Raw genomic sequence first — 52,515 nt, 5'->3', positions numbered from 1 at the left:
CCACCTAAAGATAAACAGGCAACCAGCCACCTACGTTCAACAGGCAACCAGCCACCTACATTAAACAGGCAACCAGCCACCTACATTCAACAGGCAACCAGCCAGCTAACGATAAACAGGCAACCAGCCACCTACGTTCAACAGGCAACCAGCCACCTAAAGATAAACAGGCAACCAGCCACCTACGTTCAACAGGCAACCAGCCACCTAAAGATAAACAGGCAACCAGCCACCTAAAGATAAACAGGCAACCAGCCACCTAAAGATAAACAGGCAACCATCCACCTACGTTAAACAGGCAACAAGCCACCTACATTAAACAGGCAACCAGCCACCTACATTAAACAGGCAACCAGCCACCTAAAGATATACAGGCAACCAGCCACCTACGTTAAACAGGCAACCAGCCAGCTACGTTAAACAGGCAACCAGCCACCTACATTAAACAGGCAACCAGCCAGCTAAGTTAATGTATGTAATACAACCTAATCGCTTGGTATGCTTTCCCCGAAAAACTTTATTGAAATCTGCCAGGTGGATTAACAACAAGCTAAGCTGTGTTTTGTTATATTTCCCTTGTGATTTCATGAAAATTAAACATTTGTAGTGATTTAATTTGAGTTTGGCGCTCTGCAATTCAGCGGTGATTGATGAAAAGGATCCCGCTAACGGGCTAGGAGCATCAAGAAGGTAACACCAATTATAAACCGGGGAGCTCGCCATTTTGGCCATTTTATGACCCGTTTTTTGACTCGTTTTTGGTTGTTTGCCATAGTTGTGTCTAGGGGGCGGGGCATATTTTTTTTTTTGGGGGGGGGGGGTGCTATTACCTACTACCTATTGGTGTTTGCCTGGACATTGTGGATATCCCACTCTGTCATGGAGAATCTGTCATAGTTAATGTAAGGGATTCTATTGGAGGGTATAAGTAGCACACGAGGACATTTTTCTTTGTTTAGATAATCTACGTATTCATTTCTAGCCAGATGTAACATCTTCCTGTCTTAAATAATTTAATAGAGTGGGTTAGGTCTGCTTTATACCAAATTAGCATATTACCACCTGAGTCTCTTCCCTGTTTCCCACCTGGTAGTGTGGTGGATGGGACTACCAGCTCTCTGTAACCTAGAGGACAACCAGTGGGTCCATCTCCTCTATACCACCCACCTGGTAGTTTGGTGGATGGGACTACCAGCTCTATGTAACCTAGAGGACAACCAGTGGGACCATCTCCTCTATACCATGTTTCGTGTATGATGACAATGTCTGTATTTCCAATTTCTTTTATATGGGGGGGAGGGGGCTATATAGGGTGTGGATGGGATTTATTTGGGGAATGGTCGACTGGTTGGGGTGGAGATGTGGCTGGGGGTGCTGTGGTTTGGGTGTAGGTCCTCTTGGTATGGAACGTCTTGCTGCAGGTGGCTAGCTGCAATCCGAGTGTCTACTCCTGCCTAACGTCTCTGTCCCGAAGCAAGCACCGGAGCTAGCCCATGCTAGGCCCATCTCCCGGCTAGCTGAAGAGGTCCATCAGCCACTCCTGAGCTACAATATCTATTTTGCCAATTGGCCCGGAACTCTTTTACGGCCGGTACAGAGCTCCTTCACGACTGGACTACTTACGGGATGTCGTGACGGAGGGGCCAGCTGAATAACCCCCTCGGGCAGATTACTAGATTACTAAATTATCAATGAACCCACCATCTGTAAACAAGTGCACCCTCATAGATATCATCCTAACCAACTTGCCCTCCAAATACACCTCTGTTGTTTTCAAACAAGATCTCAGCGATCACTGCCTCATTGCATATATCCGTAATGGGTCTGCGGTCAAACAACCACCCCTCATCACTGTCAAACGCTCCTTAAAAAACTTCAGCTAGCAGGCATTGCTAATCGACCTGGCCCGGGTATCTTTAAAAGTGCCTTTCTCACCATCTTAAATAAGCATGCCCCATTCAAAAAATGTAGAACCAGGATAGATATCGCCCTTGGTTCTCTCCAGACCTGACTGCCCTTGACCAGCACAAAAACATCCTGTGGCATTCTGCATTAGCATTGAATAGCCCCCGTGATATGCAACTTTTCAGGGAAGTTAGGAACAAATATACCCAGGCAGTTAGGAAAGCTAAGGCTAGCTTTTCAAGCAGAAATTTGCATCCTGTAGGTCAACTCAAAAAAGTTCTGGGACACTGTAAAGTCCATGGAGAATAAGAACACCTCCTCCCAGCTGTCCACTGCACTGAGGATAGGAAACACTGTCACCACTGATAAATCCACTATAATTGAGAATTTAAATTCTACGGCTGGCCATGCTTTCCACCTGGCTACTCCTACCCCGGTCAACAGCCCTGCACCCCCCACAGCAACTCGCCAAAGCAGAGCTGGTCATGGGTGCACCTCAGCCACGCTCAAGGTCCTAAACGATATCATAACCACCATCGATAAGAAACATTACTGTGCAGCCGTCTTCATCGACCTGGCCAAGGCTTTCGACTCTGTCAATCACCGCATTCTTATTGGCAGACTCAACAGCCTTGGTTTCTCAAATGGTTCGCCAACATCACTACTGTCAGAGCAGCTCACAGATCACTGCACCTGTACATAGCCCATTTAACTATCTCATCCCCATATTGTATTTATTTATCTTGCTCCTTTGCACCCCAGTATCTCTACTTGCACATTCATCTTCTGCACATCTACCATTCAAGTGTTTTAACTGCTACATTGTAATTACTTCTCCACCATGGCCTATTTATTGCCTTACCTCCCTTATCTTACCTCATTTGCGCTCACTGTATATAGACTTTTTATATTGTATTATTGACTTTGTTCATTCCATGTGTAACTCTGTGTCGTTGTATGTGTCGAACTGCTTTGCTTTATCTTGGCCAGGTCGCAGTTGTAAATGAGAACTTGTTCTCAACTGGCCTACCTGGTTAAATAAAGGGTTAGGGTTATATATATAATATATAAATACCTGGTTAAATAAAGGGTTATATATATATAAATACCTGGTTAAATAAAGGGTTATATATATAAATACCTGGTTAAATAAAGGGTTATATATATAAATACCTGGTTAAATAAAGGGTTATATATAGAAATACCTGGTTAAATAAAGGGTTATATATATAAATACCTGGTTAAATAAAGGGTTATATATATAAATACCTGGTTAAATAAAGGGTTAGGGTTATATATATAAATACCTGGTTAAATAAAGGGTTATATATATAAATACCTGGTAAATAAAGGGTTATATATATAAATACCTGGTTAAATAAAGGGTTATATATATAAATACCTGGTTAAATAAAGGGTTATATATATAAATACCTGGTTAAATAAAGGGTTATATATATAAATACCTGGTTAAATAAAGGGTTAGAGTTATATATATAAATACCTGGTTAAATAAAGGGTTAGGGTTATATATATAAATACCTGGTTAAATAAAGGGTTATATATATAAATACCTGGTTAAATAAAGGGTTATATATATAAATACCTGGTTAAATAAAGGGTTATATATATAAATACCTGGTTAAATAAAGGGTTAGGGTTATATATATAAATACCTGGTTAAATAAAGGGTTATATATATAAATACCTGGTTAAATAAAGGGTTATATATATAAATACCTGGTTAAATAAAGGGTTATATATATATAAATACCTGGTTAAATAAAGGGTTATATATATAAATACCTGGTTAAATAAAGGGTTATATATATAAATATCTGGTTAAATAAAGGGTTATATATATAAATACCTGGTTAAATAAAGGGTTATATATATATATAAATACCTGGTTAAATAAAGGGTTATATATATAAATATCTGGTTAAATAAAGGGTTATATATATAAATACCTGGTTAAATAAAGGGTTATATATATATATAAATACCTGGTTAAATAAAGGGTTAGGGTTATATATATAAATACCTGGTTAAATAAAGGGTTATATATATAAATACCTGGTTAAATAAAGGGTTAGGGTTATATATATAAATACCTGGTTAAATAAAGGGTTATATATATAAATACCTGGTTAAATAAAGGGTTATATATATAAATACCTGTTTAAATAAAGGGTTATATATATAAATACCTGGTTAAATAAAGGGTTATATATATAAATACCTGGTTAAATAAAGGGTTATATATATAAATACCTGGTTAAATAAAGGGTTATATATATAAATACCTGGTTAAATAAAGGGTTATATATATAAATACCTGGTTAAATAAAGGGTTATATATATAAATACCTGGTTAAATAAAGGGTTATATATATAAATACCTGGTTAAATAAAGGGTTATATATATAAATACCTGGTTAAATAAAGGGTTAGGGTTATATATATATAAATACCTGGTTAAATAAAGGGTTATATATATAAATACCTGGTTAAATAAAGGGTTATATATATAAATAACTGGTTAAATAAAGGGTTAGGGTTATATATATAAATACCTGGTTAAATAAAGGGTTATATATATAAATACCTGGTTAAATAAAGGGTTATATATATAAATACCTGGTTAAATAAAGCGTTATATATATAAATACCTGGTTAAATAAAGGGTTATATATATAAATACGTGGTTAAATAAAGAGTTAGGGTTATATATATAAATACCTGGTTAAATAAAAGGTTATATATATAAATACCTGGTTAAATAAAGGGTTAGGGTTATATATATAAATACCTGGTTAAATAAAGGGTTATATATATAAATACCTGGTTAAATAAAGGGTTATATATATAAATACCTGGTTAAATAAAGGGTTAGGGTTATATATATAAATACCTGGTTAAATAAAGGGTTATATATATAAATACCTGGTTAAATAAAGGGTTATATATATAAATACCTGGTTAAAAAAAGGGTTAGATATATAAATACCTGGTTAAATAAAGGGTTATATATATAAATACCTGGTTAAATAAAGGGTTATATATATAAATACCTGGTTAAATAAAGGGTTATATATATAAATACCTGGTTAAATAAAGGGTTATATATATAAATACCTGGTTAAATAAAGGGTTAGGGTTATATATATAAATACCTGGTTAAATAAAGGGTTATATATATATATAAATACCTGGTTAAATAAAGGGTTATATATATAAATACCTGGTTAAATAAAGGGTTAGGGTTATATATATAAATATCTGGTTAAATAAAGGGTTAGGGTTATATATATAAATACCTGGTTAAATAAAGGGTTAGGGTTATATATATAAATGCCTGGTTAAATAAAGGGTTATATATATAAATACCTGGTTAAATAAAGGGTTATATATATAAATACCTGGTTAAATAAAGGGTTAGGGTTATATATATAAATATCTGGTTAAATAAAGGGTTATATATATAAATACCTGGTTAAATAAAGGGTTATATATATAAATACCTGGTTAAATAAAGGGTTAGGGTTATATATATAAATATCTGGTTAAATAAAGGGTTATATATATAAATACCTGGTTAAATAAAGGGTTATATATATAAATACCTGGTTAAATAAAGGGTTAGGGTTATATATATAAATATCTGGTTAAATAAAGGGTTATATATATAAATACCTGGTTAAATAAAGGGTTATATATATAAATACCTGGTTAAATAAAGGGTTAGGGTTATATATATAAATACCTGGTTAAATAAAGGGTTATATATATATATAAATACCTGGTTAAATAAAGGGTTATATATATATAAATACCTGGTTAAATAAAGGGTTAGGGTTATATATATAAATACCTGGTTAAATAAAGGGTTATATATATAAATACCTGGTTAAATAAAGGGTTATATATATAAATACCTGGTTAAATAAAGGGTTAGGGTTATATATATATAAATACCTGGTTAAATAAAGGGTTAGGGTTATATATATAAATACCTGGTTAAATAAAGGGTTATATTTATAAATACCTGGTTAAATAAAGGGTTAGAGTTATACATATAAATACCTGGTTAAATAAAGGGTTATATATATAAATACCTGGTTAAATAAAGGGTTATATATATAAATACCTGGTTAAATAAAGGGTTATATATATAAATACCTGGTTAAATAAAGGGTTATATATATAAATACCTGGTTAAATAAAGGGTTAGAGTTATATATATAAATACCTGGTTAAATAAAGGGTTATATATATATATAAATACCTGGTTAAATAAAGGGTTATATATATAAATACCTGGTTAAATAAAGGGTTAGGGTTATATATATATAAATACCTGGTTAAATAAAGGGTTATATATATAAATACCTGGTTAAATAAAGGGTTATATATATAAATACCTGGTTAAATAAAGGGTTAGGGTTATATATATAAATACCTGGTTAAATAAAGGGTTATATATATAAATACCTGGTTAAATAAAGGGTTATATATTTAAATACCTGTTTAAATAAAGGGTTATATATATAAATACCTGGTTAAATAAAGGGTTATATATATAAATACCTGGTTAAATAAAGGGTTATATATATAAATACCTGGTTAAATAAAGGGTTATATATATAAATACCTGGTTAAATAAAGGGTTATATATATAAATACCTGGTTAAATAAAGGGTTATATATATAAATACCTGGTTAAATAAAGGGTTATATATATAAATACCTGGTTAAATAAAGGGTTATATATATAAATACCTGGTTAAATAAAGGGTTAGGGTTATATATATATAAATACCTGGTTAAATAAAGGGTTATATATATAAATACCTGGTTAAATAAAGGGTTATATATATAAATAACTGGTTAAATAAAGGGTTAGGGTTATATATATAAATACCTGGTTAAATAAAGGGTTATATATATAAATACCTGGTTAAATAAAGGGTTATATATATAAATACCTGGTTAAATAAAGCGTTATATATATAAATACCTGGTTAAATAAAGGGTTATATATATAAATACGTGGTTAAATAAAGAGTTAGGGTTATATATATAAATACCTGGTTAAATAAAAGGTTATATATATAAATACCTGGTTAAATAAAGGGTTAGGGTTATATATATAAATACCTGGTTAAATAAAGGGTTATATATATAAATACCTGGTTAAATAAAGGGTTATATATATAAATACCTGGTTAAATAAAGGGTTAGGGTTATATATATAAATACCTGGTTAAATAAAGGGTTATATATATAAATACCTGGTTAAATAAAGGGTTATATATATAAATACCTGGTTAAAAAAAGGGTTAGATATATAAATACCTGGTTAAATAAAGGGTTATATATATAAATACCTGGTTAAATAAAGGGTTATATATATAAATACCTGGTTAAATAAAGGGTTATATATATAAATACCTGGTTAAATAAAGGGTTATATATATAAATACCTGGTTAAATAAAGGGTTAGGGTTATATATATAAATACCTGGTTAAATAAAGGGTTATATATATATATAAATACCTGGTTAAATAAAGGGTTATATATATAAATACCTGGTTAAATAAAGGGTTAGGGTTATATATATAAATATCTGGTTAAATAAAGGGTTAGGGTTATATATATAAATACCTGGTTAAATAAAGGGTTAGGGTTATATATATAAATGCCTGGTTAAATAAAGGGTTATATATATAAATACCTGGTTAAATAAAGGGTTATATATATAAATACCTGGTTAAATAAAGGGTTAGGGTTATATATATAAATATCTGGTTAAATAAAGGGTTATATATATAAATACCTGGTTAAATAAAGGGTTATATATATAAATACCTGGTTAAATAAAGGGTTAGGGTTATATATATAAATATCTGGTTAAATAAAGGGTTATATATATAAATACCTGGTTAAATAAAGGGTTATATATATAAATACCTGGTTAAATAAAGGGTTAGGGTTATATATATAAATATCTGGTTAAATAAAGGGTTATATATATAAATACCTGGTTAAATAAAGGGTTATATTTATAAATACCTGGTTAAATAAAGGGTTAGGGTTATATATATAAATACCTGGTTAAATAAAGGGTTATATATATATATAAATACCTGGTTAAAAAAAGGGTTATATATATATAAATACCTGGTTAAATAAAGGGTTAGGGTTATATATATAAATACCTGGTTAAATAAAGGGTTATATATATAAATACCTGGTTAAATAAAGGGTTATATATATAAATACCTGGTTAAATAAAGGGTTAGGGTTATATATATATAAATACCTGGTTAAATAAAGGGTTAGGGTTATATATATAAATACCTGGTTAAATAAAGGGTTATATTTATAAATACCTGGTTAAATAAAGGGTTAGAGTTATATATATAAATACCTGGTTAAATAAAGGGTTATATATATAAATACCTGGTTAAATAAAGGGTTATATATATAAATACCTGGTTAAATAAAGGGTTATATATATAAATACCTGGTTAAATAAAGGGTTATATATATAAATACCTGGTTAAATAAAGGGTTAGAGTTATATATATAAATACCTGGTTAAATAAAGGGTTATATATATATATAAATACCTGGTTAAATAAAGGGTATATATATAAATACCTGGTTAAATAAAGGGTTAGGGTTATATATATAAATATCTGGTTAAATAAAGGGATATATATATAAATACCTGGTTAAATAAAGGGTTATATATATAAATACCTGATTAAATAAAGGGTTATATATATAAATACCTGGTTAAATAAAGGGTTATATATATAAATACCTGGTTAAATAAAGGGTTATATATATAAATACCTGGTTAAATAAAGGGTTATATATATAAATACCTGGTTAAATAAAGGGTTATATATATAAATACCTGGTTAAATAAAGGGTTATATATATAAATACCTGGTTAAATAAAGGGTTATATATATAAATACCTGGTTAAATAAAGGGTTAGGGTTATATATATAAATACCTGGTTAAATAAAGGGTTATATATATAAATACCTGGTTAAATAAAGGGTTAGGGTTATATATATAAATACCTGGTTAAATAAAGGGTTAGGGTTATATATATAAATACCTGGATAAATAAAGGGTTATATATATAAATACCTGGTTAAATAAAGGGTTATATATATATAAATACCTGGTTAAATAAAGGGTTATATATATAAATACCTGGTTAAATAAAGGGTTATATATATAAATACCTGGTTAAATAAAGGGTTATATATATAAATACCTGGTTAAATAAAGGGTTAGGGTTATATATATAAATACCTGGTTAAATAAAGGGTTAGGGTTATATATATATATACCGGGTTAAATAAAGGGTTATAGTGGTGGGCCAGGGTGGAGTGCTGGGCCAGGGTGGAGTGCTGGGCCAGGGTGGAGTGGTGGGCCAGGGTGGAGTGCTGGGCCAGGGTGGAGTGGTGGGCCAGGGTGGATTGGTGGGCCAGGGTGGAGTGGTGGGCCAGGGTGGACTGGTGGGCCAGGGTGGAGTGGTGGGCCAGGGTGGAGTGGTGAGCCAGGGTGGACTGGTGGGCCAGGGTGGACTGGTGGGCCAGGGTGGAGTGGTGGGCCAGGGTGGAGTGGTGGGCCAGGGTGGAGTGGTGGGCCAGGGTGGAGTCGTGGGCCAGGGTGGAGTGGTGGGCCAGGGTGGAGTGGTGGGCCAGGGTGGAGTGGTGGGCCAGGGTGGAGTGGTGGGCCAGGGTGGACTGGTGGGCCAGGGTGGACTGGTGGGCCAGGTAAACATTTAGTCGCAAGTTATGCTTGTATTCACCTTTTGTATGGTGGCACAGTGAGAGTCTTTTTGTGGTTGCATGGTGCAGATAACCAGTTCTGCATTGGGGAAAGTGGAAGAGGCTTTTTTCAATCACTCCCTTGAGCGCTGTGGCCACTTGGCTCTCAAGTCTCTCTCTCTCTCCCCCTCTCCCTCTCTCAGGTAGTTTTTGTCTCTCTCTTTTTTACTAATTTACCTCACTGTGACACTCCTCAACGATTTATATTATTTGATTGTGTTAATATGTTTCTTTATTACACTCCAACAGATGATTGGACATCACAGGAATGGAGAGAAAGAGAACACGAGAAAGAGGGAGGAATGGAGAGAAAGAGAACACGAGAAAGAGGGAGGAATGGAGAGAGAGAGAGAACACAAGAAAGAGGGAGGAATGGAGAGAGAGAGAGAGAACACGAGAAAGAGGGAAGAATGGAGAGAAAGAGAGAACACGAGAAAGAGGGAGGAATGGAGAGAGAGAGAGAGAGAGAACACGAGAAAGAGGGAGGAATGGAGAGAGAGAGAGAGAACACGAGAAAGAGGGAGGAATGGAGAGAGAGAGAGAACATGAGAAAGAGGGAGGAATGGAGAGAGAGAGAGAGAACACGAGAAAGAGGGAGGAATGGAGAGAGAGAGAACACGAGAAAGAGGGAGGAATGGAGAGAAAGAGAGAACATGAGAAAGAGGGAGGAATGGAGAGAAAGAGAGAACACGAGAAAGAGGGAGGAATGGAGAGAAAGAGAGAACACGAGAAAGAGGGAAGAATGGAGAGCGAGAGAACACGAGAAAGAGGGAGGAATGGAATCCAACCACGTCTGGATGTAGAACGCAAGATCACACCTCACTTGTTGTCTGATAAACCAACTGGCAAATAACACCACCACCTCAAAAAGGAAGAGAGTGAGTGAGAAGGAGAGAGAGAAACAGCTCACACAAATTATGTTTTTTTCCCCCGTCTGGAACATGAAAACATCTGCTACGTAGTGATGGAGAGATCGGAAGAGTAGGAGAGAGAGGGAGAGGGGTGAAAATAGAGATAGGGAGGAAGAGGTAGTTGGAGAGAAAAGGGAGGAGGAATGAGAGATTCCTTCTCCCTTGAGATATTCCTGTCTCATTTACACATTGAGGGTGAAACAGAGGGAGAGGGGGAATGGAGAGGGGGAAACAGAGGGAGAGGGGGAATGGAGAAGGAGAGAGGGAAACAGAGGGAGAGGGGGAATGGAGGAGAGGGGGAATGGAGAAAAGGAGAGGGGGAAACAGAGGGAGAGGGGGAATGGAGAAGGAGAAGGGGAAACAGAGGGAGAGGGGGAATGGAGAAGGAGAGGGGGAAACAGAGGGAGAGGGGGAATGGAGAAGGAGATGGGGAAACAGAGGGAGAGGGGGAATGGAGAAGGAGAGGGGGAAACAGAGGGAGAGGGGGAAACAGAGGGAGAGGGGGAATGGAGAAGGAGAGGGGGAAACAGAGGGAGAGGGGGAATGGAGAAGGAGAGGGGGAAACAGGGAGAGGGGGAATGGAGAAGGAGAGGGGGAAACAGAGGGAGAGGGGGAATGGAGAAGGAGAGGGGGAAACAGAGGGAGAGGGGGAATGGAGAAGGAGAGGGGGAATGGAGAGGGGGGAAACAGACGGAGAGGGGGAATGGAGAAGGAGAGGGGGAAACAGAGGGAGATGGGGAATGGAGAAGGAGAGAGGGAAACTGAGTGGGGGGATAAACAGAGAAACAGAGGGAGAGGGGGAAACGAAGAGGGAGAAACAGAGAGGGAAATTGAGAGAGGGAAATGGAGGGGGCATAAATGTCAGAGACGCAAACTCGGTCTCAACCTTTAAGTCTTTACTGAAGACTCATCTCTTCAGTGGGTCATATGATTGAGTGTAGTCTGGCCCAGGAGTGGGAAGGTGAACGGAAAGGCTCTGGAGCAACGAACCGCCCTTGCTGTCTCTGCCTGGTCGGTTCCCCTCTTTCCACTGGGATTCTCTGTCTCTAACCCTATTACAGGGGCTGAGTCACTGGCTTGCTGGGGCTCTCTCATGCCGTCCCTGGAGGGGGTGTGTCACCTGAGCTGGTTGATTCACTGATGTGGTCATCCTGTCTGGGTTGGCGCCCCCCCCCCCTTGGGTTGTGCCTGCCGTGGCGGAGGTCTTTGTGGGCTATACTCAGCCTTGTCTCAGGATGGTAAGTTGGTGGTTGAAGATATCCCTCTAGTGGTGTGGGGGCTGTGCTTTGGCAAAGTGGGTGGGGTTATATCCTTCCTGTTTGGCCCTGTCCGAGGGTGTCCTTGGATGGGGCCACAGTGTCTCCTGACCCCTCCTGTCTCAGCCTCCAGTATTTATGCTGCAGTAGTTTATGTGTCGGGGGGGCTAGGGTCAGTTTATTATATCTGGAGTACTTCTCCTGTCCTATTCGGTGTCCTGTGTGAATCTAAGTGTGCGTTCTCTAATTCTCTCCTTCTCTCTTTCTTTCTCTCTCTCGGAGGACCTGAGCCCTAGGACCATGCCCCAGGACTACCTGACATGATGACTCCTTGCTGTCCCCAGTCCACCTGGCCGTGCTGCTGCTCCAGTTTCAACTGACCTGAGCCCTAGGACCATGCCCCAGGACTACCTGACATGATGACTCCTTGCTGTCCCCAGTCCACCTGACCGTGCTGCTGCTCCAGTTTCAACTGTTCTGCCTTATTATTATTCGACCATGCTGGTCATTTATGAACATTTGAACATCTTGGCCATGTTCTGTTATAATCTCCACCCGGCACAGCCAGAAGAGGACTGGCCACCCCTCATAGCCTGGTTCCTCTCTAGGTTTCTTCCTAGGTTTTGGCCTTTCTAGGGAGTTTTTCCTAGCCACCGTGCTTCTACACCTGCATTGCTTGCTGTTTGGGGTTTTAGGCTGGGTTTCTGTACAGCACTTTGAGATATCAGCCGATGTACGAAGGGCTATATAAATACATTTGATTTGATTTGATTTGAAATAAATTAGATTTTAAATAGAAATAAACGGAGAGGGAGAGGAGGAAACGGAGAAGGAGAGGAGGAAACGGAGAAGGAGAGGAGGAAACGGAGAAGGAGACGGGGAAACAGAGAGGTGGAAACGGAGAGGGAGAGGAGGAAACGGAGAAGGAGAGGAGGAAACGGAGAAGGAGAGGAGGAAACGGAGAAGGAGAGGAGGAAACGGAGAAGGAGACGGGGAAACAGAGAGGTGAAAACGGAGAGGGAGAGGAGGAAACGGAGAAGGAGAGGAGGAAACGGAGAAGGAGAGGAGGAAACGGAGAAGGAGAGGAGGAAACGGAGAAGGAGACGGGGAAACAGAGAGGTGGAAACGGAGAGGGAGAGGAGGAAACAGAGAAGGAGAGGAGGAAACGGAGAAGGAGAGGAGGAAACGGAGAAGGAGACAGGGAAACAGAGAGGTGGAAACAGAGAGGGAGACGGGGAAACAGAGAGGTGGAAACGGAGAGGGAGAGGAGGAAACGGAGAAGGAGAGGAGGAAACGGAGAAGGAGAGGAGGAAACAGAGAGGTGGAAACGGAGAGGGAGAGGAGGAAACGGAGAAGGAGAGGAGGAAACGGAGAAGGAGAGGAGGAAACGGAGAAGGAGAGGAGGAAACGGAGAAGGAGACGGGGAAACAGAGAGGTGGAAACGGAGAGGGAGAGGAGGAAACAGAGAAGGAGAGGAGGAAACGGAGAAGGAGACGGGGAAACAGAGAGTTGGAAACGGAGAGGGAGAGGAGGAAACGGAGAAGGAGAGGAGGAAACGGAGAAGGAGACGGGGAAACAGAGAGGTGGAAACGGAGAGGGAGAGGAGGAAATGGAGAAGGAGAGGAGGAAACGGAGAAGGAGACGGGGAAACAGAGAGGTGGAAACAGAAATGAGGAAATGGAAAGTGGGAGGGGAAGTGGAGAGGGGGAACAGAGGGGGGGGGGGAAACGGAGAGTGAGAGGGGGAAACGGAGAGAGGGGATAAAGGGAGTGGAAGTAAATGGAGAGGGGGGAAATGGAGAGGGAGAGGGGACAACAGAGAGGGAGAAATGGAGAGGGGGAAATGGAGATGGAGAGGGGACAACAGAGAGTGAGAAATGGAGAGGGGGAAATGGAGAGGGAGAGGGGACAACAGAGAGGGAGAAATGGAGAAGGGGAAATGGAGGAAGAGGGGGAAACAGAGAGGGAACTGGAGGAAGAGGGGGAAACATAGAGAGGGAAAGGGGGAAAAAAGAGGGGCAGTGGGAATGGAGAGGGAGAAAACGAGAGGGGGAAATAGCAGAAGGTAAGCAGAAAATGTACTATACGGACACCTATAGGCATCATTAAACTGGGAGAGAGAAGGAGAGAGAGGGTGAGAGAGAGGTGAGAGGGAGAGAGAGTGAGGAGGAGAGAGAGAGAGAGAGAGAGAGAGAGAGAGAGAGAGAGGGAGAGAGAGAGAGAGAGAGAGAGGGGGAGAGGGAGAGGGAGAGCGAGGGAGAGAGGAGGAGGAGAGAGAGAGAGAGAGAGAGAGAGGGGGAGAGAGAGGGTGAGAGAGTGAGAGAGAGAGAGAAGGAGAGAGAGTGAGGAGGAGAGAGAGAGAGGGAGAGGGGGAGGGAGAGAGAGATACAGAGAGAGAGAGAGAGAGAGAGAGAGAAAAAGAGAGAGAGAGAGAGGGAGAGGGGGAGGGAGAGAGAGATAGAGATAGAGAGAGAGAGAGAGAGAGAGGGAGAGGGGGAGGGAGAGAGAGATAGAGGGAGAGGGGGAGGGAGAGAGAGATAGAGGGAGAGGGGGAGGGAGAGAGAGATAGAGAGGAAGGGAGAAAGACAGGTGGAGGAGAATTAGACACCATCTGTAAAATGTGATGTTGGCGTTGAGAATGTTATTTTCGACAAGATTAGGCATGTGTGTGTGTGTGTGTGTGTGTGTGTGTGTGTGTGTGTGTGTGTGTGTGTGTGTGTGTGTGTGTGTGTGTGGAAACATTGTGTATGTGTGGAAGGGAATAAGAGAGAGAGATTAGAAAGAGAGGAAGAGAAACCTGAATATGAAAACAGGGAGGAAGAGACTGATGACGGGCACATGGAAGGGAGGGAGGGATGGAAGGAGGAGGGGAGGAAGGGAGGAAGGGAAGAAGGAGGGGAGGGAGGGAGGTTAGGGAGGGAGGGAGGCAGGGGAGAACAGGAGGGCGGGAAGAACAGGAGGGCAGGAGGGAGGGGAGAATGGGAGGCAGGGAGGGAGGGGAGAACAGGAGGGCGGGAGGGAAGGAGGGAGGGGAGAACAGGAGGGAGGGAGGGAGGGAGGGAGGGAGAGAGGGGAGAACAGGAGCAGGAGGGAGGGAGGGAGGGAGGGAGGGAGGGAGGGAGGGAGGGAGGGAGGGAGGGAGGGAGGGAGGGAGGGGAGAACAGGAGCAGGAGGGAGGGAGAGAGGGGAGAACAGGAGCAGGAGGGAGGGAGGGAGGGAGGGAGGGGAGATCAGGAGCAGGAGGGAGGGAGAGAGGGGAGAACAGGAGCAGGAGGGAGGGAGGGAGGGAGGGAGGGGAGAACAGGAGCAGGAGGGAGGGAGGGAGTGAGGGAGGGGAGAACAGGAGCAGGAGGGAGGGAGGGAGGGAGAGAGGGGAGAACAGGAGCAGGAGGGAGGGAGGGGAGAACAGGAGCAGGAGGGAGGGAGAGAGGGGAGAACAGGAGCAGGAGGGAGGGAGAGAGGGGAGAACAGGAGCAGGAGGGAGGGAGAGAGGGGAGAACAGGAGCAGGAGGGAGGGAGAGTGGGGAGAACAGGAGCAGGAGGGAGGGAGAGAGGGGAGAACAGGAGCAGGAGGGAGGGCTCGGTCTGAAGGGACGATCAAATCCAGTAGTTCTGAAACTGAAGAAAGTACATGATAATCCACCAACTGAATTTAACTGTAAGGATTTGTTTCCTAATAATAGTATGAAATGAACAGCTGTACAGAGACGCAATTACATTCTTTAAGCCAGGGAAAACTCCAGGGCTGGATGGTATACCAGTTGAGGTATATCAAACCTTTTTCGATGTACTCCAAGGTCCACTATTTGCTATAAAAATCCAACATAAACTATCAGATACTCAACAAGAAGGTCTGATTTAACTATCAGATACTCAACAAGAAGGTCTGATTTCACTATCAGATACTCAACAAGAAGGTCTGATTTCACTATCAGATACTCAACAAGAAGGTCTGATTTAACTATCAGATACTCAACAAGAAGGTGTGATATCACTATCAGATACTCAAGAAGAAGGTCTGATTTCACTATCAGATACTCAAGAAGAAGGTCTGATTTCACTATCAGATACTCAACAAGAAGGTCTGATTTCAGAAGGTCTGATTTCACTATCAGATACTCAACAAGAAGGTCTGATTTCACTATCAAATACTCAACAAGAAGGTCTGATTTCACTATCAGATACTCAACAAGAAGGTCTGATTTCACTAGCAGATACTCAACAAGAAGGTCTGATTTCAGAAGGTCTGATTTCACTATCAGATACTCAACAAGAAGGTCTGATTTCACTATCAAATACTCAACAAGAAGGTCTGATTTCACTATCAGATACTGCACAAGAAGGTCTGATTTCACTAGCAGATACTCAACAAGAAGGTCTGATTTCACTATCAGATACTCAACAAGAAGGTCTGATTTCACTAGCAGATACTCAACAAGAAGGTCTGATTTCACTATCAGATACTCAACAAGAAGGTCTGATTTCAGAAGGTCTGATTTCACTATCAGATACTCAACAAGAAGGTCTGATTTCACTAGCAGATACTCAACAAGAGGGTCTGATTTCACTATCAGATACTCAACAAGAAGGTCTGATTTCACTATCAGATACTCAACAAGAAGGTCTGATATCACTATCGGATACTCAACAAGAAGGTCTGATTTCACTATCAGATACTCAACAAGAAGGTCTGATTTCACTATCAGATACTCAACAAGAAGGTCTGATTTCACTATCGGATACTCAACAAGAAGGTTTGATTTCACTATCGGATACTCAACAAGGTCTGATTTCACTATCGGATACTCAACAAGAAGGTCTGATTTCACTATCAGATACTCAACAAGAAGATCTGATTTCACTATCAGATACTCAACAAGAAGGTCTGATTTCACTATCAGATACTCAACAAGAAGGTCTGATTTCACTATCAGATACTCAACAAGAAGGTCTGATTTCACTATCAGATACTCAACAAGAAGGTCTGATTTCACTAGCAGATACTCAACAAGAGGGTCTGATTTCACTATCAGATACTCAACAAGAAGGTCTGATTTCACTATCAGATACTCAACAAGAAGGTCTGATTTCACTATCGGATACTCAACAAGAAGGTCTGATTTCACTATCAGATACTCAACAAGAAGGTCTGATTTCACTATCAGATACTCAACAAGAGGGTCTGATTTCACTATCGGATACTCAACAAGAAGGTCTGATTTCACTATCGGATACTCAACAAGGTCTGATTTCACTATCAGATACTTAACAAGAAGGTCTGATTTCACTATCAGATACTCAACAAGAAGGTCTGATTTCACTATCAGATACGCAACAAGAAGGTCTGATTTCACTATCCGATACTCAACAAGAAGGTCTGATTTCACTATTAGATACTCAACAAGAAGGTCTGATTTCACCATCGGATACTCAACAAGAAGGTCTGATTTCACTATCAGATACTCAACAAGAAGGTCTGATTTCACTATCAGATACTCATTAAGAAGGTCTGATTTCACTAGCAGATACTCAACAAGAAGGTCTGATTTCACTATCAGATACTCAACAAGAAGGTCTGATTTCAGAAGGTCTGATTTCACTATCAGATACTCAACAAGAAGGTCTGATTTCACTATCAAATACTCAACAAGAAGGTCTGATTTCACTATCAGATACTCAACAAGAAGGTCTGATTTCACTAGCAGATACTCAACAAGAAGGTCTGATTTCACTATCAGATACTCAACAAGAAGGTCTGACTTCACTAGCAGATACTCAACAAGAGGGTCTGATTTCACTATCAGATACTCAACAAGAAGGTCTGATTTCACTATCAGATACTCAACAAGAAGGTCTGATTTCACTATCGGATACTCAACAAGAAGGTCTGATTTCACTATCAGATATTCAACAAGAAGGTCTGATTTCACTATCAGATACTCAACAAGAAGGTCTGATTTCACTATCGGATACTCAACAAGAAGGTCTGATTTCACTATCGGATACTCAACAAGGTCTGATTTCACTATCGGATACTCAACAAGAAGGTCTGATTTCACTATCAGATACTCAACAAGAAGATCTGATTTCACTATCAGATACTCAACAAGAAGGTCTGATTTCACTATCAGATACTCAACAAGAAGGTCTGATTTCACTATCAGATACTCAACAAGAAGGTCTGATTTCACTATCGGATACTCAACAAGAAGGTCTGATTTCACTATCGGATACTCAACAAGGTCTGATTTCACTATCGGATACTCAACAAGAAGGTCTGATTTCACTATCAGATACTCAACAAGAAGGTCTGATTTCACTATCAGATACTCAACAAGAAGGTCTGATTTCACTATCAGATACTCAACAAGAAGGTCTGATTTCACTATCAGATACTCAACAAGAAGGTCTGATTTAACTATCAGATAATCAACAAGAAGGTCTGATTTAACTATCAGATACTCAACAAGAAGGTCTGATTTCACTATCAGATACTCAACAAGAAGGTCTGATTTCACTATCAGATACTCAACAAGAAGGTCTGATTTCACTATCAGATACTCAACAAGAAGGTCTGATTTCACTATCAGATACTCATTAAGAAGGTCTGATTTCACTATCAGATACTCAACAAGAAGGTCTGATTTAACTATCAGATACTCAACAAGAAGGTCTGATTTGGCTTGGTATTCATAGTAGAAAAGGCTTTTGATAAAGTTCGGCTAGAATTTATACACTAAGTAAGCCAAACATTAGTAGCACCTTCCTAATGCTGAGTATTTTTGTCATCAGAACGAACAGCCTCAATTTGTCGGGACATGGACTCTACAAGGTGTTGAAAGCATTCCACAGGGATGCTGGTCCATGTTGTCTCCAATGCTTCCCGCAGTTGTGTCAAGTTGGCTGGAAGTCCTTTGGGTGGTTGGACCGTTCTTGATACACAATGGAAACTATTGAGTGTGAAAAACCCAGCAGCGTTGCAGTTCTTGACACAAACCGGTGTGCCTTGTACTTACCAGCATACCCAGTTTAAAGTCACGTCTCTGTCATAATGAATACATTAAGTTCCTGACACACTTCTCTGTCATAATGAATACATTAAGTTTCTGACACACTTCTCTGTCATAATGAATACACACACATCAGTTTGACACACTCTCCCCTGTCACATCAATGGTCATGAAACCCTGTCAATCAATACTAATCTAAAAGGGAGTGAATGATGGACTGATGAACAAGTCTAAAGGGACAGATTAATTATAGACGCGTCTGCTAGTCAAAAATGACTCTCTCTGTGCTCTTAAATCACCCCGGAGACAGGTGGAATGAATCGTTAACCATCCGACGACGAAGCTATCTGACCCTGACTTCCAAAGGGCTTTTCCATTGTTTTCCCTGAGTTTTGTTCTTCTCTGAGTTTACCCAGCTACCTGCCTCCTCCTGTGTATGACCTTCTGCCTGCCCCTGGACCCAGCTACCTGCCTCCTCCTGTGTATGACCTTCTGCCTGTCCATGGACCCAGCTACCTGCCTCCTCCTGTGTATGACCTTCTGCCTGTCCATGGACCCAGCTACCTGCCTCCTCCTGTGTATGACCTTCTGCCTGTCCATGGACCCAGCTACCTGCCTCCTCCTGTGTATGACCTTCTGCCTGCCCCTGGACCCAGCTACCTGCCTCCTCCTGTGTATGATCTTCTGCCTGTCCCTGGACCCAGCTACCTGCCTCCTCCTGTGTATGACCTTCTGCCTGTCCCTGGACCCAGCTACCTGCCTCCTCCTGTGTATGACCTTCTGCCTGCCCCTGGACCCAGCTACCTGCCTCCTCCTGTGTATGACCTTCTGCCTGTCCCTGGACCCAGCTACCTGCCTCCTCCTGTGTATGACCTTCTGCCTGCCCCTGGACCCAGCTACCTGCCTCCTCCTGTGTATGACCTTCTGCCTGTCCCTGGACCCAGCTACCTGCCTCCTCCTGTGTATGACCTTCTGCCTGTCCATGGACCCAGCTACCTGCCTCCTCCTGTGTATGACCTTCTGCCTGTCCATGGACCCAGCTACCTGCCTCCTCCTGTGTATGACCTTCTGCCTGTCCATGGACCCAGCTACCTGCCTCCTCCTGTGTATGACCTTCTGCCTGCCCCTGGACCCAGCTACCTGCCTCCTACTGTGTATGACCTTCTGCCTGCCCCTGGACCCAGCTACCTGCCTCCTCCTGTGTATGACCTTCTGCCTGTCCCTGGACCCAGCTACCTGCCTCCTCCTGTGTATAACCTTCTACCTGTCCCTGGACCCAGCTACCTGCCCCTGGACCCAGCTACCTGCCTCCTCCTGTGGTCTTTTACAAATCAACACCGGCTGCGCCCTGCGCATGAAACCAGCTCTCAGTCTCCCATTGTGTTCATGAGTGATATAATGACAGGCACCGGTGTATAGTGAAGCGATAAGGCCCGAGGAGGTGTGGTATACGGTCAATATACCACGGCTAAGGGATGTTCTTAGGCACGACGCAACGAGGACATTGTAAATATTTCTCACGTGCTTTGTGATTGTGTAGGACCGCTTGGTGCATGATTACTCCACTACTTTGACAGGCATCAGTAGGGATGACGTTGTGAGTATAGGCAATGCCCACTGAAAATAAAGTGGCAACACGGTTTAAACCTGTGTATATCCTCCACTACACCATTGGCCCTTAGTGTTTTACAAAAAGGTGCTCTCTCCTACATGAGTGGGCTGCTATAACGGCCTTTCAGAATCACTATCCTGTAACACACTGAAGGTCCTATAGGTTGACACACTGAAGGGTTCACCACTGAAGACTAATGTCTATAGTAGATATAAAGGCTGTATCCATGTTTCAGTACAGGAGTGTGTATATGACATTTAGAAAGTATACAGACCACTTCCCCTTTTCCACATGTAGTAACGTTACAGCCTTATTCTGAAATGGATTCAATTATTCCCCCCCCCCCCCTCAATCTACACACGATACTGCATAATGACAAAGCTCCTGTAGAGCTCTAGGACAGGGTTGTGTCGAGGGACAGATCTGGGGAAGGGTACCAAAACATTTCCTCAGCATTAAAGGTCCACAAGAACACAGCGGCCTCCATCATTCGTAAATGGAAGATGTTTGGAACCACCAAGACTCTTCCTAGAGCTGGCCTCCCGGCCAAACTGAGCAATCGGGGGAGAAGGTCCTTGGTCAGGTAGGTGATCAAGAACCCAATTAGTTCTTGGTCAACAAGCTCCAGAGTTTCTCCAGAAGGACAACCATCTCTGCAGCACTCCACCAATCAGGCCTTTATGGTAGAGTGGCCAGACGGAAGCCATTCCTCAGTAAAAGGCACATGACAGCCTGCTGGGCACCTAAAGGACTCTCAACAAGATTCTCTGGTCTGATGAAACCAAGATTGAACTCTTTGGCCTGAATGCCAAGCGTCACGTCTGAAGGAAACCTGGCACCATCCCTACGGTGAAGCATGGTGGTGGCAGCATCATGCTGTGGGGATGTTTTTCAGCGGCAGGGACTGGGAGACTAGTCAGGATTGAGGGAAACATGAACAGCGCAATGTACCAAGAAATTCTTGTTAAAAACCTGCTCCAGAGCCCTCGGGACCTCAGACTGGTACGAAGGTTCACCTTCCAACAGGACAACAACCCTAAGCACACAGCTAAGACAATGCAGGAGTGGCTTCGGGACAAGTCTCTGAATGTCCTTGAGTGGCCCAGCCAGAGCCTGAACCAGATCGAACATCTCTGGAGAGACCTAAAAATAGCTGTGCAGTGACGCTCCCCATCCAACCTGACAGAGCTTGAGAAGATCTGCAGAGAAGAATGGGAGAAACTCCCCAAATACAGGTGTGCCAAGCTTGTAGCGTCATACCCAAGAAGACTTGATTCTGTAATCACTGCCAAAGGTGCTTCAACAAAGTACTGAGTAAATGGTCTGAATACTTTTGTAAATGTGATATTTCAGTGTATTACTTTTTATTAAGTTTTTTTGCTTTGTCATTATGGGGTATTGTGATGTCATTATGGGGTATTGTGATGTCATTATGGGGTATTGTGATGTCATTATGGGGTATTGTGATGTCATTATGGGGTATTGTGATGTCATTATAGGGTATTGTGTGTACATTGAAGAGGAACATTTTTTATTTAATCAATTTTAGAATAAGGCTGTAACATAACAAAATATGGAAAAAGTCAAGGGGTCTGAATACTTTCCGAATGCCCTGTATATCAACAAATTGGTGAGGGCACTAGGACAGTCTGCAGCACCCGGCCTCACCCTACTAGAATCTGAAGTCAAATGTCTACTGTTTGCTGATGATCTGGTGCGTCTGTCCCCAACCAATAAGGGCCTACAGCAGCACCTAGATATCCTGCACAGATTCTGTCAGACCTGGACCCTGACAGACCTGGGCCCTGCCAGACCTGGGCCCTGACAGACCTGGGCCCTGACAGTAAATCTCAGTAAGACCAAAATAATGATCTGAGTGAGAAGGCAAGAAGGGCCTTCTATGCAATCAAAAGGAACATAAAATTCGACATACCAATTAGGATCTGGCTAAAAATACTTGAATCAGTCATAGAGCCCATTTCCCTTTATGGTTGTGAGGTCTGGGGTCCCGCTCACCAACCAAGAATTCACTAAATGGGACAAACACCAAATTGAGACTCCGCATGCAGAATTCTGCAAAAATATCCTCCGTGTACAACGTAGAACACCAAATAATGCAGAGCAGAATTAGGCCGATACCCACTAATTATCAAAATCCAGAAAAGAGCCGTTTCTACCTAAAAGGAAGCGATCCGTTTCCATGGAACTACATACACTGCAGCTGTTATTTCTTCTTCTCTGTCTTCTTCTCTGTCTTCTTCTCTGTCTTCTTCTCTGTCTTCTTCTCTGTCTTCTTCTCTGTCTTCTTCTCTGTCTTCTTCTCTGTCTTCTTCTCTGTCTTCTTCTCTGTCTTCTTCTCTGTCTTCTTCATCCTCCATTTCTTGCTTTACAGTTTTTTTCGATTGCTAAACGACAGTGGGCACAACTGGAGTCACATGTGCAAAACTCTAACTACAGTCGGCACTACCAACAGTCACCTGAGCTAAACAGTTCACATCACCTGCAAAACTCATTCCAAGCAACACAACTCTTAACACATGGCTCAAAACACGCTCAGTGCAGCCAAACACTATGCACAACCCTCACTGAGATAACACACACTGTCACTCAGAACACACTGAGAGTAAAAACACTAGCATCAAACACCAATACAGAAAATACAAACTTTTCATCTTTACAGTTTGAACAATTTCAGTGACTTCATACAAAGTAATATTTTCTTCAAAGAAAAGAGTGACATTCTTTCACATGATTTATTACAATTTTTTAGAACATAACAATTCTTTAAGGTAAATGAAAATTAGCAGTTTGCTTCAATAGTCTGTAGTAATTTACGGAATTACAGTAATGAGAAAAAAAAGGTAGAAACTAAAAGTACATACTGTAATTCAAACAAATAATTGAGGGGCTAATCCTGCCTCTCTCTAGCATCAGGCCACAGGTTTTCTTCAACATTACATCTAATGTTTTCTCTTGCCATGCACCTGGGGAAGAACCTTCTGGAGTGCCTTATCCATCCCTGGCAGTCCTCTGGACTCGTGTCTTCATATCCGGCACGCATGGCTTCCAAAAGAGACATTTGGTCATGTGGGTGGTGACCAAACACTTTCCACCTCCAGGCAGAGAAAAACTCCTCTATTGGGTTGAGGAAGGGTGAATATGCAGGCAGGTACAAAACCATAAATCTGTGATTTGCTGCAAACCAATCTGTGACAGCTGCAGAGTGGTGAAAAGCAACGTTATCGCAAACTATGACAAAAACTTGGGGGTCTCTTACTGGCTCCCCCTGTTCTGCTGGCACTAGCTGAGCATAGAGCTGTTCTAGGAAAGCTATAAGCCTTTCTGTGTTGTATGGGCCAATGAGTGGTGTGTTGAGAAGCAAACCATCATTGGCCATTGCAGTACACATGGTGATATTTCCCCCCCTTTGGCCTGGAACCTCCACAGTGGCCCTTTGACCTATAACATTCCTTCCTCTGCACTGTGTTTTGGCAAGGTTAAATCCAGCTTCATCGATAAATACAAATGAATGTGGTCTTTCCAGTGCTTCCACCTCCATTACTCTCTGAAAAACAGTAAGTGCACAGTTTTACTGTAGAAATGCTAGTGTTTTTTTTTACTGTAAATATTTTGTATAGCTGTGTACGTAACCTCAGACGTCTTACCTGGACATATTGGTATCTTTGCTCTTTTACCCGTTCACTGTTTCTCTCGAACGGTACAGTGTATAACTGTTTCATTGTAACTTGGTGTTTCTTTAGGACTCAAGCAATAGTTGTTGTGCTGACAGAATTAACATTTTCAAATATATCATTATCAGCCAGCACTCTATCTTGAATATCCCGCAGTTTTATTGCATTGTTGACAACAACCATGTCAACAATAGCATTTTCCTGCGCATCTGAAAATATTTTTCCTCTTCCCCCTGTTGGGGGCAGCCTTTGGGTCCTGTTGTAAAAATATATTTTACAGTCAAACTTACTGTAATATATATCTGTGTAAATATTCTATAATTGCAATACAAAATAAATTCCTGTAATGTTTTCATTTACTGTAAGGATGTAACTCTCACCTGTTTGCATGATGGAAAATTCGCATTACAGATGCCACTGTGGATCTTTGCAGATTGGGTTGCACCCTCAACCCTGCCTCTCTCAATGAGAGACCATGGTTCACGACATGGTCTATAAGTGTAGCCCTTATTTCATCTGAAATAACAGCTCTTTGTCTTCTTTGTCTTCCTCCACACATCCGCCCTTTCCCTGCCACCCTTCTCCCTCCACGAACCCATCTTCCTTGTTCCATTTCCAAAATGAGTCTTTCTGAGCTCTACCTATATATACTGTAATATGTGTGTGTGCTCACTAACAAGTCTAAAACAAGACACCTGCTTAGCCTTTCAGCTGAAATTGCAATCAGCAGTGTTTGAAAGGCACAAGGCTGAAATCTATTCCGTTTTGAATGTGTGGTTCACAGTTTTGACAGCAGTGTGTTAGCATTTGAACAAAGTGCTGTAAATCCACAGTGTTGTGCAGGTTGTGGTTAAAGTCATGGGATAAGTGTGTAGAGTTTTGAAAACTGTGTTCAAGCAATGAAAAACGAACTAGAGTTTGGTCCACATGAACTGCTGCTGTGCAGACTGTAGTTAGAGTTTTGCACATGTGACTCCAGTTGTGTCCACTGTCGTTTAGCAATCGAAAAAAACTGTAATGCTGTTATCAGTTGGTTGAAGTTTTGGGTAGAGATGACATTTCCATATATTTTTGTTAGCTACGTGTGTGACCTAACTCCACCAGTCCTATTTATGATATCATTTACAAAGATTATACAGTTTTTTAAATATATATATATATATTGTTTTAATCAATTAGTATATTTGAGTTTAACCATAATAATTGTTCTGTTATTTTCTCTTCTTCTGGGGGATTAAACTGAAATTTCAACCAGCTTTCTATGGCTTGTTTTTAAAAATAGCAATATTTTGGAGAGGATTTCATTGTCAAGTAACGGAGAGTGAGAGGTTCTAATCTGAATAAAGGGAAAAGAGCTTGGAACATGAGGAGAGCCTATATTACTAATTTGCTGGAGAACCAGTTCGGATTTAAATGCAACTTTTGACTGAAGCCTTTTGAATAGAACATCTTCCTAACACTGCAGGAGATCAGACTCTCTCTCTCTCTCTCTGGGGGGGTTCTGGGAGCCGCACGGTGGCTCTGAAGGGGACTCAGAAAGGGCAGAGGGGGTGGCAGGGGGAGGTTTGGGACCGGGCACCGGGCTCTTCTCTGAGAAGATGTTGGCGTTCCCTGTATAAGCCTCCCATGGAGAAGCGTATTCCTGATCTACACTGGAGGATTGTTTACGGGGCTTTCGCTACGAACGGAGACGTGTCTCACCTTGATCCATTAGTGAGGAGGAGATCTTTGGGCCAAATACTTACATAATTAAAAAAATATACATTTAATTTTAACAGACTAGAAAGTTAAAACCAAGCTCCCCCCTCGTCCACTGCACATAGAACTCCCCTGATGCTCCACACCCCTACAAAGTCCCCCAGACTGTCCACCAGTCCCCCATATACCTGACCCAGTGTCAGCCTTCACCAGTCCCCCATATATCTGACCCAGTGTAAGCCTTCACCAGTCCCCCATATATCTGACCCAGTGTCAGCCTCCACCAGTCCCCCATATATCTGACCCAGTGTCAGCCTTCACCAGTCCCCCATATATCTGACCCAGTGTCAGCCTCCACCAGTCCCCCATATATCTGACCCAGTGTCAGCCTTCACCAGTCCCCCATATACCTGACCCAGTGTCAGCCTTCACCAGTCCCCCATATATCTGACCCAGTGTAAGCCTTCACCAGTCCCCCATATATTTGACCCAGTGTCAGCCGAGCCTTCACCAGTCCCCCATATATCTGACCCAGTGTCAGCCTTCACCAGTCCCCCATATATCTGACCCAGTGTCAGCCTTCACCAGTCCCCCATATAAAAATGGCCTAGGACCCGTCAGCACCCATCCCCAGGACCAGGACCAGCCCGTCAGCAGCCATCCCCAGGACCATCCCCAGGACCAGCCCGTCAGCAGCCATCCCCAGGACCAGCCCATCAGCAACAATCCCCAGGAACAGGACCAGCCCATCAGCAGCCATTCCCAGGACCAGGACCAGCCCGTCAGCAGCCATCCCCAGGACCAGCCCCAAGACCAGCCCTAGGACCAGCCCGTCAGCAGCCATCCCCAGGACCATCCCCAGGACCAGCCCTAGGACCAGCCCGTCAGCAGCCATCCCCAGGACCAGCCCATCAGCAACCATCCCCAGGACCAGGACCAGCCCATCAGCAGCCATCCCCAGGACCAGCCCATCAGCAACCATCCCCAGGACCAGGACCAGCCCATCAGCAGCCATCCCCAGGACCAGCCCATCAGCAGCCATCCCCAGGACCAGGACCAGCCCGTCAGCAGCCATCCCCAGAACCAGCTAGGACCAGCCCGTCAGCAGCCATCCCCAGGACCAGCCCATCAGCAACCATCCCCAGGACCAGGACCAGCCCATCAGCAGCCATCCCCAGGACCAGCCCATCAGCAGCCATCCCCAGGACCAGTCCATCAGCAGCCATCCCAAGGACCAGGACCAGCCCGTCAGCAGCCATCCCCAGGACCAGCTAGGACCAGCCCGTCAGAAGCCATCCCCAGGACCAGCCCATCAGCAACCATCCCCAGGACCAGGACCAGCCCATCAGCAGCCATCCCCAGGACCAGCCCATAAGCAGCCATCCCCAGGACCAGCCCATCAGCAGCCATCCCCTGGACCAGCTCATCAGCAGCCATCCCCAGGACCAGGACCAGCCCGTCAGCAGCCATCCCCAGGACCAGGACCAGCCCATCAGCAACCATCCCCAGGACCAGGACCAGCCCGTCAGCAGCCATCCCCAGGACCAGCCCATCAGCAACCATCCCCAGGACCAGGACCAGCCCGTCAGCAGCCATCCCCTGACCAGCTCATCAGCAGCCATCCCCAGGACCAGGACCAGCCCGTCAGCAGCCATCCCCAGGACCAGGACCAGCCCATCAGCAACCATCCCCAGGACCAGGACCAGCCCGTCAGCAGCCAACCCCAGGACCAGCTCATCAGCAGCCAGCCCCAGGACCAGGACCAGCCTGTCAGCAGCCATCCTCAGGACCAGCTCATCAGCAGCCATCCCCAGGACCAGCTCATCAGCAGCCATCCCCAGGACCAGGACCAGCCCGTCAGCAGCCATCCCCAGGACCAGGACCAGCCTGTCAGCAGCCATCCCCAGGACCAGCTCATCAGCAGCCATCCCCAGGACCAGCTCATCAGCAGCCATCCCCAGGACCAGGACCAGCCCGTCAGCAGCCATCCCCAGGACCAGGACCAGCTCATCAGCAGCCATCCCCAGGACCAGGACCAGCTCATCAGCAACCAGCTCATCAGCAGCCTGCAGGAGGAGAAATACGGATGTCGTGAAATGTAATGGTCTTCTTTCCCAAGGAATGAGCACCCAACATGGCTGCCAATGTGGTAAGGATGCAACCAGGGCCGATGCGGATGGTGGTTACTCATGTACAGGACAGGAAGTCTTCTAACTGTTCATCCCAGACAGCATCCAGAAAATCATTCTAGACTGCACTAATTTGGAGGGAAGGCGTTTGTTTGGTGAGGGATGGAAGGAGATGGACCAAACTCATTTACATGCATACTTTGGGAGTTCTTATCCTTTCTGGTGTTTTCAGATCAAATGGGAAATCCACAGAATCCCTGTGGGATGCAGAAACTGGCAGAGAACTTTTCAGTGAAAACAACGTCTCTGGAAAACTTCCACATTATTTCCAGGATTATCTGCTTCGATAACCGAGACACCAGACCAGCTCGGCGGCAGAGAGACAAGCTAGCTGCTAACAGGTCAGTGCAGAGAGACAAGCTAGCTGCTATCAGGTCAGTGCAGAGAGACAAGCTAGCTGCAATCAGATCAGTGCAGAGAGACAAGCTAGCTGCTATCAGGTCAGTGCAGAGAGACAAGCTAGCTGCTATCAGGTCAGTGCAGAGAGACAAGCTAGCTGCTATCAGGTCAGTGCAGAGAGACAAGCTAGCTGCTATCAGGTCAGTGCAGAGAGACAAGCTAGCTGCAATCAGATCAGTGCAGAGAGACAAGCTAGCTGCTATCAGGTCAGTGCAGAGAGACAAGCTAGCTGCTATCAGGTCAGTGCAGAGAGACAAGCTAGCTGCTATCAGGTCAGTGCAGAGAGACAAGCTAGCTGCAAGTGGGTGGGACAAGTGGGGGGACCGCCTTCCCCTGGACCCAACCTTGCTGTTGATGAGCAGCTTATGCCGTTTAGGGTCCGCTGCCCCTTCAGGCAGTTCATACCGTCTAAACCCAATGGAATAAAGATCTGGGCTGCCTGTGATGCAGCTTCATCATATGTGTGGAACTTGCAAGTGTATACAGGGAAGTCAGAAGGAGGAGCCCCTGAGAAGAACCGAGGGGTGAGGGTTGTCCTGGACGTGACACAGGGGACTCTGTGTCCACAACATCACATGTGATTGCTTTTTTACTTCGCACAAGCTGGGACAGGAGCTCCTCAAGAGGAAGCTGACGACGGTAGGAACAGTATGGAAAAACAAGCCAGAGCTCCCACCTCAGCTGTTAAAAACACAGAACAGGCCTATCAATTCCTCTCAGTTTGTGTTCATGGCCGACACGTCCCTAGTGTCCTACATGCAAAAGAAAGGCCAAATGTGGTACTCATTGTGTGCGTTGCATATGGATGGAAGAATCTGTAGCCAGGAACATCAGAAACCAAAGGAGCGGTGGTCAATTTAGCCAAGCTGGTGAAAAACCCTACGCTGGACATCTTGTCATATTCTTCAACATCTTGGACTTCTCGGCTGACAACGACAGACAGACAGACAGGCTGACAGACAGACAGACAGACAGACAGACAGACAGACAGACAGACAGACAGACAGACAGACAGAGACTGGAAGGCAGACAGACAGACAGACAGACAGACAGAGATACAGACAGACAGACAGACAGACAGACAGACAGACAGTCTCTAGCTATACGGTGCCTGGGACAGACAGACAGACAGACAGACAGTCTCTAGCTATACGGTGCCTGGGAGTGACTGTAACATTACATTACCTTTCTGCTTAATCAAACGCTGTCACCATCGTTTAACCTCCTGCAGTTGGCCCGGTGTGTGTGTGTGTGAGTGTGTGTGAGTGTGTGTGTGTGTGTGTGTGTGTGTGTGTGTGTGTGTGTGTGTGTGTGTGTGTGTGTGTGTGTGTGTGTGTGTGTGTGTGTGTGTGTGTGTGTGTGTGTGTGTGTGTGTGTGTGTGTGTGTGTGTGTGTGTGTGTGTGTGTGTGTGTTTGTGTGTTAGTTAGTTAGACAAATTCAGGCTGGGCTGTGAAGACTTTCTGACAGCACTGTCTAAATGTACAGTACCAGTCAAAAGGGTTTTTCTTTATTTGTACTATTTTCTACATTGTAGAATAATAGTGAAGACATCAAAACTATGAAATGACACATATGGAATCATGTACTAACCAAAAAAAAAGTGTTAAACAAATGAAAATATATATTATATTTTAGATTCTTCAAAGTAGCCACCCTTTGCCTTGATGACAGCTTTGCACATTCTTGGCATTCTCTCAACCAGCTTCATGAGGTAGTCACCTGGAATGCATTTCAATTAACAGGTGTGCCTTGTTTTTTTTTTTTTTACAATCGCACACACTATAAGATGAACACTCAGTAAAATCATTAACTCATGTACCTAATCTTCAGACCAAGTCGGCAAAACTGAAAGCACATTATCTGTTTGCAAATTGTAAAACACACTTTTTTTTGCCTAACACTAAAAACAGTTCTATACATGATACACATCATTCAAAACTAACAAGTATTGTGTTTCGTTTGGGAAACACTGTCATTCCAAATGCCTGATTCCCTACACCCAGTGCTCACGTGGGAGAACACTTATAGCCAATATCTTCACTTAGAAATCAGTGCTTCAGATTGGCTTTCTTGGTTTGGACAACAATGGAGGCAATATTGTAGAGAGAGTTAGAGGAAAAGAAGTAGGACGAAGAGAGGGACGAGGACGAGGAGGATATATAGAAGGCCAGCATCCCGGAGTCGCCTCTTCACTGTTGATGTTGAGACTGGTGTTTTGCAGGTACTATTTAATGAAGCTGCCAGTTGAGGACTTGTGAGGGGTCTGTTTCTCAAACTAGACACTCTAATGTACTTGTCCTCTTGCTCAGTTGTGCACCGGGTCTTCAAACTTCAGAGTTTGGTCTCTCTTGATGTAGTGTTGTGTTGTTTCTCTTGTCGTGATGTGTGTTTTGTCCTATATTTTTTTTATTTCAATTATTGTTATTTTTAATCCCAGGCCTCCGTCCCTGCAGGAGGCCTTTTGCCTTTTGGTAGGCCGTCATTGTAAATAAGAATGTGTTCTTAACTGGCTTGTCTAGTTAAATTAATGTTAAATAAATAAATCAAATAAAGATCCCCAGGTCAAAATGCCACACTATATTGGGAATAGTGTGGCATTTGGGACCACCCTTAATTTCATGCCAATTTGAAAGGAAAGGCTGCATCAGAAAATATACGAATAATTTACTGTGCATATGTATTCACAGCTGTAAAAGGCAGTGTATTAGATTTAGAAAGACGTGTTTCTGTTCTGTTTGCTGTAAAAGGCAGTGTATTAGATTTAGAAAGACGTGTTTCTGTTCTGTTTGCTGTAAAAGGCAGTGTATTAGATTTAGAAAGACGTGTTTCTGTTCTGTTTGCTGTAAAAGGCAGTGTATTAGATTTAGAAAGACGTGTTTCTGTTCTGTTTGCTGTAAAAGGCAGTGTATTAGATTTAGAAAGACGTGTTTCTGTTCTGTTTGCTGTAAAAGGCAGTGTATTAGATTTAGAAAGACGTGTTTCTGTTCTGTTTGCTGTAAAAGGCAGTGTATTAGATTTAGAAAGACGTGTTTCTGTTCTGTTTGCTGTAAAAGGCAGTGTATTAGATTTAGAAAGACGTGTTTCTGTTCTGTTTGCTGTAAAAGGCAGTGTATTAGATTTAGAAAGACGTGTTTCTGTTCTGTTTGCTGTAAAAGGCAGTGTATTAGATTTAGAAAGACGTGTTTCTGTTCTGTTTGCTGTAAAAGGCAGTGTATTAGATTTAGAAAGACGTGTTTCTGTTCTGTTTGCTGTAAAAGGCAGTGTATTAGATTTAGAAAGACGTGTTTCTGTTCTGTTTGCTGTAAAAGGCAGTGTATTAGATTTAGAAAGACGTGTTTCTGTTCTGTTTGCTGTAAAAGGCAGTGTATTAGATTTAGAAAGACGTGTTTCTGTTCTGTTTGCTGTAAAAGGCAGTGTATTAGATTTAGAAAGACGTGTTTCTGTTCTGTTTGCTGTAAAAGGCAGTGTATTAGATTTAGAAAGACGTGTTTCTGTTCTGTTTGCTGTAAAAGGCAGTGTATTAGATTTAGAAAGACGTGTTTCTGTTCTGTTTGCTGTAAAAGGCAGTGTATTAGATTTAGAAAGACGTGTTTCTGTTCTGTTTGCTGTAAAAGGCAGTGTATTAGATTTAGAAAGACGTGTTTCTGTTCTGTTTGCTGTAAAAGGCAGTGTATTAGATTTAGAAAGACGTGTTTCTGTTCTGTTTGCTGTAAAAGGCAGTGTATTAGATTTAGAAAGACGTGTTTCTGTTCTGTTTGCTGTAAAAGGCAGTGTATTAGATTTAGAAAGACGTGTTTCTGTTCTGTTTGCTGTAAAAGGCAGTGTATTAGATTTAGAAAGACGTGTTTCTGTTCTGTTTGCTGTAAAAGGCAGTGTATTAGATTTAGAAAGACGTGTTTCTGTTCTGTTTGCTGTAAAAGGCAGTGTATTAGATTTAGAAAGACGTGTTTCTGTTCTGTTTGCTGTAAAAGGCAGTGTATTAGATTTAGAAAGACGTGTTTCTGTTCTGTTTGCTGTAAAAGGCAGTGTATTAGATTTAGAAAGACGTGTTTCTGTTCTGTTTGCTGTAAAAGGCAGTGTATTAGATTTAGAAAGACGTGTTTCTGTTCTGTTTGCTGTAAAAGGCAGTGTATTAGATTTAGAAAGACGTGTTTCTGTTCTGTTTGCTGTAAAAGGCAGTGTATTAGATTTAGAAAGACGTGTTTCTGTTCTGTTTGCTGTAAAAGGCAGTGTTTTAGATTTAGAAAGACGTGTTTCTGTTCTGTTTGCTGTAAAAGGCAGTGTATTAGATTTAGAAAGACGTGTTTCTGTTCTGTTTGCTGTAAAAGGCAGTGTATTAGATTTAGAAAGACGTGTTTCTGTTCTGTTTGCTGTAAAAGGCAGTGTATTAGATTTAGAAAGACGTGTTTCTGTTCTGTTTGCTGTAAAAGGCAGTGTATTAGATTTAGAAAGACGTGTTTCTGTTCTGTTTGCTGTAAAAGGCAGTGTATTAGATTTAGAAAGACGTGTTTCTGTTCTGTTTGCTGTAAAAGGCAGTGTATTAGATTTAGAAAGACGTGTTTCTGTTCTGTTTGCTGTAAAAGGCAGTGTATTAGATTTAGAAAGACGTGTTTCTGTTCTGTTTGCTGTAAAAGGCAGTGTATTAGATTTAGAAAGACGTGTTTCTGTTCTGTTTGCTGTAAAAGGCAGTGTATTAGATTTAGAAAGACGTGTTTCTGTTCTGTTTGCTGTAAAAGGCAGTGTATTAGATTTAGAAAGACGTGTTTCTGTTCTGTTTGCTGTAAAAGGCAGTGTATTAGATTTAGAAAGACGTGTTTCTGTTCTGTTTGCTGTAAAAGGCAGTGTATTAGATTTAGAAAGACGTGTTTCTGTTCTGTTTGCTGTAAAAGGCAGTGTATTAGATTTAGAAAGACGTGTTTCTGTTCTGTTTGCTGTAAAAGGCAGTGTATTAGATTTAGAAAGACGTGTTTCTGTTCTGTTTGCTGTAAAAGGCAGTGTATTAGATTTAGAAAGACGTGTTTCTGTTCTGTTTGCTGTAAAAGGCAGTGAGTAATGGGGTATTAACATTTTTGCACATATATTAAAAATAAAACACTGAAATATCACTTTCACAGAAATATTCAGGCTGGAAGCAACAAAATGGAGTCGTGGTCAGCTTTTCCGAGTGTAGCGTAGCAGATCTTGAACCAGCAACTCTGTCTGCCATAAAGGAATGGACAATCGGCTTCCCTTCAGTTGAATGAAAATCTATTATCGACCTTGACAACAAAGCTCTTTTCTCTTTCCTTCTCCCAAATCAAATGGACGTGCAGTGGGGACTACATCAGTCGATGTATATACATATATATATATATATATATATATATATATATATATATATATATATATATACAGTGCCTTGCGAAAGTATTCGGCCCCCTTGAACTTTGCGACCTTTTGCCACATTTCAGGCTTCAAACATAAAGATATAAAACTGTATTTTTTTGTGAAGAATCAACAACAAGAGGGACACAATCATGAAGTGGAACGACATTTATTGGATATTTCAAACTTTTTTAACAAATCAAAAACTGAAAAATTGGGCGTGCAAAATTATTCAGCCCCTTTACTTTCAGTGCAGCAAACTCTCTCCAGAAGTTCAGTGAGGATCTCTGAATGATCCAATGTTGACCTAAATAACTAATGATGATAAATACAATCCACCTGTGTGTAATCAAGTCTCCGTATAAATGCACCTGCACTGTGATAGTCTCAGAGGTCCGTTAAAAGCGCAGAGAGCATCATGAAGAACAAGGAACACTCCAGGCAGGTCCGATATACTGTTGTGAAGAAGTTTAAAGCCGGATTTGGATACAAAAAGATTTCCCAAGCTTTAAACATCCCAAGGAGCACTGTGCAAGCGATAATATTGAAATGGAAGGAGTATCAGACCACTGCAAATCTACCAAGACCTGGCCGTCCCTCTAAACTTTCAGCTCATACAAGGAGAAGACTGATCAGAGATGCAGCCAAGAGGCCCATGATCACTCTGGATGAACTGCAGAGATCTACAGCTGAGGTGGGAGACTCTGTCCATAGGACAACAATCAGTCGTATATTGCACAAATCTGGCCTTTATGGAAGAGTGGCAAGAAGAAAGCCATTTCTTAAAGATATCCATAAAAGTGTTGTTTAAAGTTTGCCACAAGCCACCTGGGAGACACACCAAACATGTGGAAGAAGGTGCTCTGGTCAGATATAACCAAAATTGAACTTTTTGGCAACAATGCAAAACGTTATGTTTGGCGTAAAAGCAACACAGCTCATCACCCTGACCACACCATCCCCACTGTCAAACATGGTGGTGGCAGCATCATGGTTTGGGCCTGCTTTTCTTCAGCAGGGACAGGGAAGATGGTTAAAATTGATGGGAAGATGGATGGAGCCAAATACAGGACCATTCTGGAAGAAAACCTGATGGAGTCTGCAAAAGACCTGAGACTGGGACGGAGATTTGTCTTCCAACAAGACAATGATCCAAAACATAAAGCAAAATCTACAATGGAATGGTTCAAAAATAAACATATCCAGGTGTTAGAATGGCCAAGTCAAAGTCCAGACCTGAATCCAATCGAGAATCTGTGGAAAGAACTGAAAACTGCTGTTCACAAATGCTCTCCATCCAACCTCACTGAGCTCGAGCTGTTTTGCAAGGAGGACTGGGAAAAAATGTCAGTCTCTCGATGTGCAAAACTGATAGAGACATACCCCAAGCGACTTACAGCTGTAATCGCAGCAAGAGGTGGCGCTACAAAGTATTAACTTAAGGGGGCTGAATAATTTTGCACGCCCAATTTTTCAGTTTTTGATTTGTTAAAAAAGTTTGAAATATCCAATAAATGTCGTTCCACTTCATGATTGTGTCCCACTTGTTGTTGATTCTTCACAAAAAAATACAGTTTTATATCTTTATGTTTGAAGCCTGAAATGTGGCAAAAGGTCGCAAAGTTCAAGGGGGCCGAATACTTTCGCAAGGCACTGTATGTACCTCAATACCTTTCAGAATGCCCTGTACATATCTACCTCAATACCTTTCAGAATGCCCTGTAGGTACATATCTACCTCAATACCTTTCAGAATGCACTGTAGGTACATATGTACCTCAATACCTTTCAGATTGCCCTGTAGGTACATATGTACCTCAATACCTTTCAGATTGCACTGTAGGTACATATGTACCTCAATACCTTTCAGAATGCCCTGTAGGTACATATCTACCTCAATACCTTTCAGAATGCCCTGTAGGTACATATCTACCTCAATACCTTTCAGAATGTCCTGTAGGTACATATCTACCTCAATACCTTTCAGAATGCACTGTGCATATCTACCTCAATACCTTTCAGAATGCCCTGTAGGTACATATGTACCTCAATACCTTTCAGAATGCCCTGTAGGTACATATCTACCTCAATACCTTTCAGAATGCCCTGTAGGTACATATCTACCTCAATACCTTTCAGAATGCACTGTGCATATCTACCTCACTACCTTTCAGAATGCCCTGTAGGTACATATCTACCTCAATACCTTTCAGAATGCACTGTGCATATCTACCTCAATACCTTTCAGAATGCCCTGTAGGTACATATCTACCTCAATACCTTTCAGAATGCACTGTGCATATCTACCTCAATACCTTTCAGAATGCACTGTGCATATCTACCTCAATACCTTTCAGAATGCACTGTGCATATCTACCTCAATACCTTTCAGAATGCACTGTAGGTACATATCTACCTCAATACCTTTCAGAATGCACTGTAGGTACATATCTACCTCAATACCTTTCAGAATGTAGGTACATATCTACCTCAATACCTTTCAGAATGTAGGTACATATCTACCTCAATATGATGATTCCTCATCCTGAAGTCTATAGGATTGACTCCTCATCCTGAAGTCTACAGTATTGACTCCTCATCCTGAAGTCTACAGTATTGACTCCTCAATCACATCCATTAACCTAAATAAATACCAAGACATCAACAGACAGCCACCATCTCCTGAAATATCAATAGATTTCCATGAGACGCACCGAAAGCCATTCACATTTCCTGATTTATTTTTTGATTGAACCTTTATTAAAGTTTGGCACACATTTATTTTTTTAATTCACCCCACAAATGAGGCCATGGTGCCCCATCAAATGGCACCGTATTCTCCTTAACAGTGCACTACTATTGACCAGGGCCCTGACAGGGAATAGGGTGGCATTTGGAACAGAGTTAACATTTCAAACTACTCTAAATCAACAACCCTAAAACATTCTGTGATTTGGGACTGAATACATGTCACCACTGCCCAGCCAGCCAGTAACGACCCATTAAACTGAACTCATTAAAACTTTAAGCTCCTTTCGGGGTTTTTTATTTTTTTATCTCATAATCTTTTTTTCTTCATCCCATCTCTGACATTCATGTTCCTTTTAATCATGGGAACAGTGGGTTATCTCTCTGTAACATCATCATCTTATCATGGGAACAGTAGGTTATCTCTCTGTAACATCATCATTTTATCATGAACAGTGGGTTATCTCTCTGTAACATCATCATTTTATCATGGGAACAGTGGGTTATCTCTCTGTAACATCATCATTTTATCATGAACAGTGGGTTATCTCTCTGTAACATCATCATTTTATCATGAACAGTGGGTTATCTCTCTATAACATCATAATTTTATCATGAACAGTGCGTTATCTCTCTGTAACATCATCATTTTATCATGAACAGTGGGTTATCTCTCTGTAACATCATCATTTTATCATGGGAACAGTGGGTTATCTCTCTGTAACATCATCATTTTATCATGAACAGTGGGTTATCTCTCTGTAACATCATCATTTTATCATGAACAGTGGGTTATCTCTCTATAACATCATAATTTTATCATGAACAGTGGGTTATCTCTCTATAACATCATAATTTTATCATGAACAGTGGGTTATCTCTCTATAACATCATAATTTTATCATGAACAGTGGGTTATCTCTCTGTAACATCATCATTTTATCATGAACAGTGGGTTATCTCTCTATAACATCATCATTTTATCATGAACAGTGGGTTATCTCTCTGTAACATCATCATTTTATCATGGGAACAGTGGGTTATCTCTCTATAACATCATCATTTTATCATGGGAACAGTGGGTTATCTCTCTATAACATCATCATTTTATCATGGGAACAGTGGGTTATCTCTCTATAACATCATCATTTTATCATGGGAACAGTGGGTTATCTCTCTGTAACATCATCATTTTATCATGGGAACAGTGGGTTATCTCTCTGTAACATAATTTTATCATGAACAGTGGGTTATCTCTCTGTAACATCATCATTTTATCATGAACAGTGGGTTATCTCTCTGTAACATAATTTTATCATGAACAGTGGGTTATCTCTCTATAACATCATCATTTTATCATGAACAGTGGCTTGTCTCTCATTCACGTCATCCTTTTATCATGTGAATAGTGGGTTATCTCTCTATAACATCATCATTTTATCATGGGAACAGTGGGTTATCTCTCTGTAACATCATCATTTTATCATGAACAGTGGGTTATCTCTCTGTAACATCATCATTTTATCATGAACAGTGGGTTATCTCTCTATAACATCATAATTTTATCATGAACAGTGGGTTATCTCTCTATAACATCATAATTTTATCATGAACAGTGGGTTATCTCTCTATAACATCATCATTTTATCATGAACAGTGGGTTATCTCTCTGTAACATCATCATTTTATCATGAACAGTGGGTTATCTCTCTATAACATCATCATTTTATCATGAACAGTGGGTTATCTCTCTGTAACATCATCATTTTATCATGGGAACAGTGGGTTATCTCTCTATAACATCATCATTTTATCATGGGAACAGTGGGTTATCTCTCTATAACATCATCATTTTATCATGGGAACAGTGGGTTATCTCTCTATAACATCATCATTTTATCATGGGAACAGTGGGTTATCTCTCTGTAACATCATCATTTTATCATGGGAACAGTGGGTTATCTCTCTGTAACATAATTTTATCATGAACAGTGGGTTATCTCTCTGTAACATCATCATTTTATCATGAACAGTGGGTTATCTCTCTGTAACATAATTTTATCATGAACAGTGGGTTATCTCTCTATAACATCATCATTTTATCATGAACAGTGGCTTGTCTCTCATTCACGTCATCCTTTTATCATGTGAATAGTGGGTTATCTCTCTATAACATCATCATTTTATCATGGGAACAGTAGGTTATCTCTCTATAACATCATCATTTTATCATGGGAACAGTAGGTTATCTCTCTATAAAATCATCATTTTATCATGAACAGTGGGTTATCTCTCATTCACGTCATCCTTTTATCATGTGAATAGTGGGTTATCTCTCTATCACATCATAATTTTATTATGTGAATAGTGGGTTCTCTCTCTATTAGGTCATTACTGCTTTATCTCTCTCTCTCAATTCAATTCAAGGGGCTTTATTGGCATGGGAAACATGTGTTAACATTGCCAAAGCAAGTGAGGTAGATAATATATAAAGTGAATATATAAAGTGAAATAAACAATAAAAAGTAACAGTAAACATTACACATACAGAAGTTTCAAAACAATAAAGACATTACAAATGTCATATTATATATATATATATATATATATATATATATATATATATATATATATACAGTGTTTTAACAATGTACAAATGGTTAAAGGACACAAGATAAAATAAATAAGCATAAATATGGGTTGTATTTACAATGGTGTTTGTTCTTCACTGGTTGCCCTTTTCTTGTGGCAACAGGTCACAAATCTTGCTGCAGTGATGTCACACTGTGGAATTTCACCCAGGAGTTTATCAGAATTGGATTTGTTTTCTAATTCTTTGTGGATCTGTGTAATCTGAGGGGAAATATGTGTCTCTAATATGGTCATACATTGGGCAGGAGGTTAGGAAGTGCAGCTCAGTTTCCACCTCATTTTGTGGTTCTCTTTATTCAGTCTCTTCTCATCCCTCTCACATTCTATTGTTCTCCCATTCTTTCTGATAATCACTGTCCTTCTCTCTCCATCTTTCTCTCTCCATCTGCCTCTCCTTCTCTCTCTCTCCCCATATCCCCCTATCGGTCTCTTTATCTCTCCATCCCTCTCTCTCTCCCTCTGTCTCCTCTCTCTCTCTCTCTCTCTCCCTCTCTCTCTCTGTCTCTCTCTCTCTCTCTCTCTCTCTCTCTCTCCCTCTCTCTCTCTCTCTCCCTCTCTCTCTCTGTCTCTCTCTCTCTCTCTCTCTCTCTGTCTCTCTCTCTCTCTCTCTCTCACTGTCTCCTCTCTCTCTCTCTCTCCCTCTCTCCCTCTGTCTCCTTCTCTCTCTCTCTCTCTCTCTCTCTCTCTCTCTCTCTCTGTCTCTCTCTCTCTCTCCCTCTCTCTCCCTCCCTCTCTCTACATCTGTCTCTAATTCTCTCTCCTTCCCTCTTCTTCTCTCTCAGAGGTCTGTAGCATTGAGATGGTTTGTCACAACGTCCTGGGCCTCTAGATCCAGCTTCATTCCTCCTTCTTCTTCACCTCCTGCCATCCCTCCCCCCTCTCCTGCCATCCCTCCCCCATCTCCTGCCTTCCCTCCCCCATCTCCTGCCATCTCTCCCCCCTCTCCTGCCATCCCTCCCCCCTCTCCTCCCTTCCCACCTCCTCCCTTCCCTCTTCCTCCCTCCGGATGCACACTATCCATTCTCTGGTCACAGCGGAACACGGTTGTGAACGCGGTGCGATAGTTGCTGTTCATCCACCCGTAGAGCAGAGGGTTGGCGAACGTTGAGCACATGGCCACCACGTGGAACAGCGTGTACAGCAGTCTAAAATCCCTCATGTCCAAGACAAAGCCGTCGATATCCGTGGCCAATTGAAAAGCGTGGAACGGCAGCCAGCTGACCGCGAACACCACGACCACGGTCACCAGCATCTTGGTGGTTTTGCGTCGTCGGCGGTGGCGGTCGTTGCGGCCGGCGGGGGACATGTGGGAACGGAGTTTGGACCAGATACGAGCGTAGGCGAAGGAGATGACGGCTAGAGGGAGAACGTATTGGAGGAGGAGCATGGAGATTGAATAGACTGTCCCGTCTGTCGAGCTGCCCGGCCACTTCTCTGTACACACCTGGAGAAGAGGAGAGAGGGTTAGGGTCTGTCTGTCTGTCTGTCTGTCTGTGTGTCTGTGCGTCTGTCTGTCTGTCTGTGTGTGTGTCGGTCTGTCTGTCTGTCTGTCTGTCTGTCTGTCTGTCTGTGTGTCTGTGTGTCTGTGTGTGTGTCTGTCTGTGTGTCTGTCTGTCTGTCTGTGTGTCTGTGTGTCTGTGTGTGTGTGTCTGTCTGTGTGTCTGTGTGTCGGTCTGTCTGTCTGTCTGTCTGTCTGTCTGTCTGTCTGTGTGTCTGTGTGTCTGTGTGTGTGTCTGTCGTCACAGCAGCTTGTCTGTCTGTCTGTCTGTCTGTCTGTCTGTCTGTCTGTCTGTCTGTGTGTCTGTCTGTGTGTCTGTCTGTCTGTCTGTCTGTCTGTCTGTCTGTCTGTCTGTGTGTGTATCGGTGTGTCGGTCTGTCTGTCTGTCTGTCTGTCTGTCTGTCTGTCTGTCTGTGTGTCGGTCTGTCTGTCTGTCTGTGTGTCGGTCTGTCTGTCTGTCTGTCTGTCTGTCTGTGTGTCTGTCTGTCTGTGTGTCTGTCTGTGTGTCTGTCTGTGTGTGTGTCTGTGAGACCTACCTGTATAGGCTGTCCTGGAGCCAGATTGAAGGTCCCATACTCTCTGAAGATAGCTAGTGGACTGGCCAGCACCGCACTCAGCACCCATGTGGCGGCAATCACCCCGAAACACACATCCTTTCTCATCCTGGTCTCCAGATGGTACACTATACACCTGTCAATCAATCAGCCAGCCAATCAATCACCCCGAAACACACATCCTTTCTCATCCTGGTCTCCAGGTGGTACACTATACACGTGTCAATCAATCAGCCAGCCAATCAGTGCGCCAGCCAATCAATCAATCAGTCAGCCAGTCAATCAGTCAATCAATCAGTCAATCAGTCAGCCAGTCAATTAATCAATTAGTCAGCCAGCCAGTCAATAAGTCAGTCAGCCTGTCAATCAGTCAGCCAGTCAATCAATCAGCCAGTCAATAAGTCAGCCAGTCAATAAGTCAGCCAGTCAATCAATCGGCCAGTCAGCCAGTCAATCAATCAGTCAGCCAGCCAGTCCATCAGTCAGCCAGTCAATCAATCAGTCAGCCAGTCAGTCAATCAGTCAGCCAGTCAATCAGTCAGTCAATCAGTCAGCCAGTCCATCAGTCAATCAGTCAATCAGTCAGCCAGTCAATCAATCAGTCAGCCAGTCCATCAGTCAGTCAATCAGTCAGCCAGTCAATAAGTCAATCAGTCAGCCAGTCAATCAGTCAGCCAGTCAGTCAATCAGTCAGCCAGTCAATCAATCAGTCAGCCAGTCAATCAATCAGTCAGCCAGTCAGCCAGTCAATCAATCAATCGGCCAGTCAATCAGCCAGCCAGTCAGTCAGTCAGCCTATCAATCAGTCAGCCAGTAAATCAATCAGCCAGCCAAACAATCAATGAATAAGTCAATCAGTCAGTCAGTCATTTAAAAAACATAAATCGATCAAACAGTCAGTCAGCAGTTAAACTTGATGAAGTCTCACCTGTGTCTATCGAGGGCTATGACGTTGAGCGTCACCGTGGATACGTGGACAGCCAATCCCTGTGCATAGGGAAGCAGGAAACAAAGTACCTGGCCAAACTTCCACTCCCCGAGCAGAGTATAGACCAACGTGAAGGGGAGACACAATGTATTCACCAGGAGGTCAGCTAGAGAGAGAGAGAGAGAGAGAGAGACAGAGAGAGAGACAGAGAGAGAGAGAGACAGACAGACAGAGACAGAGAGAGAGAGAGAGAGAGAGAGAGAGAGAGAGAGAGAGACAGAGAGAGACAGAGATAGAGAGAGACAGAGAGAGACAGAGACAGAGCGAGACAGAGAGAGACAGAGAGAGACAGAGAGACAGAGAGAGACAGAGAGAGACAGAGAGACAGAGAGAGACAGAGAGAGAGAGAGAGACAGAGAGACAGAGAGAGACAGAGAGAGACAGAGAGAGACAGAGAGACAGAGAGAGACAGAGAGACAGAGAGAGACAGAGAGAGAGAGAGAGAGAGAGAGAGAGACAGAGAGAGACAGAGATAGAGAGAGACAGAGAGAGACAGAGACAGAGAGAGAGAGAGAGAGAAAGAGAGAGAGAGAGAATTAGTCATAGAGCCCATTGCCCTTTATGGTTGTGAGGTCTGGGGTCCGCTCACCAACCAGGACTCTGCATGCAGAATTCTGCAAAAAATATCCTCAGTGTATAACGTAGAACACAAAATAATGCACGCAGAGCAGAATTGGGCCGATACCCACTAATTATCAAAATCCAGAAAAGAGCCGTTAAATTCTACAACCACCTAAAAGGAAGCGATTCCTAAACCTTCCATAACAAAGCCATCACCTACAGAGAGATGAACCTGGACAAGAGTCCCCTAAGCAAGCTGGTCCTGGGGCTCTGTTCACAAGCACAAACACACCCTACAGAGCCCCAGGACAACAGCACAATTAGACCCAAACAAATCATGAGAAAACAAAAAGATAATTACTTGACACATTGGAAAGAATTAACAAAAAAACAGAGCAAACTAGAATGCTATTTGGCCCTAAACAGAGAGTACACAGTGGCAGAATACCTGAGCACTGTGACTGATCCAAACTTAAGGAAAGCTTTGACTATGTACAGACTCAGTGAGCATAGCCTTGCTATTGAGAAAGGCCGCCGTAGGCAGACATGGCTCTCAAGAGAAGACAGGCTATGTGCACACTGCCCACAAAATGAGGTGGAAACTGAGCTGCACTTCCTAACCTCCTGCCCAATGTATGACCATATTAGAGACACATATTTCCCTCAGATTACACAGACCCACAAAGAATTAGAAAACAAACCCAATTCTGATAAACTCCCATATCTACTGGGTGAAATACCACAGTGTTCCATCACAGCAGTAAGATTTGTGACCTGATGCCACAAGAAAAGGGCAACCAGTGAAGAACAAACACCAATGTAAATACAACCCATATTTATGCTTATTTATTTTCCCTTTGGTACTTTAACTATTTACACATCGTTACAACACTGTATATAGACATAATATGTGTAATGGTTATTTTAAATTTAAAAAATGTCATTTAACTTTTGTTTATTATCTATTTCACTTGCTTTAGTAATGTAAACATATGTATCCCATGCCAATTAAAGCCCCTTGAATTGAAATTGAGAGAGAGACAAAGGCATATCTAACATCTTTAAGTAACAATGATAGAGACACAGGGGTTTCCTCAGCACATCAGACATAAACAAGACATGAAAAGTCCTCTGAGTTAAGAGTCCAGGCTTTGGGTGAGGTCTGACCACGCCAACCAATGGTCACAAGCAACGGTTGGTCATCGCCATTCTATCCAATCACAGAACATGAGTCTGAGATGGAACCAAGGCACATCACATTTGGGGGGGGGGGGGGGGGGGGGGGATAATCCAACCAGGATCCCCTGAACTATTCTTTGTTATTGGTACTGAACATGTGTAACCTTGGCAACAGTCTTCACTATGGGGGAACAGTGGGTTAACTGCCTTGATCAGGGGAACAGTGGGTGAACTGCCTTGTTCAGGTGCATAATGATGGCCTACCGGGGAACAGTGGGTTAACTGCCTTGTTCAGGGGAACAGTGGGTTAACTGCCTTGTTCAGGGGAACAGTGGGTTAACTGCCTTGTTCAGGGGAACAGTGGGTTAACTGCCTTATTCAGGGGAACAGTGGGTTAACTGCCTTGTTCAGGGGAACAGTGGGTTAACTGCCTTGTTCAGGGGAACAGTGGGTTAACTGCCTTGTTCAGGGGAACAGTGGGTTAACTGCCTTGTTCAGGGGAACAGTGGGTTAACTGCCTTGTTCAGGGGAACAGTGGGTGAACTGCCTTGTTCAGGTGCAGAATGACGGCCTACCGGGGAACAGTGGGTTAACTGCCTTGTTCAGGTGCAGAATGACGGCCTACCGGGGAACAGTGGGTTAACTGCCTTGTTCAGGGAAACAGTGGGTTACCTGCCTTGTTCAGGTGCAGAATGACGGCCTACCGGGGAACAGTGGGTTAACTGCCTTGTTCAGGTGCAGAATGACGGCCTACAGGGGAACAGTGGGTTAACTGCCTTGATCAGGGGAACAGTGGGTTAACTGCCTTGTTCAGGTGCATAATGACGGCCTACCGGGGAACAGTGGGTTAACTGCCTTGTTCAGGGGAACAGTGGGTGAACTGCCTTGTTCAGGGAACAGTGGGTTAACTGCCTTGTTCAGGGGAACAGTGGGTTAACTGCCTTGTTCAGGGGAACAGTGGGTTAACTGCCTTGTTCAGGGGAACAGTGGGTTAACTGCCTTGTTCAGAGGAACAGTGGGTTAACTGCCTTGTTCAGGGGAAGAGTGGGTAACTGCCTTGTTCAGGGGAACAGTGGGGTAACTGCCTTGTTCAGGGGAACAGTGGGTTAACTGCCTTGTTCAGGGGAACAGTGGGTTAACTGCCTTGTTCAGGGGAACAGTGGGGTAACTGCCTTGTTCAGGGGAACAGTGGGGTAACTGCCTTGTTCAGGGGAACAGTGGTTAACTGCCTTGTTCAGGGGAACAGTGGGTAACTGCCTTGTTCAGGGGAACAGTGGGGTAACTGCCTTGTTCAGGGGAACAGTGGGTTAACTGCCTTGTTCAGGGGGACAGTGGGTTAACTGCCTTGTTCAGGGGAACAGTGGGTTAACTGCCTTGTTCAGGGGAACAGTGGGTTAACTGCCTTGTTCAGGGGAACAGTGGGTTAACTGCCTTGTTCAGGGGAACAGTGGGTTAACTGCCTTGTTCAGGGGAACAGTGGGTTAACTGCCTTGTTCAGGGGGAACAGTGGGTTAACTGCCTTGTTCAGGGGGAACAGTGGGTTAACTGCCTTGTTCAGGGGAACAGTGGGTTAACTGCCTTGTTTAGGGGGAACAGTGGGTTAACTGCCTTGTTCAGGGGAACAGTGGGTTAACTGCCTTGTTCAGGGGAACAGTGGGTTAATTGCCTTGTTCAGGGGAACAGTGGGTTAACTGCCTTGTTCAGGGGAACAGTGGGTTAACTGCCTTGTTCAGGTGCATAATGACGGCCTACCGGGGAACAGTGGGTTAACTGCCTTGTTCAGGGGAACAGTGGGTTAACTGCCTTGTTCAGGGGAACAGTGGGTTAACTGCCTTGTTCAGGGGAACAGTGGGTGAACTGCCTTGTTCAGGGGAACAGTGGGTTAACTGCCTTGTTCAGGGGAACAGTGGGTTAACTGCCTTGTTCAGGGGAACAGTGGGTTAACTGCCTTGTTCAGGGGAACAGTGGGTTAACTGCCTTGTTCAGGGGAACAGTAAGTTAACTGCCTTGTTCAGGGGAACAGTGGGTTAACTGCCTTGTTCAGGGGAACAGTGGGTTAACAGCCTTGTTCAGGGGAACAGTGGGTTAACAGCCTTGTTCAGGGGAACAGTGGGTTAACTGCCTTGTTCAGGGGAACAGTGGGTTAACAGCCTTGTTCAGGGGAACAGTGGGGTAACTGCCTTGTTCAGGGGAACAGTGGGGTAACTGCCTTGTTCAGGGGAACAGTGGGTAACTGCCTTGTTCAGGGGAACAGTGGGGTAACTGCCTTGTTCAGGGGAACAGTGGGTTAACTGCCTTGTTCAGGGGGACAGTGGGTTAACTGCCTTGTTCAGGGGAACAGTGGGTTAACTGCCTTGTTCAGGGGAACAGTGGGTTAACTGCCTTGTTCAGGGGAACAGTGGGTTAACTGCCTTGTTCAGGGGAACAGTGGGTTAACTGCCTTGTTCAGGGGAACAGTGGGTTAACTGCCTTGTTCAGGGGGAACAGTGGGTTAACTGCCTTGTTCAGGGGAACAGTGGGTTAACTGCCTTGTCCAGGGGAACAGTGGGTTAACTGCCTTGTTCAGGTGCATAATGACGGCCTACCGGGGAACAGTGGGTTAACTGCCTTGTTCAGGGGAACAGTGGGTTAACTGCCTTGTTCAGGGGAACAGTGGGTTAACTGCCTTGTTCAGGGGAACAGTGGGTGAACTGCCTTGTTCAGGGGAACAGTGGGTTAACTGCCTTGTTCAGGGGAACAGTGGGTTAACTGCCTTGTTCAGGGGAACAGTGGGTTAACTGCCTTGTTCAGGGGAACAGTGGGTTAACTGCCTTGTTCAGGGGAAAAGTAAGTTAACTGCCTTGTTCAGGGGAACAGTGGGTTAACTGCCTTGTTCAGGGGAACAGTGGGTTAACAGCCTTGTTCAGGGGAACAGTGGGTTAACAGCCTTGTTCAGGGGAACAGTGGGTTAACTGCCTTGTTCAGGGGAACAGTGGGTTAACAGCCTTGTTCAGGGGAACAGTGGGGTAACTGCCTTGTTCAGGGGAACAGTGGGTTAACAGCCTTGTTCAGGGGAACAGTGGGTTAACTGCCTTGTTCAGGGGAACAGTGAGTTAACTGCCTTGTTCAGGGGAACAGTGGGTTAACTGCCTTGTTCAGGGGAACAGTGGGTTAACAGCCTTGTTCAGGGGAACAGTGGATTAACTGCCTTGTTCAGGGGAACAGTGGGGTAACTGCCTTGTTCAGGGGAACAGTGGGTTAACTGCCTTGTTCAGGGGAACAGTGGGTTAACTGCCTTGTTCAGGGGAACAGTGGGTTAACTGCCTTGTTCAGGGGAACAGTGGGTTAACTGCCTTGTTCAGGGGAACAGTGGGTGAACTGCCTTGTTCAGGGGAACAGTGGGTTAACTGCCTTGTTCAGGGGAACAGTGGGTTAACTGCCTTGTTCAGGGGAACAGTGGGTTAACTGCCTTGTTCAGGGGAACAGTGGGTGAACTGCCTTGTTCAGGGGAACAGTGGGTTAACTGCCTTGTTCAGGGGAACAGTGGGGTAACTGCCTTGTTCAGGGGAACAGTGGGTTAACTGCCTTGTTCAGGGGAACAGTGGGTTAACTGCCTTGTTCAGGGGAACAGTGGGTTAACTGCCTTGTTCAGGGGAACAGTGGGTTAACTGCCTTGTTCAGGGGAACAGTGGGTTAACTGCCTTGTTCAGGGGAACAGTGGGTTAGCTGCCTTGTTCAGGGGAACAGTGGGTTAACTGCATTGTTCAGGGGAACAGTGGGTTAACTGCCTTGTTCAGGAGAACAGTGGGTTTACTTGCCAGCTCTGGGATTTGATCCAGCAACCTTTCGGTTACTGACCCAACGCTCTGATCACTAGGCTACCTTCAGCCTCTGTTTTGGTTTTAAACATGTCCAGCCTTGTTAGAGTCTTCCCTATTCAACACTCTGTTCTTGGTCCTGAACATAACCTTGCCAAACAGTCTTCACTAACATGTTCCCCAGCGGTAGTGTGAAACCTTTGGGAGGTAAACACAGACACACAAACCGGGGGCGTCGTTAACACTTTTCACAACAAAAAAGAAGCCCAATGTCACAGGAACACACACTGAGTAAAGGGGAAAAGAAAGAATGTGAGGAGAGGAGATAGGAGAGAATGAAAGACAAGGGGAGGGGAGGAGATAGGAGAGAATGAAAGACAAGGGGAGGGGAGGGGAGGAGAAAAGGGCTTTGCACAACACAGGAGGAGGTTTGGTGGCAACTTAATTGGAGAGGACGGGCTCGTGGTAACAGCTGGACCAGAATCAGTTCACGCATGGTTTCAATGTGTTTGACGCAATTACACACACACACACACACACACACACACACACACACACACACACACACACACACACACACACACACACACACACACACACACACACACACACACACACACACACACACACCGTTCCTGCTCTTATTATGAGCCAGCCTTCACTGCTGCACACACAAACACACACACACACACACACACGCGCACACACACACGCGCACACACATACACACACGCACACAGGCATGCACACATGCACAATACATTCTTGCCAATGACCTGACCCAATGGGGCAGAGGATAGACTAAAGGATTAATACACACAGATACACATGGACACACCCACACTTACGCACGCACACAGACACACACACACACACACACACACACACTTACGCACGCACACAGACACTAACCCCAAAAGTCTACAAAAAAACATACAAATATTACATGACAGTTCATCTAAGTCCTCACTCAAACTAACCAAGGGGCATCGAACACACACACACACACACACACACACACACACACACACACACACACACACACACACACACACACTGAGAATGAGGTACTGCTGATTTGATTTCTTTCTGAAAGTAACTTGTTGAGAAAGATAGAGAAAGAGGCAGAGAGACAGGTAGACAAGTACACAGACAGGTAGACAGTCAGTTAGACAGACAGTGAGACAGACAGGCAGACAGTCAGGTAGACAGACAGTGAGACAGACAGGCAGACAGTCAGGTAGACAGACAGGCAGACAGTCAGGGAGACAGACATTAGACAAGTACACAGACAGGCAGACAGACAGGGAGACAGACATGTAGACAAGTACACAGACAGGGAGACAGACAGGGAGACAGTCAGGTAGACAGACATGTAGATAGATAGACATGCAGACAGGCAGATAGTCAGGCAGACAGAGACCCAGACAGACAGACGGACAGTCAGGCAGACAGAGACACAGACAGAGACACAGACAGACAGACAGACAGACAGACAGACAGACAGACAGACAGACAGACAGACAGAGACCCAGACAGACAGACAGACAGACAGACAGACAGACAGACAGACAGACAGACAGACAGGCAGACAGGCAGACAGACAGAGACCCAGACAGACAGACAGACAGACAGCCAGACAGACAGACAGACAGACAGGCAGACAGACAGACAGACAGACAGACAGACAGACAGACAGACAGACAGACAGACAGACAGATAGACTATATGAAAAGCTACCTACCGACGGCGAGGTTAGCTATGAAGAAGTTAGTCACGGTCCTCAGCGTCTTGAAGCGATACACCACGTATATGACCAGAGAGTTCCCCACTACTCCTAGTAGTATAATGGTACTGTAGGCCAGGATTAAAACCACCTGGACCCCTACTAGCTTAGTACTGTCCCCCAGTCCTGCCAGAGAGCTGTCCCCATACCCCCCCACGCCGGGACCGTACCCCCCCAAGTCTCCCAAATCCAGGAGGGGAGTGTCTGCGTAGAGAGACTGGAGGGGCGACGATGACTCTTCCGTTGGGGGGTCGTCGATGCCGGGGTCGTAGGCATGGTAGCCGGGGTACAGGTCATTGCCGTGGAGACTGGCGTCGGAGAAGAGAAGGGATGCATCTTGGGAGATGTTGGCGGGAGAGAGGTAATCCATTTTTCTGGTTTCTCGTCACATGTCCGTCCGTCCGACACACACACACCAACACACACACACACACACACACACCAACACAAAAGTGCACAAAGAGCGAGTTCTGGAAAGAAAGATGTGAGAAGCAAATAGGTGTTAAGATGCCACATGACACACACACACACACACACACGAATAACACGGTAAAAGAGACAGTCACTGTGACTGGGTGTCAATGTGGCAACAGAATGCCTGAAGCAACTTGCTCAGTGAATTTGTGCTGTGCCTTCGCTCAAAGACAAGGAAACAAACACACAGTCAGAGCACCTGAAGCTAGGTGGTTGAACTGTAGCACAAGAGGTGTGAAGGGAAGAGCTGGTCCTCTTACCTGAAATAGAGAGAGGAGGGGGAGAGAATGATCTGAGTGACAAGGTAAGAAGGGCCTTCCATGCCATCAAAAGGAACATAACATTTGACATGCCAATTAGGATCTGGCTAAAAAATACTTGAATAAGATAGAACCCATTACCAACCAAGAATTCACAAGACGGGACGAACACCAAATTGAGACTATACTTCGTGTACAATGCAAAACACCAAATAATTAGTTGCACTTCCTAACCTCTCGCCAATGTATTTTGTTATAAAAAATATATATTTAACCTTTATTTAACTAGGCAAGTCCGTTAAGAACAAATTCTTATTTACAATGACGGCCTAGGAACAGTAGAGACACATATTTCCCCTCAGATTACACAGATCCACAAAGAATTCGAAAACAAATCCAATTTTGATTAACTCCCATATCTACTGGGTGAAATACCACAGTGTAACATCACAGCAGTAAGATTTGTGACCTGTTGCCAAGAGAAAAGGGTAACCAGTGAAGAACAAACACCATTGTAAATACAACCCATATTTATGTTGATTTATTTTCCCTTTTGTACTTTAACAATTTTCACTACTTGTGAAGAGAAGAGCTGAACCTCTTACCTGAGATATAGAGAGGAGGGGGGAGAGAGAAGGAGAGAAAAAGAGAGAGGGAGAGAGCGAGAGAGGGAGAGAGAGAGAGAGAGAGAGAGAAGAGAGGGAGAGAGAGAGAGAGATAGAGAGAAGAGAGGGAGAGAGAGAGAGAGAGAGAAGAGAGGGAGATATAGAGAGAGAGAGAGAGAGAGAGAGAAGAGAGGGAGAGAGAGAGAGAGAGAGAGAGAAGAGAGGGAGAGAGAGAGAGAGAGAGAGAAGAGGGAGAGAGATAGAGAGAAGAGAGGGAGAGAGAGAGAGAGAGAGAGAGAGAGAAGAGAGGGAGAGAGAGAGAGATAGAGAGAAGAGAGGGAGAGAGAGAGAGATAGAGAGAAGAGAGGGAGATAGAGAGAGAGAGAGAGAGAGAGAGAGAGAGAGAGAGAGAGAGAGAGAGAGATAGAGAGAAGAGAGGGAGAGAGAGAGAGAGAGAGAGAGAGAGAGGGAGAGAGAGAGATAGAGAGAAGAGAGGTAGAGAGAGAGAGAGAAGAGAGGGAGAGAGAGAAGAAGAGAGAAGCTTTTCCTCCACAATGTGGATAAGGGGGTGTTCCCTCTGCTGTTTCCTGAAGTCCACAATCAGCTTCTTCGTTTTGGGGCCCCGAGCTTGATGGTGAGCTTGGAAGGTGCTATGGTGTTGAAGGCTGAGCTATAGACAACGAACAGCATTCTTACATAGGTATTCCTCTTGTCCAGGTGGGATAGGGCAGTGTGATGGCGTCGTCTGTGCACCTATTGGGGCGGTTTGCAAATTTCAGTGGGTCTAGGGTGGAGGTGATATGATTGTTAACTAGCCTCTCAAAGCACTTGATGATGACAGAAGTGAGGGCTACGGGGCGGTAGTCATTTAGTTCAGTTACCTTTGATTTCTTGGGTACAGGAACAATGGTGGACATCTTGAAGCAAGTGGGGACAGCAGACTGGGATAGGGATTGATTGAATATGTCCGTAAACACTCCAGCCAGCTGGTCTTCGCATACGTGTGACTCCACTTTGTCTCTGTCCTGACGTGTTGCCTGTTTGATTGCCTTACGGAGGGAATAACTACACTGTTTGTATTCGACCACATTCCTAGTCACCTTGCCATGCTTAAATGCAGCGGCTAGCGCTTTCAGTTTAGCGCGAATCCTGCCATCTATCCACAGTTTCTGGCTTGGGTAGGTTTTAGTAGTCACAGTAGGTAGGTTTTAATAGTCACAGTGGGTGGGTTTTAGTAGGCACAGTGTGTGGGTTTTAGTAGTCACAGTGGGTGGGTTTTAGTAGTCACAGTGGGTAGGTTTTAATAGTCACAGTGGGTGGGTTTTAGTAGGCACAGTGTGTGGGTTTTAGTAGTCACAGTGGGTGGGTTTTAGTAGTCACAGTGGGTAGGTTTTAATAGTCACAATGGGTGGGTTTTAGTAGTCACAGTGGGTGGGTTTTAGTAGTCACAGTGGGTGGGTTTTAGTAGTCACAGTGGGTGGGTTTTAGTAGTCACAGTGGGTGGGTTTTAGTAGGCAC

At 43.4% G+C, this 52,515-nt stretch overlaps 1 protein-coding gene across 1 annotated transcript; it reads right to left on the bottom strand.

Moving 5' to 3' along the window:
- Positions 1-40,073: 40,073 nt before the first annotated feature.
- LOC139379513 (neuropeptide Y receptor type 2-like) lies at positions 40,074-50,094 on the bottom strand. The gene is made up of 5 exons (XM_071122332.1): positions 49,617-50,094; positions 42,276-42,441; positions 41,330-41,483; positions 40,274-40,739; positions 40,074-40,144 (listed from the first exon to the last, which is right to left on the bottom strand). The coding sequence occupies exons 1-5, from the start codon at positions 50,026-50,028 to the stop codon at positions 40,074-40,076; spliced, it is 1,269 nt and encodes a 422-aa protein (XP_070978433.1). The 5' UTR covers positions 50,029-50,094.
- Between the last annotated feature and the right edge of the window lie 2,421 nt (positions 50,095-52,515).

This window comes from Oncorhynchus clarkii, chromosome 21 (genome assembly GCF_045791955.1).
Source record: "Oncorhynchus clarkii lewisi isolate Uvic-CL-2024 chromosome 21, UVic_Ocla_1.0, whole genome shotgun sequence".
NCBI classification, from domain to species: Eukaryota; Metazoa; Chordata; class Actinopteri; order Salmoniformes; family Salmonidae; genus Oncorhynchus; species Oncorhynchus clarkii.
This window is presented reverse-complemented; position numbering and strand designations above follow the sequence as displayed.

Coding starts and splice junctions, on each gene's coding strand:
- LOC139379513 (XM_071122332.1), bottom strand. CDS start 50,028: ATGGATTACCTCTCTCCCGCCAACATCTCCCAAGATGCATCCCTTCTC. Junction 42,442..49,616: donor CATAGCTAACCTCGCCGTCG/GTAGGTAGCTTT, acceptor CTCTCTCTCTAG/CTGACCTCCTGGTGAATACA. Junction 41,484..42,275: donor ATAGCCCTCGATAGACACAG/GTGAGACTTCAT, acceptor ATTGATTGACAG/GTGTATAGTGTACCATCTGG.